The sequence below is a fragment of the Mesoplodon bidens genome, assembly GCF_964165515.1.
Source record: "Mesoplodon bidens genome assembly, chromosome: 3".
NCBI lineage: Eukaryota > Metazoa > Chordata > Mammalia > Artiodactyla > Ziphiidae > Mesoplodon > Mesoplodon bidens.
Window position 1 is genome coordinate 176,960,730 of NC_138178.1, and position 60,948 is coordinate 177,021,677.

Sequence of the window (60,948 nt, forward strand, 5' to 3'; positions counted from 1 at the left end):
GACAGACTCTAGGTCCATCCACCTCACTACAAATAACTCAATTTCATTTCCTTTTATGACTGAGTAATATTCCATTGTATATATGTGCCACATCTTCTTTATCTATTCATCTGTTGATGGACACTTAGGTTGCTTCCATCTCCTGGCTATTGTAAATAGAGCTGCAATGAATTCTGTCCCTTATTAGACACTAACTCTCTACTACTCCTTCCCCTCAGCCCCTGGCAACCACCCTTCTACTTTCTGTCTCCATGAATCTGCCTACTCTAGGGACCTAATGTAAGTGGACTTATACAGTATTTGTCCTTTTATGACTGGCTTATTTCACTTAACATAATGGATGAAACTTGAAGACATTATGTTAAGTGAAATAGGCCAGTCATGGCTTTAAATTCTGACTGTGGTTTTAAGGTAGCAAAAGTGTGTGTTAAAAATAGCCATGAACTTTGTAAATATCTAGCAAGAGAGTATGGAATGTAAAGGCCTAGCCCGAAAGACTTCTTTCTGCATGAAATACCCAAACATACAAGCAGCCTTTATGAGCTAAACTAAAAAAGGAACTCTGAGCACAGGCTCCTTGCACATAAAGCTCAGAATAGCTAAGCCTACTTACCAAGTATAACAGTACAAAATGTCATGCTGGGAATATTGAATGTGGGAGTTGATCACCCAAGGAAAAAATCTCTCACCTAATTTAAAGAAACTCAAAATGAATCAATTCTTTCGTTCAGAACTCTGCATTGCAGAAGTCCCATCTGGTACTAACTATATGTACTTAGATAGATCAGTACCACAAAATAAAGGTTATTTAGAGCATACTGTTATGGTTTCTGAATGATTCTTCCATCTACAAGAGAATGCAACAGAGACACAGGAAATTGACACTAAATATGGACTAAATCTTGTTTAAATATAAGTGTAGAAACATCCGTCTCTGGATCAAGAAAATAATCAGACCTTTTATACATCATACACACAGCCCCTGCAATTGCCCTGGGAAGTCCACAGAGCAGCAGGGCAGCCTGCTTCACCTCATAGGGGGACTGTAAATGAGATAAGTACTAAGTTTCATGATGGTGGCCGAGACAAAGGCTAACTTCAAACTGTCTGATGTCCGTATCACAAGGGGAAAAGCCTGATGGGGAAGGGAAAGTAGCTTGCTGAGCTTCACCCGCCCACTGGAACTCGCTCTTCTGATTCCACGCATGAGCTCTGCCCCCTTGGTGACCTTGACCACACAGTGTAACCTCTCCGTGCCTCAATTTCCTCATCTGCAGCGTAGAGTCACAACACAATCTACCTTGGAGGACTGTCTGAGGACTCGATGCATCAGTGTGTCTGAAACACTGAGACCATGGAGCCGTCTCATTGTACATGCTCCAGAAAGGTTAAATTGTCACTGGGGTGCTTTGCTGACATTTTAGGAGTCTTGTCTCCCCAGGTGGATGATGAGCAATGGCCATGTTGTAAATTTTGGATTGTTTGAGGGTTTTTTTTTTAATGTCTGTAGTGAGTTGAATTGCATCCCCCCCAAAAGAGATTTTGAAGTCCTAACCCTGAACAAGGTGAATGAGGCTTTATTTGGAGCTGCTGTTTTTCAGATGTAATAGTTAAGATGAGTTCATACTGAATTAAGGAGTAGGGTGGGCCCTAATCCGTTACATCTGCTGTCCTAAGAAGAGAGGAGACACAGAGACAGGCACACATAGAGAGGAAATACCATGTGAAGACAGAGACACTCAGAGGGAAGAAGGTCACATGATGGAGGCAGAGACTGGAGTGATGCAGCTGCCAGCCAAGGAATGCCAAGGACTGCTGGCCAGTACCAGAAGCCAGGAGAGAGGGCATGGCCCTGCCAACACCTCTGGCCTCCAGAGCTATGAGAGATTAAACCTTTGTTGTTTAAGCCAAGCAGTTTGTGATACTTTGTTACAGCAGCCCTAGGAAACTACTGCAATGTCTTAAATGTTTAAATTCCCTAGAGCTGGCACATAGAGGGCATTTGATATATATTGGTTGAATGGATGAATAAATGAATAGATGAGTGAAGACCAACAGAGGTGAGGCAGGCAATGGGAGTAACAGGACAGGTATAGGTGCACATGCACATCTGGATGGGGGAGGGGACAGTGGCTCTCATCCATGAACATTCACACCCCATCTTAGGTTCTGAATGACAGAGACTTTGTTCCTGGAAAAACTGCCACATGGGAATATGTTCCAGCATGCCAGGGCTTCCAACTTTCCAAAGAACCAGAAATCTGGATTTTTAGGTGAAATTTCCCATGTTCTTAGGTGTCAGTTCACAAACAAAACAAGTGTACGAGCAGATACAGAATCTCCAGAAGCCCATCTGCATCTCTCATGTCTGAATCAGCCTTGGGCAGGAGGCACAGTGGTTGCCTGTTGAAAATCAGTGGCATAAGATAGGCATCATTCATAGCCTTGCAGAACTTTTGGGAACAGACAGGGAGGGACCTAAAGATAAGTGTGTCCTTCCTTTCTTCCTTCCTTCCTTCTTCCTACTGTCAATGAAAATAATCAATAAGCAACCTATAACAGGTATTAAAAAAGAGGTTTATTTGAGCCAAACTGAGGACTATAGCCCAGAAGCCAGTTTCCCAGATTACTCTGAGAAACTGCTCCAGAGAAGCATGGTTTTCAGCATAGTTTTATGTGTTGTCAGAACAAATAACATCAAACAAGTCAAAGATATCTTCCTTCAACGTTTCAGAAAAACAGATCAGCACATACCCGGTGAGTCAGTATGGCCTTGGCACCTGGGGAGGGAGTCTTATCACTGAAAGAGTACAAGCACTGCTGTTCCAGAAAGGGAGGCAGTTAATCTTTGTTCTTAACATGGACGTTCTTTACTTCTGGTCAATGCACGCTTTTCTTTAATAACTAAAGCAGATGTAGAAGTATGTTTGATAGGCCACAAACAGGCTGTTCTAGTCAGCATAAAATTCAAGTTAACTCGTGTATAAGCCAGAATGACTTCCCCGTACCTCAAAATGTAAAATTCTCTTTTATCATTTCTCCCATTTTGATTGTAAATCTTTCAATAGAAAGCACTGATGATCAAAATATTTGTCCCTCAATGCCAGGGTGGTTGCTGCCTGCTCTGGGTCTATCATTTCCCTTGGTCCTAGATCTACCTCTTTCCTTTATTTTTATTTATTTATTTTTTTTACAGGAATATAGATGCCTAGTTATCCTCACTGGGGGGTAATTGAGTGTAATGGATAAACACAGAGCCATATATTGACACGGGAAGAATTTTATAAGCTATACATATTATCAACCATATCAAATTGTCACACAAACATAGTACATGTGCTTTTGTTTGTTTGTTTGTTTTTTGTTTACCAATGAATTTTATTTTATTTATTTATTTTTTATTTTTTGCTTTATAACAAATTTAATCAGTTATACATATACATATGTTCCCATATCCCCTCCCTTTTGTGTCTCCCTCCCACCCTCCCTATCCCACCCCTCCAGGCGGTCACAAAGCACCGAGCTGATCTCCCTGTGCTATGTGGCTGCTTCCCACTAGCTATCTACCTTACGTTTGGTAGTGTATATATGTCCATGCCGCTCTTTCACTTTGTCACAGCTTACCCTTCCCCCTCCCCATATCCTCAAGTCCATTCTCTAGTAGGTCTGTGTCTTTATTCCTGTCTTACCCCTATGTTCTTCATGACATTTTTTTTTCTTAAATTCCATATATATGTGTCAGCATACAGTATTTGTCTTTCTCTTTCTGACTTACTTCACTCTGTATGACAGACTCTAGGTCCATCCACCTCATTACAAATAGCTCAATTTCATTTCTTTTTATGGCTGAGTAATATTCCATTGTATATATGCGCCACATCTTCTTTACCCATTCATCTGATGATGGACACTTAGGTTGTTTCCATCTCCGGGCTATTGTAAATAGGGCTGCTATGAACATTTTGGTACATGTCTCTTTTTGAATTATGGTTTTCTCAGGGTATATGCCCAGTAGTGGGATTGCTGGGTCATATGGTAGCTCTATTTGTAGTTTTTTAAGGAACCTCCATACCGTTCTCCATAGTGGCTGTACCAATTCACATTCCCACCAGCAGTGCAAGAGTGTTCCTTTTTTTCCACACCCTCTCCAGCATTTATTGTTTCTAGATTTTTTGATGATGGCCATTCTGACTGGTGTGAGATGATATCTCATTGTAGTTTTTTTTTTTTTTTTTTTTTTTTTTTTTTTTTTTTTTTTTTTTTTTTTTTTGCGGTGCGCGGGCCTCTCACTGTTGTGGCCTCTCCCGTTGCGGAGCACAGGCTCCGGACGCGCAGGCTCAGCGGTCATGGCTCACGGGCCCAGCCGCTCCGCGGCATGTGGGGTCTTCCCGGACCGGGGCACGAACCCGCGTCCCCTGCATCGGCAGGCGGACTCTCAACCACTGCGCCACCAGGGAAGCCCTCATTGTAGTTTTGATTTGCATTTCTCTAATGAGCAAAGATGTTGAGCATCCTTTCATGTGTTTGTTGGCAGTCTGTATATCTTCTGTGGAGAAATGTCTATTTAGGTCTTCTGCCCATTTTTGGATTGGGTTGTTTGTTTTTTTGTTATTGAGCTGCATGAGCTGCTCGTAAATTTTGGAGATTAATCCTTTGTCAGTTGCTTCATTTACAAATATTTTCTCCCATTCTGAGGGTTGTCTTTTGGTCTTGTTTATGGTTTCCTTTGCTGTGCAAAAGCTTTGAAGTTTCATTAGGTCCCATGTGTTTATTTTTGTCTTTATTTCCATTTCTCTAGGAGGTGGGTCAAAAAGGATCTTGCTGTGATTTATGTCATAGAGTGTTCTGCCTATGTTTTCCTCTAAGAGTTTGATAGTGTCTGGCCTTACATTTAGGTCTTTAATCCATTTTGAGCTTATTTTTGTGTATGGTGTTAGGGAGTGATCTAATCTCATACTTTTACATGTCCCTATCCAGTTTTCCCAGCACCACTTATTGAAGAGACTGTCCTTTCTCCACTGTACATTCCTGCCTCCTTTATCAAAGATAAGGTGACCATATGTCCGTGGGTTTAACTCTGGGCTTTCTATCCTGTTCCATTGATCTATCTTTCTGTTTTTGTGCCAGTACCATACTGTCTTGATTACTGTAGCTTTGTAGTATAGTCTGAAGTCAGGGAGCCTGATTCCTCCAGCTCCGTTTTTCGTTCTCAAGATTGCTTTGGCTATTCGGGGTCTTTTGTGTTTCCATACAAATTGTGAAATTTTTTGTTCTAGTTCTGTGAAAAATGCCAGTGGTAGTTTGATAGGGATTGCATTGAATCTGTAGATTGCTTTGGGTAGTAGAGTCATTTTCACAATGTTGATTCTTCCAATCCAAGAACATGGTACATCTCTTCATCTATCTGTATCATCTTTAATTTCTTTCATCAGTGTCTTATAATTTTCTGCATACAGGTCTTTTATCTCCTTAGGTAGGTTTATTCCTAGATATTTTATTCTTTTTGTTGCAATGGTAAATGGGAGTGTTTTCTTGATTTCACTTTCAGATTTTTCATCATTAGTATATAGGAATGCCAGAGATTTCTGTGCATTAATTTTGTATCCTGCAACTTTACCAAATTCATTGATTAGCTCTATTAGTTTTCTGGTAGCATCTTTAGGATTCTCTATGTATAGTATCATGTCATCTGCAAACAGTGACAGCTTTACTTCTTCTTTTCCGATTTGGATTCCTTTTATTTCCTTTTCTTCTCTGATTGCTGTGGCTAAAACTTCCAAAACTATGTTGAATAAGAGTGGTGAGAGTGGGCAACCTTGTCTTGTTCCTGATCTTAGTGGAAATGGTTTCAGTTTTTCACCATTGAGGACGATGCTGGCTGTGGGTTTGTCATATATGGCCTTTATTATGTTGAGGAAAGTTCCCTCTATGCCTACTTTCTGCAGGGTTTTTATCATAAATGGGTGTTGAATTTTGTCGAAAGCTTTCTCTGCATCTATTGAGATGATCATATGGTTTTTCTCCTTCAATTTGTTAATATGGTGTATCACGTTGATTGATTTGCATATATTGAAGAATCCTTGCATTCCTGGAATAAACCCCACTTGATCATGGTGTATGATCCTTTTAATGTGCTGTTGGATTCTGTTTGCTAGTATTTTGTTGAGGATTTTTGCATCTATATTCATCAGTGATATTGGTCTGTAATTTTCTTTTTTTGTAGTATCTTTGTTTGGTTTTGGTATCAGGGTGATGGTGGCCTCACAGAATGAATTTGGGAGTGTTCCTTCCTCTGCAATTTTTTGGAAGAGTTTGAGAAGGATGGGTGTTAGCTCTTCTCTAAATGTTGATAGAATTCACCTGTGAAGCCATCTGGTCCTGGATTTTTGTTTGTTGGAAGATTTTAAATCACAGTTTCAATTTCATTACTTGTGATTGTTCTGTTTATATTTTCTAATTCTTCCTGGTTTAGTCTTGGAAGATTATATCTTTCTAAGAATTTGTCCATTTCTTCCAGGTTGTCCATTTTATTGGCATAGAGTTGCTTGTAGTAATCTCTCATGATCTTTTGTTTCTGCAGTGTCAGTTGTTACTTCTCCTTTTTCATTTCTAATTCTATTGATTTGAGTCTTCTCCCTTTTTTTCTTGATGAGTCTGGCTAATGGTTTATCAATTTTGTTTATCTTCTCAAAGAACCAGCTTTTAGTTTTATTGATCTTTGCTATCGTTTCCTTCATTTCTTTTTCATTTATTTCTGATCTGATTTTTATGATTTCTTTCCTTCTGCTAACTTTGGGATGTTTTTGTTCTTCTTTCTCTAATTGCTTTAGGTGCAAGGTTAGGTTGTTTATTCGAGATGTTTCCTGTTTCTTAAGGTGGGATTGTATTGCTATAAACTTCCCTCTTAGAACTGCTTTTGCTGCATCCCATAGGTTTTGGGTCGTCGTGTCTCCATTGTCATTTGTTTCTAGGTATTTTTTAATTTCCCCTTTGATTTCTTCAGTGATCACTTTGTTATTAAGTAGTGTATAGTTTAGCCTCCATGTGTTTGTATTTTTGACAGCTCTTTTCCTGTAATTGATATCTAGTCTCATAGCATTGTGGTCGGAAAAGATACTTGATACAATTTCAATTTTCTTAAATTTACCAAGGCTTGATTTGTGACCCAAGATATGATCTATCCTGGAGAATGTTCCATGAGCACTTGAGAAAAATGTGTATTCTGTTGTTTTTGGATGGAATGTCCTATAAATATCAATTAAGTCCATCTTGTTTAATGTATCATTTAAAGCTTGTGTTTCCTTATTTATTTTCATTTTGGATGATCTGTCCATTGGTGAAAGTGGGGTGTTAAAGTCCCCTACTATGATTGTGTTACTGTCGATTTCTCCTTTTATGGCTGTTAGTATTTGCCTTATGTATTGAGGTGCTCCTATGTTTGGTGCATAAATATTTACAATTGTTATATCTTCTTCTTGGATCGATCCCTTGATCATTATGTAGTGTCCTTCTTTGTCTCTTCTAGTAGTCTTTATTTTAAAGTCTATTTTGTCTGATATGAGAATTGCTACTCCAGCTTTCTTTTGGTTTCCATTTGCATGGAATATCTTTTTCCATCCCCTTACTTTCAGTCTGTATGTGTCTCTAGGTCTGAAGTGGGTCTCTTGTAGACAGCATATATATGGGTCTTGTTTTTGTATCCATTCAGCCAATCTGTGTCTTTTGGTGCGAGCATTTAGTCCATTTACATTTAAGGTAATTATCGATATGTATGTTCCTATTCCCATTTTCTTAATTGTTTTGGGTTCGTTATTGTAGGTCTTTTCCTTCTGTTGTGTTTCTTGCCTAGAGAAGTTCCTTTAGCATTTGTTGTAAAGCTGGTTTGGTGGTGCTGAACTCTCTCAGCTTTTGCTTGTCTGTAAACGTTTTAATTTCTCCAGCAAATCTGAATGAGATCCTTGCTGGGTAGAGTAATCTTGGTTGCAGGTTTTTCTCCTTCATCACTTTAATTATGTCCTGCCACTCCCTTCTGGCTTGTAGAGTTTCTGCTGAGAGATCAGCTGTTATCCTGATGGGGATTCCCTTGTGTGTTATTTGTTGTTTTTGCCTTGCTGCTTTTAATATGATTTCTTTGTGTTTAATTTTTGACAGTTTGATTAATATGTGTCTTGGCGTATTTCTCCTTGGATTTATTCTGTATGGGACTCTCTGTGCCTCCTGGACTTGATTAACTATTTCCTTTCCCATATTAGGGAAGTTTTCAACTATAATCTCTTCAAATATTTTCTCAGTCCCTTTCTTTTTCTCTTCTTCTTCTGGAACCCCTATAATTCGAATGTTGGTGCATTTAATGTTGTCCCAGAGGTCTCTGAGACTGTCCTCTGTTCTTTTCATTCTTTTTTCTTTATTTTGCTCTGCAGCAGTTATTTCCACTATTTTATCTTCCACCTCACTTATCCGTTCTTCTGCCTCAGTTATTCTGCTATTGATCCCATCTAGAGTATTTTTTATTTCATTTATTGTGTTTTTAATCGATGCTTGATTCATCTTTAGTTCTTCTAGGTCCTTGTTAACTGTTTCTTGCATTTTGTCTATTCTATTTCCAAGATTTTGGATCTGGGAAATAGAATCTTGGATCATCTTTACCATCATTATTCTGAATTCTTTTTCAGGTAGACTGCCTATTACCTCTTCATTTGTTAGGTCTGGTGGGTTTTTATCTTGCTCCTTCTCCTGCTGTGTGTTTTTCTGTCTTCTCATTTTGCTTATGTTACTGTGTTTGGGGTCTCCTTTTTGCAGGCTGCAGGTTCGTAGTTCCCGTTGTTTTTGGTGTCTGTCCCCAGTGGCTAAGGTTGGTTTAGTGGGTTGTGTAGGCTTCCTGGTGGAGGGGACTAGTGCCTGTGTTCTGGTGGGTGAGGCTGGATCTTGTCTTTCTGGTGGGCAGGTTCACGTCTGGTGGTGTGTTTTGGGGTGTCTGTGGACTTTTTATGATTTTAGGCCACCTCTCTGCTAATGGGTGGCGTTGTGTTCCTGTCTTGCTAGTTGTTTGGCATAGGGTGTCCAGCACTGTAGCTTGCTGGTCGTTGAGTGAAGCTGGGTGCTGGTGTTGAGATGGAGATCTCTGGAAGATTTTCGCCGTTTGATATTATGTGGAGCTGGGAGGTCTCTTGTGGACCAGTGTCCTGAAGTTGGCTCTCCCACCTCAGAGGCACAGCACTGACTCCTGGCTCCTCAATTTGGGATGATTTGTTGTCCATTCATGTATTCCACAGATGCAGGGTACATCAAGTTGATTGTGGAGCTTTAATCCGCTGCTTCTGAGGCTGCTGGGAGAGGTTTCCCTTTCTCTTCTTTGTTCTCACAGCTCCTGGGTCTCAGCTTTGGATTTGGCCCCGCCTCTGCGTGTAGGTCGCCGGAGGGTGTCTGTTCTTCGCTCAGACAAGACAGGGTTAAAGGAGCAGCCTCTTCGGGGACTCTGGCTCACTCAGGCCGGGCGGGAGGGAGGGGCACGGAGTGCGGGGCGAACCTGCAGCGGCAGAGATCGGCGTGACGTTGCACCAGCCCGAGGCGCGCCGTGCGTTCTCCCAGGGAAGCCGCCCCTGGATCCCGGGACCCCGGCAGTGGCAGGCTGCACAGGCTCCCGGAAGGGCGGTGTGGACAGTGACCTGCGCTCGCACACAGGCTTCTTGGCGGCGGCAGCAGCAGCCCCAGCGTCCCACGCCCGTCACTGGGCTCCGCGCTTTCAGTCGTGACTCGCGCCCGTCTGTGGAGCCCCTTTAAGCAGCGCTCTTAATCCCCTCTCCTCGCGCACCAGGAAACCAAGAGGGAAGAAAAAGTCTCTTGCCTTTTCGGCAGCTCCAGAGTTTTCCCGGACTCCCTGCCGGCTAGCTGTGGCTCAGTAGCCCCCTTCCGGCTGAGTTCTCGCCGCCAGCCCCAGTCCTCTCCCTGCGCTCTGACCGAAGCCCGAGCCTCAGCTTCCAGCACCGCCGGGGCGAGCAGACAAGCCTCTCGGCCTGGTGAGTGCCGCTCGGCACCGATCCTCTGTGCGGGAATCTCTCCGCTTTGCCCTACCCAGGTATGTGGGGAGTTTCTTGCCTTTTGGGAGGTCTGGGGTCTTCTGCCAGCGTTCAGTAGGTGTTCTGTAGGAGTTGTTCCACGTGTAGCTGTATTTCTGGTGTATCCGTGGGGAGGACAGTGATCTCCGCGTCTTACTCTTCCCAGTACATGTGCTTTTATTTTTTACTTTTTTAAAGATTTTTTTGATGTGGACCAAAAAAGATTTTTTATAGTCTTTATTGAATTTGTTACAATATTGCTTCTGTTTTATATTTTGTTTTTTTGGCCATGAGGCACATGGGATCTCAACTCCCCGACCAGGGATCGAACCAACACCCCCTGCACTGGAAGGTGAAGTCTTAACCACTGAACCACCAGGGAAGTCCCTACATGTGCCTTTAGCAGTAGACTTAAAGCAAGCAGTGATACATGTCATGAGTAGCTAATAGTTAGGAAAAGAATGATAACATATATTATAAAAATAATAATCATTTGTAAAGCAGAGTGAAAAAATAGCTTATTCCTGAAGGGTACCAATTAAACAGGTCACTTAAAGGGTCAGTTTTTCTTACATCTTGTAACCACCTTGCCTTTGGGGAAGTTATTTCTAGGCACATCTCAACTTCTCCAGTGGTATTGATATAATTACAACAAGTAGTATGAGCAATATCAGAAACACCTCCTCGTTTAGCCAGTAGAACATCTAAGGCAACCCTGTTATCTAACACAACTTTGGCTAAGGAATTTAGGGATGTCTGTTGTGCTGCAGTGTTTTTTGCAGTCTCTTCAGCTATTTGATGAATGGTAGCTGATAGATTTCTAATTTTCTCTTTGTTTACATATATTCCTGCATTATGAACCAAAGGATTGTGCCACCAGATATCTTGGTATCTTGCTAACATGGATCTCTTGCTTCTGTAATGAAGAGAGAAAGGAGATTCATCTATTTCCTGATGTATAGACAATGAAGTAACATAATATCCTAATAAACATAAACCTTCTATTTGTCAGCTATTAAGACATTTATGAACCCATCCTTGGGAAGGTAGGTCAGTTCCAATACCACATATGAAGACAAAACCTGGGGGAGCACAAGTGGTCCCTCCCAGAGTGCTATCTTTGATAGCCTCATGAATTGGGAGTTTTGTCAACACAATTTTAAACTATGGATCTCTCCTCTTGTAGGCTTTCCAAAAGTCAACTAAGTATTTGATATAAGGGCATTGCTGGCACAATTTACTCACATTTTTCTCTTTAAGACATTTTCCTTTTTTTAAAAGACATTTTTCAATTAAATAAGGAACAGAATGAGGGCATCCTGGGGTAAATTGTGTCCAGTCTCTAAGAACAGAGGATAGTATCAGAGAAGGGATGGACATATTAATATGTTGAGGAATCTGAACCTGAAAGATTAGATCAGAGGGAGGTTGGTCTGGGTGAGTGGTAACATTAGGAACATCTGAAAAGTCAGTGATAGATATTATGAGGGGATTATCCCAGTAGCTATACTTTATGAAAACTTTACTAAAGAATTTTCTTTCCATCATGAATACTGGGGCAAATGTATAGCTAGAAGTAAAACAATAACTTTCAATTTTGATAGGGAGACAAATATTTGGTAAACAGTTCAATTAAACTAGTAGGATGGGTCTTACAGGTCTGGCCCAGATTCTTGGGTCAGCTATCTACCACTGTTGTCATCTTCTTCTCATCCTGGTGAGGGTGTCATTTGATATTAGTTAGTTGAAGCCAGGTGTCAGAAATAGGGGACAAAGTCCATTCAGGTGGAGAGGGCTTTTGTGTGTGTGTGTAAGTACAAAATTCATTTTTTTAAATTGAAGTATAGTTGATTTACAATGTTGTTTTAGTTTCTGGTGTACAGCAAAGTGATTCAGTTATACATATATGTTTTTTATTTTTCATATTCTTTTCCATTATGGTTTATTACAGGATATTGAATATAGTTCCCTGTGTGACACAGTAGGACCCTGTTGCTTATTCATCCTATATATAATTGTTTGCATCTGCTAACCCCGAACTCCCAATCCAACCCTCCCCCATCCCCTTCCCCCTTGGCAACCACAAGTCTTTTCTCTATGCCTGTGAGTCTGCTTCTGTTTTGTAAATAAGTTCACGTTTGTCATATTTTAGATTCCACATATAAGTGATATCGTATGATATTTGTCTTTCTCTTTCTGACTTACTTCACTTAATATGATAATCTCTAGGTCCATCCATGTTGCTGCAAATGACATTATTTCATTTCTTATGGCTGAGTAACATTCCAGTGTACATATATATATGCACCACAACTTCTTTATCCACTCATCTGTCCATGGATATTCAGGTTGCTTTCATGTCTTGGCTATTGTAAATAGTGCTGCTATGAACATAGGGGTGCATGTATCCTTTTGAAATAGAATTTTGTCCACATATATACCCAGGAGTGCAATTGCTGGATCATATGACAACTCTGTTTTCAGATTTTTAAGTTCATACTGTTTTCTATAGTGGTTGCACCAATTTACATTCCCACCAACAGTGTAGGAGGGTTCCCTTTATTATTATTATTATTATTATTATTATTATTATTATTATATATAAATATACTTTTTGGCTGTGTCAAATCTTAGTTGTGACAAGTGGGATCTTCGTTTTGGCACACAGGCTTCTCTCTAGTTGTGGTGTGTCAGTTTTTTGTGGGTTTTTTTTTCCCTCTCTCTCTAGTTGTGGCGCATGGGCTTCAGGGAGCGAGGGCTCTGTACTTGTGGTGCGCAGGCTTAGTTGCCCTGAGGCATGCAGGATCTTAGTTCCCCAACCAGAGATTGAACCCTTGTCCCCTGCACTGGAAGGTGGATTCTTTACCACTGGACCACCAGGGAAGTCCCCAGGAGGGTTCCCTTTTAGAGAGGGCTTTTTTTTTTTTGCGGTATGCGGACCTCTCACTGTTGTGGCCTCTCCCGTTGCGGAGCACAGGCTCCGGACGCGCAGGCCCAGCGGCCACGGCTCACGGGCCCAGCCGCTCCGCGGCATATGGGATCCTCCCAGACCGGGGCACGAACCCGTATCCCCTGCATCGGCAGGCGGACTCTCAACCACTGCGCCACCAGGGAGGCCCTAGAGAGGGCTTTTTAAAATGAGAGATGTGAATCCCCAAATCTGTGCCTTCTGCTTTGGTAGCACATGGATTAGTTAATAATACCTGGTAAGGTCCTTCTTAATGTGGCTGCAATGAATCTTTTATGTCTTTTCCAATAAACAAAATCTGCAGGTTGTAATCCATGATCCTTAAGGTCTTCATCTCTCAGGATCTCACTGTGAAAGAAGTTAGCTACTAATTTTTCATTTTCCTTAAGTGTTTTAATAAGACTTTGACAATACTGTAATGTAACATATCTCCTTGGAGTGACGTTGGTTCATAATTCCCTCATCTAATCACATAGGCCATCCTGTTATTATTTCAAAAGGACCAGCCAGTGTTTACCAAAAGGCATAGATCTAAGGTTGAGAAGCACTAGAAGAAGAGCTTTTGGCCGTGAGAGATGAAGTGCTTCTGAAAATTTTCCCAGTTGCATTTTGATAGCACCATTGGTCCTTTCTACCAATCCTGAAGATTAGGGATGATAAGCATAGTGAAAATGCCACATTATTGGTCAAATGTCACAAATAGATTTAATTATTTGTCCAGTAAAATGAGTTCCTCAGTCACTGTGTAATTCAGAAGGAATTCCCCAAAGAGAGATTATCTTTTCTAATAACAATTTACCTACTGTTAAAGCCATTGCTCTCCTGCATGGAAAAGCTTCAACTCAGTGTGAAAACATGCAGATCATTACCAAGCTATATTTATTTCCTTGAGAGGGTGGCATTTGGACAAAATCCAATTGCCATACCTCAAAGCGTCCCTTAGGAAGGGGAAAGTGGCCTTGTGACCCACGAAGCGACTTTCCAGGATTATATTTAGGACATATATTACAGCAAGCATATACATTAGGAACCATCGTGGGAGAAAGTTTCCAAACGTACTGTTTTCCCCATAGAATCATTTTCTCAGTTGCCCAGTGAGTTAAAGAATGTATATGCTGGAGCAATGACAATGGGGCTCCAGCAGGTGCTATAGGTTTCTTATCAGGTCCAAGCCATATTTGTGACGGGGTTAAAAATTCCCCCTTTTTATTGCTATCTCTGTTTCTCTTCTTCAGTGGCAATTTCTTGAGTCTGTAGAAGGAAATCCTTCATTGAGTTGGCAGGGTCAACAGAGAGCAGTGGACATTCTCGAGACTGGTCAGAATGATTATGTAGAGCTGCTTGCTTGGTGACATCCTCAGCAAGCTGATTTCCTTTAGCATCCATAGTCTTAGATTTGGAATGTTCTGGTGTTTTAATAATTGCTAACTCTTTTGGGCTTCCCTGGTGGCGCAGTGGTTGAGAGTCCGCCTGCCGATGCAGGGGAAATGGGTTCGTGCCCCGGTCCGGGAAGATCCCACATGCCGCGGAGCGGCTGGGCCCGTGAGCCATGGCCGCTGAGCCTGCGCATGCGGAGCCTGTGCTCTGCACCGGGAGGGGCCACAACAGTGAGAGGCCCGCGTATAGCAAAAAATAAATAAATAAATAAATAATTGCTAACTCTTTTGGTAATTGTATAGCATTTAATAACTGCAATCTGCTTTCCATTTTTTTTTCTTTTTTTTTGTGGTACGCGGGCCTCTCACTGTTGTGGCCTCTCCCATTGCGGAGCACAGGCACCGGACTCGCAGGCCTAGCAGCCATGGCTCACGGGCCCAGCTGCTCCGCGGCATGTGGGATCTTCCCGGACCGGGGCACGAACCCGCGTTCCCTGCATTAGCAGGCGGACTCTCAACCACTGCGCCACCAGGGAAGCCCTGTTTTCCATTTTTTTATAGGCTCTCTTGAAGAGGTTAAAAACCTCATTGTTGCCATAACATCCCAAAGTCATGTGCCACACCAAAGGCATAACGACTATCAGTACAAATATTTGCTATCTGGTCTTTAGCTACTTGACAAGCTCAAGTTAAAGCAATTAATTTGGCTGATTGTGCTGAGTTAAGTTCTGGTAAATAAGAGCTTTCAATTACGTCCACTGTGGATGTTACTGCATATATAGCTCAGTTATGTCTTTGTTCATCTTTTAAGTAGAACCCATCTGTAAACCAAATTAGATCAGCATTGTCAATGGGAATTTCTTGTAAGTCATTCCTAGAAGCAAGAAGATAATCCATCAATAGAATGTAGTCATGGGTTTTTGACCAGCAGTCCTTTCTATAGACCAAGTCTAGTGCAGAGGCCCTTCTTAAGTAGAAGGTATAAATTTGAGTCAATTCCCCTCAGTTTTATTGTGCATGTGTTACTTAAGAGTATCTGAGAATGGGTCCTACCATCTAAGTTGGAGAAAGAGTCCTTTAAATGATGTATTTTCCAGTTTGCATAATCTCCCGGGTGCAGGTCATGGGGCATCTGATCTTCATCCAAGGATAGGTTACTGCGATCAGCTTCAGAAACAAGTTTAGAATATCCTCGTAAAAATTCAATTAAATACAAAACCTCAGTAGGTAGTATATACAAAACCTCGGCATATATAAAACCTCAATACCCGTAAAGATATATTATTGAAACATAATTTTTTCTCTCTAAATTATTCTCTTTTTTACCAAATAGAGTCAAGTTAAGACTAATTTGTTTAGTTTGGTTTCAATACACTTTGCCTGGTTATTTACATAAGTGTAACTGATTATATAGACTCTTTTAAATTTGGCTTTGTTGGAACTTTTCATAATTGATCTCAGATAGAGCTTTTTTTTTTTTTTGGCCACACCGCACAGCTTACTTGCAGGATCTTAGTTCCCCAGCCAGGGATCAAACCCGTTTCCCCCGCAGTGAAAGTATGGAGTCTTAACCACTGGACTGTCAGGGAAGCCCCACAGATTGAACTTTTAAAAGGTCTCACAAGGCCAGGAAAGCCATGCCAAGCATTTGCCATTAGATTCCACCTGCAATACCTACAGATTTAGGTGGGTCCCTCTCTTCTCAAGTTCCAAAATATCTTGAGGTTCTTTTTTATAAGCTTTTTAAATTTATTTATTTATTTAATTTATTTATTTTTGGCTGTGTTGGGTCTTCATTGCTGCACGTGGGCTTTCTCTAGTTCCAGTGAGAGCGAGGGCTACTCCTCATTGCAGTACGCAGGCTTCTCATTGCGGTGGCTTCTCTTGTTGTAGAGCATGAGCTCTAGGTGTGCAGGCTTCAGTAGCTGTGGCACGAGAGCTCAGTAGTTGTGGCACACAGGCTCAGTTGCTCAGTGGCATGTGGGGTCTTCCCGACCAGGGCTCGAACCCATGTCTCCTGCATTGGCAGGTGGATTCTTAACCACTGTGCCACCAGGGAAGCCCTATCTTGAGGTTCTTATATCTGCCAGGAGGTGGCCTTCCCTATTCACCTGGAAAGGGCACTGGGAACCTAAGAGTTTCCAAATTCTGGAGAGATCAGGTAGAGAGAAAAGATAAAGGCTTCAAATCTGTTTACAAATGTGTAATTTATCAAATTGATGAAAGTCATAATTAGCTTAAAGGGAAAGATTCCCTTATCTGGAAAATAAAGATTAAAAGTCAGTAATATTTCAGGGGCTTCCCTGGTGGCGCAGTGGTTGAGAGTCTGCCTGCCAACGCAGGGAACACGGGTTTGAGCCCTGGTCTGGGAGGATCCCACACGCTGCGGAGCAACTGGGCCCATGAGCCACAACTACTGAGCCTGCGCGCCTGGAGCCTGTGCTCCTCAACAAGGGAGGCCGTGGAAGTGAGAGGCACGGCAGTGAGAGGCCCACGCACCGCAACGAAGAGTGGCCCCCGCTCACCGCAACTGGAGAAAGCCCTCGCACAGAAATGAAGACCCAACACAGCCAAAAATAAATAAATAAATAAATAGTCAGTAATATTTCAGACAAAAGGTCATAAAAATTATAATCATATTTATCAGTTCATTCAATCCCATGTAATTAATTTTTGTTCTGCTTGAGTCCAGCTTTTCCATTAGTTTTGGGTTTTTTTGACCTTGCCTGATAATTGAGGATCATAGTGACAGTGATAATTTTAAGACGTCTGTCAGGTTTTTGTTAAGACTCATATGATTTGTCCAGTGACGTGGGTGCCTTGATCACTGGAGATTGTGGAAAGTATACCCCAAGTGGAAAAGCACATTTTTCTAACAGTTTGTCATTGGAGGTTATCAGCCTTGCAGCAAGGGAAGGCTTTAACCCACCAAATAAAAAATAGTGTTTTCCAGGGAGCTGGGAAGAGCCAAGCGGCCATCTTGGGTTTCCCATAGCCCCAACTATTTAATTCATAGCTATCGTTTACCCATTTAATTTCTGATTTAGGAGCAGACTGTTGCCATGTTAAAAGCACATCAGGATGGCAAAAGCCTGACAATGAGGGGTTAACTTTTTGTAGAAGCAGAATGGACTTTATCTACATGTGCCATGATCTTTACAGATTCTGTTGTTATTGCCATGGTGTGAAAGACAGCTAGGGCATTTCCCTAATACTTGGGTTCAGTCCCTTTAGTGGGAGCCTGAATTTTAATAACGGATAACATTTTATGTCAGGACATATAAGATTTCCAGGAATTTCATATAATTTCTGGAATACTTATAATACGTATACTTATATAGATATAACATAAAGAAGGCTTAATGTCATCTCTTATTTGACAATGCTTCCCACATAATTTAATCTACCAAATAATCCTAGTTAAATATTTTTCTGAGATGCCTCAGGGGCACTCTGAAGCATCTCAAAGTTAGCTGGAGGTCAAAAGAACTTTAATTAGAATTTGATATTTTGGAAGTTTGTCAAAAATATCAAAAAGTTTCAAAACACTTGGTCAAGCAGGATCATAGGTCACTGTGAAACAATACTTATTTACTTAACCAAAATGACAAAAAATTTCAAAATCAAATACAGATCACTTAAAGGCAAAGAAATTCACATAATCCGTTATCAAAAGCAGCATTCCAAGAAAACTTTGTTCTCTTAACAGAGAGAGAAAACCAAATCCAGTCTTGCTTCAGCTTACTTTTAATAACAAATTTTATTTATCTAATTAAATTCAATCTAATCTTAATCAATTCTGACCGTGTACAAAACTCTTTTCTCAAGTTTCCTTTTCCATAACCTTCCATCACTGTCTGTATCAATATTCACTTGTTCTCCCCCCCTTTTTTTCCATCCAGAAACAACCAGCTCTAGGACAAAATTATTCTCCTTTTTTTCTCTAAACAAAGATATTTACATTTTTATATCTTCTATCACTAACAATACATAGCCTACTTTTTTATACCTGAAATGCTTACTTTATTATTTTAGTATCCTTAATTACATATATTATAATTTTTAACACTTAAAAAATTAATCTCTAGTGAAAATCAAGATATTACTCTGTCATATGAGTATTTCCTGATTAGCAAACTTAAGAACATATTTCATAACCTTTAAAAACTTACCTTTTCTTCATAGCATAATTTATCTTCCTAATGTGGTACAAGACGTGTCTAATAAACCCAAATATCTTCAGTTTTTTCTCTCATAAGAAGACAAAGTGGGGACTTCCCTGGTGGTTCAGTGGTTAAGAATCCTCCTTCCAATGCAGAGGACGCAGGTTTGATCCCTGGTTGGGGAATTAAGATCCCACATGCCGCAGGGCAGCTAAGCCTGCACGCTCTAGAGCCCACATGCCACGCTTAGAGATCCCTGCAACAAAGGGATCCCTGCACTGCAACGAAGAGCCCATGTGCCGCAACTAAGACCTGATGCAGCCAAATTAATTAATTTAAAAAAACAGAAGACGGGCTTCCCTGGTGGCGCAGTGGTTGAGAGTCCGCCTGCCGATGCAGGGGACACGGGTTCGTGCCCCGATCCCGGAAGATCCCACATGCCGCGGAGCGGCTGGGCCCGCGAGCCATGGCCGCGGAGCCTGTGTGTCCGGAGCCTGTGCTCCGCAACGGGAGAGGCCACAGCAGTGAGAGGCCCGCGTACCGCAAAAAAAAAAAAAAAAAAAAACAGAAGACAAAGTAGGTAAATTGAGACATGTTTAGCAGTGAATGTTTCATTTTTTTTATCTTAATTGGAAATGATCTGGATATTCAATGAATTCCCATCATTTATCTCAATTGAACAAAACTCTAGAGTTTCAAATTACCAAAAATCTGGAGAAACTGTTTTTAGGTATGCATACTATCAAACATAACCATTCTTTAAGAGTTCACCTAATACTTTTATCCCATTTATCTCTACTTCATTACTTGTGAAAATATCATCATACCAAGTTAATTTTCTTGCTGACAAATTTTGTAACAGAGACAACATGAATTTATTGACTTTTAGTAAACCTAGGTACAGTAAAAGTATTACACTTAATGTTGATGACCCTAAAAACATGTCTGTATTAATCAAACCAACAACTTAAACTTGTTTCCCTTTATTCAAGAGTAATCCTAGATCACATCATCCTTTAAGCATTTGGATTAGTTTTTTCTACATTTAGAAATATTTGATTTTAAAGTGCTTACTTTTTTTAAATTGAGGTATTGTTGATTTACAACGTTGTGTTAGTTTCTGGTGTACAGCAAAGTGATTCAAAGATAGATACAGAGCTACATAGATATAGGGATAAATAGATACATAGATAGAGATATAGGTATATAGGTATAGATAGAGCATATGTTCTTTTTCAGTTTCTTTTCCATAATAGTTTATTACAAAATATGGAATATAGTTCCCTGTGCTATACAGTAGGACCTTGTTGTTTATCTGTTTTATATATAGTAATTTGTATCTGCTAATCCCAAACTCCTAATTTACCCCTCCCCCATTTCGCCCTTTGGTAACCATAAGTTTGTTTTCTATGTCTGTGAGTCTGTTTCTGTTTTGTATATAAGTTCATTTGTATCTTTTTTTAGATTCCACATATAAATGGTAACATATGATATTTGTCTTTCTCTGTCTGACTTATTTCAGCTGCACCAGATCTTAGTTGCAGCATATGGGATCTTCGTTGTGGCATGTTTTTCGTTGTGGCATGCAGGATCTTTAGTTGCGGCACGCGGACTTATTTGCAGCATGCGGACTCTTAAGTTGCTGCATGCACGTGGGATCTAGTTCTCCAAGCAGGGATTGAACCCAGGCCCCCTGCATTGGGAGGGCAGAGTCAGCCACTGGACCACCAAGGAAGTCCTGACCATCCTGCTTGAATTTTAAAAGGCTTTCCCCCCTCCTTTTCTTTTCCCCCTTTGATTTTGGCTTCTACTAATTGAGCCAAGGCTATAGTCTCAGGAAGTGTGGGCTGTGTTTGCATTTCAAGGACATAATGGGAGTTATAACTTTAAGCTTTCTCCTAGGAGTACTTATGTTCTCTCAGGGTCAGAATTTTGAAAAGATGTTTTATCAAGCTAGTTTTCTTTAATTGTGCATGTAAAAATCAGTTTTGGAGTGTCAGAAAAGTTTCCTCCTGGCCATTTTAGGGTTAGAGAAGTACTTGCAAGTATTGGTTCCATACCAATTGTGGAAGCCAGCTGGAGTTCCAGGGGGTGGCTCCCTGTCTGGGAGCTGATAGGCTTTAGAAACACAATTTCCCCCTTTCTTTTAGATTCATTTTATTATAAAGTGCAAGTCTAAAATTAAATTTAAATTTCCAGTTTTAAGCCACATTAAAAAAAAAAAAAAGTCAGCCAACACACTTCACTCCAAAATTCCTTCCAGGCCTTCCTGTATGGAAATTTCCTCTAGATCCCTTGCCTAGAAATTCCCTCTAGGTCTTCTTCATGTAGGAGGTGTACTGGTACCCCCTTAAGACTCCAAGATGTGCAGGAGAGGCTAACACAACATTGTAAAGCAACCATACTCTAATAAAAATTAATTAGAAAAAAAAAGTTGTGGACCATCACTTAATACAAGGAGGTCCAGGGGACTTCCCTGATGGTCCAGTGGTTAAGACTGGGCACTTCCACTGCAGCGGGCACAGTTCGATTCCTGATCGGGGAACTAGATCCCGCATGCTGCATGGTGTGGCCAAAAAAAAAAAAAAAAAAATACGAGGAGGTCCAGATATCAGGAAAAACTCACCAAATCACTTAAAGGGTGCTGTGAAGATGCAGGGGCTCAAGGGACTGTGATTGGTACCAAGTGCTGGTCCAAAGTAGACTCCAGGTGACCTCAGGTTCGTTTTTCTGATATCCTGCTGACTATGCCAAGTAACATCGACAAAAATAACCAATAAATAACCAGAGGCATAGAAAAGAGTTTCATCTGAGCCAAACTGAGGACCACAGCTCAGAAGCCAGCTTCCCAGATTATTCTGACAAACTGCTCTGGAGAAGCATGGTTTTCAGCACAGTTTTATGTCCTGTCAGAACAAAGAACATCATACAAGTCAGGGATACATTCCTTCCAGCTTTCAAAAAAGACCAGATCAGCACGTACACAGTGAGTCAGCATGGCCTTGGCACCTGGGGAGGGAGTCTTATCATCACAAGTGGACCAGCATTGGCGTCCAGGGAAGAGAGGCATTTCATCTTTTTTTTTTTTTTTTTTTTTTTTTGTGGTATGTGGGCCTCTCACTGTTGTGGCCTCTCCTGTTGCGGAGCACAGGCTCCGGACGCACAGGCCCAGCGGCCATGGCTCACGGGCCCAGCCGCTCCGCGGCATGTGGGATCTTCCCAGACCGGGGCACGAACCCATTTCCCCTGCATCGGCAGGCGGACTCTCAACCACTGCGCCACCAAGGAAGCCCCTCATCTTTATTTTTAACATGGACATTCATTACTTCTGGTCAGTGTACACTTTTCTTTAATAATTAAAGCAGATATACAGTGTATGTTTGATAGGCCACAAACAGGTTGTTCTACTCAGCATAAAATTCAAGTTAACTCAAGTATAAGCCAGAATGACTTCTCATACCTCAATATGTGAAAATTTCTTTTCTTTTTCTTATTTTTTCTTTACTTAGCCCTGCACTGAGTATACAGCTGGTACCTAATAAGTACTTGCACAATAGAATCAAATATTTTTAAAATATTTAAAGCTATAGAGAATGATACATTAAATATCAATGTATCCCCATGTAGAGTTAACATATTTCAATATCCTGTTGTCTTTGCTCCAGATCTTTTACATTACTCATGAAAGAACAAAGATAGTATTCAGTTGAATCATTTTTTAATATGTAATGACACTGTTATCTTCTTCCTTAATCTCAAAGGCAGCCACAATTATGGGTGTTATGTTTATTCTTCACACTCATGTTATATTTAAATTGGACATTATGTATTTATTACATAATGTTTTGCATATATATATATATATATATATATGCATTTTGTTTTTTATTCCACATTATGTTTTTGAGATTTAGGCATATTCATATCATGTAAATTCTTTTACTTGCCATGTAGTACTTCAATACATTCATATACATCAATTTAATTAGCTCATACTGTATTGATGGATATTTTAGATTAGAACTTCATTTTTAGTTTACTTTTGTTTATTTATTTAGTTATTTTTGGCTGCGTTGGGTCTTCATTGCTGCACACAGGCTTTCTCTAGCTGCGGTGAGCAGGGGCTACTCTTCGCTGTGGTGCACAGGCCCCTCATTGCGGTGACTTCTCTTGTTGCAGAGCACAGGCTCTAGGTGCACGGGCTTCAGTAGTTGTGGCACACGGGCTTAGTTGCTCCATGGCATGTGGGATCTTCCTGGACCAGGGCTCGAGCCTGTGTCCCCTGCATTGGCAGGCAGATTCTTAACAACTGTGTCACCAGGGAAATCCCATTTTTAGTTTTAGAAACAATGAGGCAATGAACTTTTAAAAAAATATTTATTTATTTATTTTATTTTTGGCTGTGTCGGGTCTTAGTTACGGCACACGAGATCTTTGTTGCTGCACACAGGATCTTTCATTGTGGTGCTCAGGCTTCTCTCTAGTTGTGGTGCGCAGGCTCCAGAGCACGCGGGCTCAGTAGTTGCGGCATGCAGGCTCTTGAGTTGTGGCTCACGTGCTCAGTAGTTGTGGCACACAGGTTTAGTTGCCCCGCAGCATGTGGGACCTTAGTTCCCCGACCAGGGATCGAACCCACATCCCCTACATTGGAAGGCAGATTCTTAAACACTGGACCACCAGGGAAGTCCCACAATGAATTTTTTGTTCTGTACATTTGCCATATTTCTGGAATATATACCTAGAAATGGAATTTCTGGATTACAGATAGTCATTGCTAGAATAATTTCCAATGTCATTCAGTAGATTTATACACTTATTGATGTCTTATAATAGTTTGTACTTTTCCATGATCTGGTCAACACCTGACAAAGCCAGAGTTTAAAATTCTGCTGATAGTTGGGCAAAGTGGACACTCCATTTTAGTGAGACTGAATATTCTCTCCTATTTTTATTAGCCATTTAGATTTCTTCTCTTGTAAACCTACTGTTAGTATTCTCTGTCCATTTTTTAATTTGGTTGTTTGGCTTTTTCTTATTGATTTGTAGAAGATTCTTTGTATATTTTGAATACTAATCCTTTCCTATCTCTTTAGACTGTGTGTGTGTGTGTGTTATTATGTGTGTGTAACAGTCCATTGTTTTTCTTTATTTTGTGTATGGTGACTTTTACTGAACAGAATTAAAAATTTTAATATAGTAAAAAAAAAGAAAATGAGTGGCAAAAGGAGAATGTATCCTCAGCCCTCAGATCCCACCTCCCCGCTGAAGTGTCTGAAGAAGAGGACTAGAGCCACTGAAATCCGACTAAACGAGGAGAAGCAAACTGCTAGAACCTGGATGCATCGAGCAGGATAAGTAGTCCCTGCAATGTGGGAAAAGCCCTAGAGCTGGGAGGAAGGACACCTGACCTCAACCTTGGGGTAAATCTTCTCTCCAAGGCTCGCTCTATCCATCCACCAGAGGAGGGGGTAACATGCATACTTGCCACCCCCCTGAAGTGTCAGGATGCCTATAAAGAACTCAGGTGACAGGGCTCTGGCAGCAATGCAATGTCATTGGGACCATTATCATAACTCTAATGGGCGTGGTCAGTATAACGCAAAGTCTCCCTACAGCCAGTCCCATAACTTCACCATTAGGCCTGGTGACCATTGCTGCAATGCAGTCACGGGGCATCAATATTGTTCTTCTTTACTTATTTTAATTCACAGACAGCCTGCCTGAATTACGGTATGTGGACTATCTCAAAAGAAAGCTACTGAGATTCTGGTGAGGGGAAAAGAGGTCCCTGGACTCCGAAGTCACATGGTCTCCTGGCTTTATGGCAAAGTGTTTCCTGGAACCAACAGCACCTGCAGCACCTGGGAATCTGATAGGAATCTAAATTCTGGGCCCACCCAGACCTACTGAATCCCAGTCTGGGAAGGGCCCAGCAATCTATGTTTTCTAAGCCCTCAGGGGATTCTAATGCTCACCCACGTTTGAGAACCACTGGCTTAGGAAAACCAGGCCATGCACAGAGAAGCAGGATAGGCCTCCTGTAAGAAACACAGAGCCCAGAAGGTAACCATACATATTTGCTGTCAAAAACTAGCCTAGGGACTTCCCTGGCGGTCCAGTAGTTAAGACTCTGTGCTTCCACTGCAACGGGCACGGGTTCGATCCCTGTCCCGGGAACTAAGATCCCACATGCCACAGGGTGTGGCCAAAAAAACCCAAAAAACAAACAAAACAAAAACTAGACGTAGAAGGCAAGTTTACCCAGAGTGGCAGCTGACTCAGCCGAGAATGTGCTTCCTTGGGGCGTGGGTCTAGTGCTTGATTACAAGGCCTAGGCCACGGCCCATCCGCACTCAGTGAGCTGACTGACTGGCACTGTGCCAGACTGCCAGCTAAAGAGGACAGTGTGTGGCAGAGATGGGAACACGTTAAGATGTTCTCTCACAAAGGTTTGCAAATGGCTGTCAGGAATCAGAGCGGGAACCCAGGGTCTCAGCGGGAGAGCCAGCTGCAGGGCATTCCTGGGCCCCTTCCAGCCCTCTGAGCGCACACGCCTTGTAGGGCCACAACAGCACACCGCCACTAGAATCATGCATGTGAGGGTCCAGTTCGGCACACACCCACCTTGCTTCCCTGAAGAAAGGACCTGCGGCGAGCCAGAAGCCAGCAGTGTGGTCACTGTCCCATCCTGAGGTGTTGTGTGTGACCAGGGCACAACCAGTTCAAGAGCAGGGCCTGCTCTCCGAGTCACCCACATTTTTCCATCATCTACTGAATTGATTCCACTTTGCACTTTTTTCTCTCTTTCAAGGAATGACACATGAGAGACGCTGGTCAGAGTTATGTACTTGGGAGGCAGAAGATGTCACATCTGTCCCCAGTGACCCCTCGCCTGGATACCTCTTTTCCTCAGAGGCATCTGTCCCCTTTGCAACTGAAGGTCCCTAGTCCTCAGCCAAAGTTCAAATTCCTTGGTTCTCCTCAAGGATAAGTTTCCTGTCTGCCAGTTAGTTACCCTAATGAGGAAGATGGACAAGTGAAGTGGCAACTACAATGAAGCGCCGTGAATGCCAGAGGTTCGGGGTGGGGGTGGTGCCAGGCACAAAGGCAGGGAGACGCCTGCCCAGAGGGTCAGCGATTCCGCCGAGCGGGACCAGCTTCACTTGGGTGTCCACCAGGGAGATATCAGCCACCGCTTGTTGACACGTGGTCCCCCTGGGCAGGGCCTGCGACGTAGGCAGAGCCTATATCCTCGCTGTTAGCAATTCAGCGATGTTTACTGATGTGGTGCATTAGATTACCACGGTTTAGGACACTAGTCCTCAACACAGCCAACACCCTTCACCACCTCTGTACTCACCAGATAACCTCCAGTTCCCTCCAGCAGCTTCAGATGTCTGCCTATGCATACACTTACAGGCTTGTGCTAGAAAGAGAACGGGCATATCCCCTGTAGCCCATCCTCAAGTAGGGGAGACAGGAGCTTAAGTAACTAATAGCGCGCAGCTTTAAAAGTATGCTAGAGGTCAGAGAGAGCTGAGAGAGGGATGTTATAGAGGGAGGCCCATCACAGAGGGCAACGCCTTGGTCCCCTCAGTGGCCCTCAGCTCAGAAGCACAAGGTTCTCAGTCCACACACACTTGATCTTGCTGACGGGGGCTAATTCATGCGAAAGAGACTCACAGACACCAGTAACTAAACAATCGTAAAGCCAATTTAATAACTTACCTTTTCGGTAGCGATTCATATCTGCCGTCCAGGACGTTGCCTGAAATGCATTAATTCGGGCACTCACTCATTCGACAAGGATTTCATAAGCACCAAGTACCCATTATTTAGCAAACTGTGAGCACCTGGTTGCGGGGAAATAACGCAGCCAAAAGTGCTGGAGACCCAGAAATGGGAGGTGGAATTGTGCAATGAGCTTGGCGTCAAGCTAGTGTTCAAATGCGGTCAACTATTTACTAGACAGGTGACTTTGGGAAAATTAACCTTCCTGAGTCTCTGTCCTCACCTGTAAAATGGGCATAACAACATTCCCTCATGATTGTTAAAGAATTAAATGGGATTACACATGCAAATTGCCTAGTTTTATTTATGGTTATAGTCACCTGGAGAGGCTGTGTCATACAATGGTTAAGGGAACAGACCTTGGGATCAGACAGATCTGGGTTTAAATTCTAGATCTACCACTTACTAGTATGATCTTGGGCAAGTTGCTTAATTTTTTCCGGTAAGCCTCACTTTGCTCATTTGTAAAATGGGAATAAAAATTCCTCATGAGTCAAAGAAGTAAATAAGATAGTGCATTCAAAGGACTTAGAAAATCCTAGGTTATGAGAAGCATTCAACAAATGGTTATGTTTAAGAGTAGTTTTTAAACGTTGTCCGTGATTAGACACAATGAGTGGTACACATACTAAAAATTAAAGTTAAAATTAGTACAAGCTTCTTTAATGAAATTAAATATGAGGCCATCAAATATTACCCAAAAAAGTGATCACTTTGTATTTAGTTGTTAAAAAAACACTTTTCTGTGGAAGCAGGCCTCTAACCTCAGGTAGTTTCATGTCCATATTTTCAAGTTTCTAAAATAATGTCATTTGTCTGCAGCCATGCAAAAACTCAGTTTCAATACGGCTAAGACAAGCCCCAGCGAGAACCAGAGAAGCACGTTTGGGATCTATCTTTCTAGTTTGTCTGACGGGAACCTGGGTACCCATAAAGCATTATGCATTTGGTTTAATGATTACACACCAACGTATACACTGTGTGATTACAACAAAAGCCCCTGCAGCAATGAACAAATCACTTCTCTCAATTCTGGATCATCCCTTTGATTAATTCTCCCCACTGACACTGTCCTTTTTTTTTTTAATTAATTAATTTATTTTTGGCTGCATTGGGTCTTCGTTGCTGCATGCAGGCTTTCTCTAGTTGCGGCGAGCGGGGGTTTCTCTTCGTTGCAGTGCCCGGGCTTCTCACTGCGGAGCACGAGCTCTAGGGCGCAGGCTCAGTAGTTGTGGCGCACGGGCTTAGTTGCTCCACGGCATGTGGGACCTTCCTGGACCAGGGCTCGAACCCGTGTCCCCTGCACTGGCAGGTGGATTCTTAACCATGGTGCCACCAGGGAAGCCGACACTGTCAATTTTTAAGTGGTTTGCAAAGCTTATAAAACCATGGAAGACTAATCTTCAACTTTGATAAAAATCAAAACATCTTTCAATTCTAACCTTGCAAATTCGAATGCTGTAAAACAAAGGTCAGCCCCTTATCCACCTCACCCTGTCCTCAGTAACATCGCTATTTCATCCAGGCCCAGGAAACCACACTGCCGCCCAGGACACTGCTCCAACCGCTCAGTTATTTGGCTCTTGCTCTAGAGTCAAGTATGTTTTCACATTTCAGAGGGGACTCAGTGCATTTTTACAGTCGCAACCGAAATTTTACACAAAATATAAATAGCTGAAAGAATTGGCGAGTTTCTGTAATCACATGAACAGAACTAAAATATGAGAGGCTCTTTGTAAATAGTAATCGTTTTCGAGCGAATACACTGGAACCTCGTTAGGAACACTTGCTTTCGGCTATCCTTTGCCCGGCAAGGAAGTCAATTTGTAAACACTGGAGAGGCTTCCACAAACGGTAACCTGATGTGAGGCTTATTTTCAGCAAAGTGACGGTGGAGCACGAGAACATGGAGGACCCCCTCCCCCAGCCCCAGGATCGCTTTCAGGAGGCCCCGGAGTTACGAACTAATTTGGTGCCTTCCTCTTTAGAAAACGGGTGGACGTGAGCGACCAGCCAAGCTAGGCTTGCAGGCCGGGCGCCGGGGAGGGAGCGAGGCGGGCGGTTGAGTCACGGTCGCCGCGGCCACGCACACCTGAGCTTAGGAGGATAAAAGGCGGCACCAGAGATGAAACACCCAGGCCCTCCAACCTTCGCCCTTTGCCCAGGCCTAGGGGAGTGGGGAGGAAAAGCAACTTTTTTCTCAAGACTCGACGACGGGCGTCCCCAAGGAACGGAAGGGGCAGAGAGAAACCCCCGAGAGTTCCCCCGCCCGACGCGGGAACTCGTGCGGGAACGCGGCCTCGGGAGCCGCAACGCCGCTACCGAGCAGGCGGGGGAGGGGGGGGGGCCAACCGCCATCTTCCTCGAGCACCCAAACCGACAAAGCGCGAAGCAGCGGGAGAGCTTCGCCGCCGCGGCCCGCCCACTCTCGCGAGCCCGCGAAGGCCTCTGGGAAAAGTGGGGGAGGGGAAAGCGAGAGAAGGAAGCCGGGATGCAGGGCTGCAGGCGGGCCGAGGCGGCGAGCGGAGCCTCAGGAAGCAGAAGGGGCGGGGAAAGACGCGACTGACGCGGAATGCCGGCCAATGACGAGCGAGCTCTGGTGGACGGCCAGCCAATGGGCTGTGCGGCCTGGCGCGGGGGGCGGGCGCTGGGGCCGAGGGTAGCTTGAGCGCGGCGGCGGCGTTGTTCAGTCACAGCGAGAACATTCCAGAGGTGAGTCCAGTGGAGGGGTGGGAGCCCCGCGCCCGGTCCCCCGTTCTCCCCGCCCCCTCGACTCCCGCGGGCCGCTAGCTGGCGGGGAAGGCGCCCCGACGCCCGCGGCTCACTGCGCCTTCTCTCCGCGCCAGGTCGCCAGGCCCCGGGCGCTGAAGGGTGTGGACCCCGGACGTCGCTGGGACAGCCCCTCCCCGCTGCTCGGCGGCGCCTGGCCCGGCCGCTGCTCGCTGCGCTGCCTCCGCTGCCTCCGCCGCCGCTCCTCGGACTCGGGTTCGCGCGCGCCTCACTTCATCCCAGTCCCGGGCGAGCAGCGTTGGGTTTATGTCTTTATTTGACGAAAACGGTGAGTCGGCGGGCCGGTGGGGAGATGGCGGCCGCACAAGATGGCGGCGCGCCGCGTGACCCGCGCGCGCGCGCGCGTGTGTTTGTGAGCGCGCGTGTGTGGCGCAGTTTGGGCGGGCGGGCGGCGGGGCTGGGCGCAGCGTCCCCTCCTGTCCTCACACCCCCCCCGCCCCCGCCTGTACCCCACCCCCACCCAGGCCTCGCGGGAGCGCGCCTCGCGGGCCCGCCGCCGCCCGGGGCTGACTCAGGCCTAATTGCTGCATTCCTGAGTCATTGCCGCGGCGGGGCGGGGGCGGCCGAGCCGGCGCCCCTCGGCCGGTTTAGTTTCCCCCGCCGGGCGGCGCACATGGCGGGGCTGCCGCGGGCGCCGGGGAAGCTGGCGACGTTGCGCCTCCGCCGCGCCCGGCTCGCGGGGGCCGCCGGCTCAGCCCTGACAGCCCCGGAGGGAACGACGGGCGCGGGCACGGGAGCGAAGGTTGCCGGTGCGTGTGCGTAGAGAAGAGGAAGGGACGAGGTCGCGGTCGGGGCGGGCGTCCCGCGAGGCCGTGTTCCGTGGGTGTATTTGGGGACGGGTGGCTCTGAAGTAAGCCCTGGCTGCCGAAGGCGCAGCTTGACCGTGAAGAACAGTTGTACAGCCTTCCGTCGTCGAGGGATGTTTCACAAGTTTGTTGACAGCGCGGGCTGGGTTGGGGAGAGGAGAGGCCTGTGTTCGTTCCTCGGCGGTCGTTAAAACACGGCCCCTCGGCCGAAGCCGACCGTTGACGGGGTGACTGACTGGTCGGATAAAAACCCAGAGCAGCCGAAGCGCCGTAGTTGGTTGTCGTTTCAGTCTGGTGTCTCCCAGAATCACATCTTCGTCCAAATGGAGGCCTTTTATGTTGCTGCAGGTGTCCCGTGAGTCTGAGAGCTGGTTTCTGCGTAACACAGATGCTTTTAACGTTGGAGCCTTAGGCGTGATTAAACGGAACGGACAGGGAGGTGTCTTAATGCAGGAATCGCGTTAAACGTGGGGGATTTGTTTCTCTCTCCTCTCTTTCAGAGCTGTTGCGCAGCCATTGGTACCTGTATTGGGGAAACATAGCACACAAGCAAGAAGCTTACAGCCTCAGTGGCGAAAAATTTTTCATGTCAGAGACCGAGAACTCTTGCAGTCGTTTATGTCATCCCTTCTTCTCCAGACAGAGGATACCAAAAAGTTGCAATCAAAGATCTCTTCATCTTATTGATAAAGCCACTAATAAGCCAAAATGTCTGTCAACGTCAACCGCAGCGTGTCAGACCAGTTCTATCGCTACAAGATGCCCCGTCTGATTGCCAAGGTAATTTTCATCTTCATTTTAGTAGCAAGTCCTAAACTTTTTTTCATAGATTATTGAAGATTGCTTCTCCCAGGGTAGACGCGCAAAATTAAACTTCTTACTTCCTTTAGGTTGAGGGCAAAGGAAATGGAATCAAGACAGTTATAGTCAACATGGTTGACGTAGCCAAAGCGCTTAATCGGCCTCCAACGTGTAAGTAATGCCTCCTGAAAGAAGTCTAAAGAGGCATTTTATTGACATAAACGTGATGATTTCTGGTCTGCAAAATCTTGACTGAAATTGTATGTTGATTAACTTCTGGGTCCAGTGGAAATTTGGGCTTAAAACTCATTGATGTGTTAGTTGTTACTAGTATAAAAAACTATCTGAGCAACATATTTTTTGAATCTAGCAACTTAAAAATACAGAGCGGTATCTCTATGAATGAGGGTGATCAGCCGAAGGTTGATGTAGTTGTAACTCTGATGAGTCAGACTTTCTTCCCCAAATAGATCCCACCAAATATTTTGGTTGTGAACTGGGAGCACAGACCCAGTTTGATGTTAAGAATGACCGTTACATTGTCAATGGATCTCATGAGGCGAATAAGCTGCAAGACATGTTGGATGGATTCATTAAAAAATTTGTTCTCTGTCCTGAGTGTGAGAATCCTGAAACGGATCTGGTGAGTGCCTTTGAGGTTTTTGTCAGTAAAAGAAAAAACTGTATCTGTTTCTTTGATGTCAGCAAATTATGTTCCTGGGAAGGCAGAGCAAACATCAAATTTTGCAGGTATTTCCATACTGATTTTATGTTAAAAAAAAATTCTTTGGATGTTAGACTTGTGTTTTAGATGCCTTCTGATGGCTAGATCCTTTCATATTTTGTTCCTCACAGAATTTTCATCATATGTTATGGTTGACATACTTATTTTTGCTTTTTTGGCAGCATGTCAATCCAAAGAAACAAACAATAGGTAATTCTTGTAAAGCCTGTGGCTATCGAGGCATGCTTGACACACATCATAAACTGTGCACATTCATCCTCAAAAACCCACCTGGTAAGTGCTTACGGTAACTTCTAAACTCCTGGCATAGAGCACCTGATTGTTGGGAACAATGGAAGTTTCTTTACTGCTGTAAAACTGGAGTGAGGTAGACCTTTGAATACCTGCGCAAGTGAAAATGTGCCTATAACAATAGGGTCAGCCTTCTACATCCAGGGTTCAACCAACCGTGGATGGTATGATACTGTAGTATGTATTTATTGAGGAAAAAAATTCCATGTAAATGGACCTGTGTGGTTTAAACCTGAGTTGTCCAAAGGTCAACTGTTTTAAGAAATTTCTAGTCATTGTGCCATTTTTTACTGAATTTTGAACTTTTTTGTTAAAATGTACTGTTTTATGTGTTGTAAAGGTGAAGTACAGGCTGCCAATTAAACTCTACCACGTTCTCGATTTTCAAGACCTGTCTTAGGATGTATGAAATACTGTAAAACAAATTGTAATGGGATCCTAGTAAAGGATCAACTTCCGGAAAACTGTTTTGTAAATGCGAGTCTTTGCTCATTAAGCTAAAGTGGTTTTAGAGCATGCAAGCAACACTCTGTGGCAGATGATCAAAACTCTGACACAATTTGAGCTTGCTATAGCAAGAAAGTCTAACCTATTCCGGTGTTCTCCTCTCCGTGAGACAAGCCGTTATATAGGCTTAAACAGTGTTCCAGCTGTTGGCTAAAGTGCAGTTAAATACCCTCGTTTAAGTTCATGAGGGATGGAAGGAGAGGGTCGTGAGTGCCACTTTAACTACCTGTTCTTCTGAGGTATTACCACTCTGTCTTAATTTTACCCAATAGTTAATACCACTGGTAGGTAGGGACATTCCATTCTCAGCTTGAGTTGCTTACCTGTGAAATACAGTGGATGAATTTGATTTGTGGATTCTTTTAGAATTATAGGTAGCATTCTGTGTGTGGTTTTCTGAGGGAAGGGTTTCAAAGCAAAAGGGCAAGATTTTAAATGTTTACGATGGGTGACAAGGTGTAATATAAGTTACGGTACTAAACTTTATTTCCTTTTTGTCCCTATAGAGAACAGTGATAGTGGTACAGGAAAGAAAGAGAAGGAAAAGAAAAATAGAAAGGGCAAAGACAAGGAAAATGGCTCCATGTCCAGCAGTGAGACACCACCACCACCACCACCACCCAATGAAATCAGTCCTCCGCATGCTGTGGTCAGTGCAAGGTTGATGGGTGTGGTGGGCACTAAAATTGTGTACAGTGTGACCTTTGGTTGAGGTGAGCAGAAAAGAACTGCTCTTCAGTGAACAATATGTCAGTATATTGGGTTCCAGGTGCTATTCGTTGACTAAACTAATGTGAACACAAGTTTAGTGGGAAGTTGATGTTACTAACTTGACGAGAAATCTGGGATTTTTTTTTAATACCTATAAGGTCTTTTTTTTTTTTTTTTTGGCCAAGCAGTTTTGTTTTTTAAAACAGGAAGAAGAGGAAGATGATGATTGGGGGGAGGATACAACAGAGGAAGCTCAAAGGCGAAGAATGGACGAAATCAGTGACCACGCGAAAGTTTTAACCCTCAGTGATGATTTGGAAAGGACTGTTGAAGAGCGTGTCAATATCCTGTTTGATTTTGTTAAGGTAAAATACTTGCTTCAAGAGCAGTTAAACATTTTGTGATCATACTAAGTCAGCTTCTACCCATCCTTGAGCTTTGTTAGATATTACTTTAAGCTGGGTACTTGGCAGGTAGTTTGTTGTGTTTTTTCCATGCTTTCTTTTGAAATACTCAAATAGAAGTCTCACCTTTACTACTACTATTTGTTCAGAAATTTTTTTGAGGGTGGTTCCAGGCATTGTCTTTGGCAGGTGTGTATTTAGAAGTCCTAGAACCTTCTTGAATTAGGTAGGGGAAGAGTTCATAAGAGCAGGGACTATGGTATCTCTAGAGCAAAGTGTGCCTCCATCTCACTGAATTGCTTCCTTTTATTTGCAGAAAAAGAAAGAAGAGGGTGTTATTGACTCATCTGACAAAGAAATTGTAGCTGAAGCAGAAAGACTGGATGTAAAAGCCATGGGCCCTCTTGTTCTGACTGAAGTTCTTTTTAATGAGAAAATTAGAGAGCAAATTAAGAAATACAGGCGCCATTTCTTAAGAGTAAGCGAATCATTCTAGATTCATAAGATTTTACAGCTGTGTGACCTTGGAAATAACTGATTTAACCTCGTTTATCCTGTCATCCTAAAAATGGAGATAATTGACCTACCTTAACAGGAATGGGAGTACCTGGAAAATGGTGCATGTAGTCCCTTATACGTGAAGTAAATCAGAGATCTTTAAGCATTGACCTTGTTGAACGACTCCTGTAGGGCCATGGCTTCAAAGAACAATATCTAAGGCAATAAATATATTTAGAACATATATTAGAATTGTCAACTTAGAGCATCTAAGAAAGCTTGTTAATGCTGAGATATTTATTTGCAGTTTTGTCACAACAACAAAAAAGCTCAACGGTACCTTCTTCATGGCTTGGAGTGTGTGGTAGCAATGCATCAAGCTCAGCTCATCTCCAAGATTCCGCATATCTTGAAGGAGATGTATGATGCAGACCTTTTGGAGGAAGAAGTCATCATTAGCTGGTCAGAAAAGGTGGGGAATATTTAAATGGCTCTTTAAGATTAGAAGTATTGGGGCTTTTTTGGAAGTAGTTAACTACTAATACCTAGTTTGTACATGCTTGACTGGTAAAACGTGTAGGGTGATTCTCATCATGGTAGCTTTCTAGTAAGGGTTTTAGAAAACCTTACACTCTCTATCTAATACTTTGTGCTGAATACATTTATTCTGCTGAGGGGTCAAGATTAGGATGTGGCCCAGTCCCCTCAAAGAGATGGGTTTGGGCAATTATATAAATGACTCGCATTATTTTAAATTCCTTGAACTAAGAAAATTATACTGAACACTTTTTAGGCCTCTAAGAAATATGTCTCAAAAGAACTTGCCAAAGAGATTCGTGTCAAAGCGGAACCTTTTATAAAATGGTTGAAGGAAGCAGAGGAAGAATCTTCCGGTGGTGAAGATGATGATGAAGATGAGAACATTGAGGTAAACGCTGGGGAAATCGTTAAATACAGTGTTAGTGGTGGGTGTTGGAGAATTATAAAATGCCAGTATTGGGTAATAACAGCCTCTTAATTTGGAAAGTAATCACATTAATAGAAAAAGTGCTGGAAATCTCTCCTACCCCCAGACATTGATTCCAAATAAACATTGTCTGAATTTCCAAAGGGAGAGGTTATTTAACCTAAGTATAGGGGTGATCATCCATAAAAAGAAGGTACTGTCAGGCTGCGGAGGGCTAACTTAGTTCTTACATACACACACATTTTCATGAAGAATAATGGCTGTCTCTAGGTAGTTTTTGTCCTTTGCTGACCATTGACTTATTACTGTTTTTATTTTATAAGGAGGTTTACTGGGATAAAGGTTTACAATCAGAAATCTTCGTTTTATCAGGTGGTGTATTCAAAGACTGCCAGTGTACCGAAAGTGGAAGCTGTAAAGTCTGACAACAAGGACGATGACCTTGATATTGATGCCATTTAAAGGGGGTGGGTGCAGCCCAGCTTAGCAGTGTAATGCTGAGAATCTTTCTGCATCATCGGCCAGAAGTGCAACACGTATGTGCAAAAGCTAAAATGGCTTAACGTCATGCTACACTTTCTACTAAAAATGTATTGCTGTGAGTGGTCTGTATTTAAACCCAACAAGACATCTAGGGAGTCCATACACATATCAGTGAGCAGATGTAGTTTGCTTATTTACAGCATGTTTCTTTTTGAAAATTTAGTGGTGGACACATTTGGGTCACATTTATACAATTATAAAAATAAAGACTTGATTTTGGTCGTTCTTCAGATTTTTGGCTCTGAATGACTTAGGTAAACTGAAATAATTGGCTCCTTTAAAAAATGTTGCACCATCATTTAATCTGATAGGATTATTGGAGCCTGTTAGATACTGTTAGGTGCTGAGACTGTAAAGAGGTCTCTGGCAGAACATGAACATAAGCTTATCAATACCTTAATCATTAAGAAATGTAGTACTTTTAAGTCTTATTTCTAATTCCTCAGATTGGCATCTGGTAATGTACATTCTTCCCATGCCAAGGTGGACTGATAATCAAATGACAGTGCAACACCTTTATCTTACTGAGATGTTAAAATGACCTGAGTGTCCTATAAATAATTTAAGAACAGATTTTGAAACTTGAATTGTGTTTTTTTTTCATTTCTTCTATACTTGCCCCAAATTGTAGTCTTTGAAGTCATGTGCATTGCACGTTGGATGAGCCAGGGAAATTACTACATTAACATATAAGCATTTTATTATGTGTATGTAGCTCTTTATACTGAGAGAAAACTGAAACTTTGGGGAGTGATTCGTAAGCTCTACGATTTTATTTGGGGGAAGCAGGAAAAGGTACACTTGATCTCTAGCAAAAACTGAGCATAATTTTTCAGCATTTACTCTTGATTCAAATTACAATTTCGAAATATTTAGACATGCTGTATCTTTTGTTCAGTGTGGATTTTTCCCCTGATAAACTGGTTCTTTGATGACTTCTGCATTTGGATACATAGCTTATGCTTTTTTGGTTTTTATTGCTATCTTGCCAAAATAAGTGTTAACTATATCTTAGATTCCCCCCACCCCCCAAAATGTCTTATTTTTTAAAAAAAGCTAAAAGCATACTTCTAAGAGCCTATATTTTGGTGTAAGACTTGGGGTGTTTTTTATTTTCACAATGAATATTGTGAGATACCCAGGAAGTCTGTGATGATGGCAACTGAAAGCAGGTGACCAGGGCCTGACCCAGCCCATCCTGGGCTTTAGATTTGGAAATAACTTGTTGTGACCTGCTTGCCCAATTTGCTGATGTAAACTCACTTGGTAGAAGGGCTTATGACTGCATCTGAGAAATCATCTTGAGGATGCAGATTTACACAGAAAGTACACTATGGGAATCAAAATGCATGGAGTGAATTATTTTTGGAGCACTGGCTTATATCATTCACTTCTTTGTGATCCATCTCACAGATTACAATGAGACCTTAACAAATGTATGTAAGTTTTTTTCACATTGAAATTATATAAGCATTTGGTAAATAAAACCTTGTTAGCTTGATATTTTAAGAAATTAAACCCTGGCAGTCTTACTGGAGAGGTACAAATTGGTCTCCAGCTTCCTTTCTTGATAGATTTTGATGAGATTGAAGGAGAGCCATATACCTACCTGAAGGGAATGTGCTTTGTCGCACCAAAGAGAAGAGGTTTTTGCAAATTCATGTCTCACCCAGATTTTAAATTTTTGCCATTATCTGGAATTGTTTAGGGGGGATCGAGTTGCATTCAGCGTACCCACTATCAAGCTAATGAGGTTCTGTTCTAGAGGGTTTTTTTCCCTTTTTCTTCCTCCCCCCCCCTTAAGTCTGAAGGAAAACTTACAAGGCTTCTAAACACTAAAGAGAAAATTTTGGCTTAGACCACTGTTCAGTCTAGTGCCAAACTTTCAGTGGAATTCAAATCCACATAGTAAGGAGTTTATTCATAGCCGCTATCCTAATAGAGTGATCTTTCACTTTGCTGTATTCAACTGTCTTAAAACTTCCTGTTTGAAACAGCTATGTTACGTGATTAAAACAATGTTAAAATTATTTTTTGTCTTTGCTTTAATATTAACCTAAATTTTTGTTTTTAAAATTGAAGCATTGAAATCTGCCCTTTTTTGTAGCTGTTGCTTCAAATTTGTGTTGGATGTTTCCTTCTGCATTTGCCCCCCCTACTCACAAAACAGATGTTGCTCATTACAGTGGCTTTCCTTAGATCTCGTGTTCTTATTCTGTAACTCAAGTTGATTACAAACCAAAAAGGCCTGCTTTCATCCGGTTTCTTAAAATCTTGCCTGGGTGTTGATGAGGGACTTCAGGTGTGTCAGGTGTATAGTTAAATAACTGGCTATAGCGTTTAGCCTTAGTTAAGAAAGGAATGTTTCTGAAGTTCTTTATGAGGTTAATGAACTTGCAAGGTACTATTTGGGCTCCTAAAGGTTTGAGAGAGAATGGGTGTTCATCTAGTGAATTGCTACAGCTTCACCTGCCAGTATTAAGAGTAACCCTAAAATGCAAAAATTTTGCCCAATCTCTGCATTGTCAGTTCTGATGGTTTTTCAGATTCCAGCCTATTTGACCACTCCAAAGCTTCAAAGCGCTCTCGGTACCAGGAACAGTATTGCATTTGAATCTCTGCCCTCTCCAACTGTCATGTGGTTTGTGTTCTGTCTTTCCTGAATGGACGGAGTCATGTTTACATCTTCTTTGTCGCCAGTACTCTGCATAGACCTTTACTCCTCCAAGAATGACACTCCATAAGACTTGCCAAAGTTGCCGTGTCTGACCTGTGCACAGCCTCCAGAATTTTTCCCTTTGAGCCTTTGTAGGAGGTTGGGAGCTCAGGCATTGTGGCCACCTGCCTCAGGGTTCTGTATTCCAGCCCTAGCCCAACAAAGAGGTCTTCAGAAAGATTGCTAGTTCTTCACAGCCGGAAAATTGAACGCTTCCTATGTACTAGGATATGGAAATAACATGGAGAGGTTCTTTCCTCAGAACCCAAACCAGGACTTGTACATTGTTCTCAATGACTGGCATTCAGTTATGCGTTCTGTGAGTTTAAGGGGCATATTCTGGGCTCTGGAGTCACCTAGGTTTTGGCAGGCCCTCTGTAACACTGGAAGCCCATCTTTCTGTGTCTAATGCTGATGGTAATGTCTGTGTACAGCAATTAGGGAAAACTGCCCTGTGTGGAAGAGAGACAAAAGGGAAGAAGAGCTCATGCCGGCACCTGCAGACATTCAGAACAGGGGTTACAGTAGATTGAGAGCAGTGGGTACTTGAAAGGGCTCTTGTTTTTGGTGGTACAGGGTGGTACAGTTTTTGCCTCAAGCAGCCCTTAATGTGCAGTGATGTTGAGACCAGTCTAGAGCAGTGGCTGAGGGCAGGCCATGGCCCCACCTGGGACCCGAAACATAATGTGAATAGCAGCACGAATCAGAAGCCAGCCCAGCCTGAGATAAGGAGTGACGGGTGCAGGGCCAGTGTATGAGGCTGGGTTGAGTCTGGTCCCAGTGGTCCTCCTAACATCCAGGGAAGGAATCCTTCCAAGGTACCCAGTGAGGTCGGTGGCATAAACATTAGGTAACTTGTACTTCACAAGGAAGGAACAAGTCCTGAGGAGGAGGAGACTGGCCTAAGGTTCCACAGCACACCCACATACAGCCCAGATCCCATGGCTTCTGCTGTGTAAGCTTACACCTTGTCCCACCCTACAGTTTTTGGGTCGTGTTAAACTGGGAAGCACCTAGGGCAAGGACAAGGAGTAACTTTTTGGTCCTTAGGGTGGTTGGTGGAGGGAGGGCCAGATAGCAGCTCTCAGGGTCCAGGCTTGACTTGGGTGAAGCTCCAGACAGAATCTGAGGCAGGGTGCCAACCTCATACACCCCATCTGTACCCCTGGCCCGCATCTCACACTTGCTCTAGCCTTGCCACACCTTAAAGGAGCTCACAGACCAAAGCAGACACAGGGCAGAGGGGTGGAACTTCGGAGGAGGGAGGAAATGATTGGGGACTTGGAGGAATGTCTTAGAGAAGAGGTAGCATTTCAAAGGAGAAACAGGAATTTACCTGGAAGGAAGAAGTAGGGGAGCACATCTGGAAAGTAGCAGCCACTCCCTTCAGTTGAGTGCAGTGCGTGTGGGTATGAGGCTGGAGGAGGTGGCAGGACTTACCTACAAACTGAGCCCTGGAGGACTGAATCTTCACAAGCTGCAGGAATGGAATTACATTTGTATCCTGCTGCCAGGAATGCTGAGCCACTGTGGGAACCGAGGAGGGCTATTAACTCCATGGCTGACAGAGCCAGCAGCTGCCATGAGGGTGGACTGGTCAGACAAGGATGCACTTTGGCCTGGGAATGTCAGGGTCCCCTGGCTGGCCTGAGGGCACAACGTCAGATTGGAAGGATTAACAAGCCCAAACCCCTATCCCACAGGCAGCAGAATCTGAGCACCCAGGAGTGCTGGAACCTTCCCTGCAGACCAAGATCTCCCATCTGGGGTTAGGGCAGCACCCTGGAGGGGATTCCAGGAGGTTCCGGGCCTGAGTGAACACAGGGTTTTTCTGTTATGACTTCCAAGCTAGGAACAGCCCTCTGTAGTTGCGGGGTTGGATTCCTCAAAGAGCAAAGAAAAGCGTTCTCAAATGTGATCACAGGTCTTACGTGTTAGTCAAGTTCTTTTGGTGACAAATAACTAGTGGAGTCAGTTGGGAAGGGTTTCCCAAGGATGCACATTATGGCGGAAACATTGGGAGCCCCAGTGCACAAACCTGGCCTTGCAAGCACCCAGAGACACCAGCAGGTCCAGCCTTGTGGACACATTGTACCAACTAGGACTCCAGGTCCCTGGGCAAGAAAGAACATTCCACCAGGGCGCCTGCCCACTGTCTACTTCTCTCTAGGTGTCTCTAATTCTCTGTCCACTACTCGTGAACTTCCTGGCCCTGTAAAGGTACATGGAACCTCCTCATGACTTGGCTTTCTCATGGCCCCCTGTGACCATCAAGCTTCAGTTCCTGCTGGTTAATGTTCAGTTCTGCAGACTTACCAGTTGAGATTCCTGAGAAGGCATGTCTGATAGGCTCCACTGGTCTTGCAACATTTCCATCAGGTTGATTTTTTTTCACTTCCAGCACCATGAATTCCACTGGCAGCTCCAGTCAAATGTGGCCAAAGGTGGGGGAGGGGCGGGGGTGCAGAGTGTTACAAGGGATTTGAAATGTGGCTGCCACAATAGGGATTTGTGATTGGAGCAAGAGAAACCCTGGCGCTTGGAAACATCCAGGACAGGGTGCTTTCACTGGAACCTATTTCCTGTGTAAAGGACATCTGCTCAGCAGCCTCCGTGTATAACCAGGCAGTCAAACAGCAAGTGGACTCTGCCCTTCTGTGAGCGCCCAGCACTTCAGTTAACCCTGTGTGGGAGGCAAGAGGACAGGACATGGGCCCTGCTGAAGAGATCTTAGGGTCTAATAGGGTAGGCACAATTTGCCTTCAGGAAGCTACTGGAGGTTACCTGATAAAAGAGGTGGCCTTGCACAGTTGTGGTTAAAATCTGTGTGAAAGGCTGTTAGTGAAGGTTTCCTGGGAGGATGCAGAGTGGACGAGTTCCTGAGTTAAATAATATCCTCTGGGCCACAGGGAGACCCAAATGGTGGAGCCAGATGCAGACTCGAGGAACATTTTGTGTGAAAGAAAAATCAGACTGGTGACCAGGCTATAGATACAACACAAGGGACATCAAGGAACTAAAGATGTGGAGAAAGTCAAGAAGATGATGTCTGAACAAAATGTAAACGTCAATAAAGAGAAAACCTAAAAAGAAAACAAATAAATTATGGAGTTGAAAAGTACAGTATCTGAAATGAAAAATCCACTAGAGGGATTCAAAGGCAGCCTTTGAGCACACAGAAGAATCAGTGAACAGACAGGACAAGGGAAGAACAAGAAAAAAAGACTGAAGAGAGATGAACAGAACCCAAGTGACCTGTGGAACACCATGAAGAGGAACAGCATATACACTGTGGGAGTCTCAGAAGGAGAGAGAGAGGGAGAGAAAAGGGCAGGGAGGATACTTGAAGAAACTGGCTGAAAACGTCCCGAAGTAAATGAATGAAGCTCCATGAACATCCAAGAGGCTTAACAAGCTCCAAGTAAAATAAACACACAGAGACCCACCAGAGACACATAATCAATTTATCAAAAGGTAAAGAGAACTTGAAATCATCAAGAGAAGCAACTCATAACATACAGGGCCCCAATAGCTAGCAGGTTTCTCATCAGAAACCTTGGAGGTCCTGCAAGAAATGCTCAAGGGACTCCTGCAGGGTGAAATGAACCCTAGACAATAAAAGCCACAAGAAAAATATCTCAATAAAGGTAAATACATGGAAAATTATAAAAGCTAGTATTACTGTAACAGTGGTTTGTAACTCAGTTTTCTATGTGGTTTAAGAGAATAATACCTTAAAAACAATCTAAGAGCTAGTATTATAGTTCTTGTGTTATCTTTTGGGGCACTGCACTGTATAAAGATGTAATTTTGTGACATCAACAGATACGGGTAGGGATAGAGCTGTAAAGGAGCAGAGACTATGTTAGTGGAGAGTGTATAAATTCAAATCAGTGTTATAACTTAAGGATGTTAAATGTAGTGCCCACGATGACTACAAAGAAAGCAGCTCTAGAATATATACAGAAGGAAATGAGGAGTTCCCTGACGTTCCAGTGGTTAAGAATGCATGCTTCCAATGCAGGGGGTACGGGTTCAATCCCTGGTCGGGAAAGTAAGATCCCACATGCCACACCATGCGGCCAAAAAATAAAAAATAAATAAATAAAAAATGAAAAGAAAGCATTTAACCTCAAAAAAATAATCCACTAAATGCGAAAGACAACATTAATGCGGGAAATGAAAGACAAAAAGCTATGAGGCATTACAGAAAGAAAACAGATAGCACAATGACAGAAGTCCCTACTTACCAGTAATATTTTAAATGTAAATGGGTTAAACTGCCCAATCAAAAGACAGAAATTGGCAGAATGGATAAAAACACATGACCCAACAACAAGCTGTCTACAGGAGACTCACTTGAGATTCAAACACAAATAGATTGAAAGTGAAAGGATGGAAAAAGATATTCCATGCAAATAGTAACCAGTAGAGACGGGTGGGTATACTAATATCAGACAAAATAGAGTTTAAATCAAGAGTTTACAAGAGACAGACAATATGTTAATAAAAGTTTAAATGCATCAAAAAGATACAACAATTATAAGTATTTACACACCTAATAACAGACCAGCAAAATATATGAAGGAAAAACTGGCAGAATTGAAAGGAGAAATAGATGGTTCTACAGTAGTAGTTGGAGATTTTAATACCCCACTCTCGGATAAAACAACCAGACGGAAGATAAGTAAGGAAATAGAGAACTTAATACAATCAACCAACTAGGTATAACAAATACACATAACACCCTGCCCAGCAACAGCTATACACATTTTTCTCAAGTGCACATGGAACATTTTCCCCAATAAACCATGTTAGGACACAAATTAAGTCTTAATACATTTTAAAAGATACCATACAAAGTGTCTTCTCTGACCACAATGGAATGAAGTTAGAAATAAACAACATAAGTAAAACTAGGAGACAAAAATTGTAGAAATTAAGCAAAATGCTCTTACACAATTGATGGATCAAAGAAGAAATCAAGGGAAATTAGAAAATGCGTAGAGATGAATAATTTTAAAAAACAGGAATTCCCTGGTGGTCTAGTGGTTAGGGTTCTGTGCTTTCACTGCAGGGTGGCATGGGTTCGGTCCCTGGTTGGGGAGCTAAGATCCTGCATGCCGCATGGCGTGGCCAAAATAAATAAACCACACACATCATACCAAAACTTAAGAGACAGTAAAAGCAATGCTAAGAAGGAAATTTATAGCTATACGTGCTTATGTTAAAAAAAAATCTCAAATCAACAAGCTAACTTAACAATTTAAGGGACTGTAAAAAGAACAAACTAAAAGCTAGTGGAAGGGAGGAAATGAAGACTAGAGCAAAGATAAACAAAATAGAGAATAGGAAAATAATAGAAAAAATAAATGAAGCCAAAAGTTGATTCTTTGAAAAGATCAACAAAACTGACAGACTTTTAGCTTGATGGAATAAGAAAAAAAAAGTCTCAAATTACTAAAATCAGAAATGAAAATGGGGAGATTACTATTGAGTCCATAGAAATACAAAGGGTCATAGTGCAGTATGTACAACTGTACACCAACAAATTGGATAACCTAGATGAAATGGACATTCCTAGAAACACAAACCCTGCCAAGATTAAATCACCAAGAAATAAAAGCTAGTATAACCAGTAAGGAGATTGAGTCAGAAATATAAAATTTCCAGACAATAAAAGCAACAGACCTGATGGCTTCACTGGTTAACTACCAAATATTTAAATAAGAATACATTCCTTCTCAAATTTTTCCAAAAAAAATTGAAGAGGGAACACTACCTAACTCATTCTACGAGGCCACCATAACCCTGATACCAAAGGCAGACAAAGACACTACAAGAAAACTATCCCTTATGTACATTGAAGCTAAAGTCCCCAATAAAGTACTAACAAACTAAGTTAGAAACATATTGAAAGGATTATACATCAGGCCTACATGAGATTTCTTCCTGGAATGAAATGATGCATCAACACAAAAATTGGTCAGTGTAATATACCATATTAACAAAATGAAGGAAAAATCTACATGATACATCTTGACTAATGCAGAAAAAGCATTTGACAAAATTGAACACTTTTTCATGATAAAAACATGCAACAACTTGGAATAGAAGGAAACTACCTCAACATAATAAAAGCTATAAATGAAAAGCTCACAGGGAACATCATACTCACTGGTGAAAGATGGAAAGGTTTTCCTCTAAGATCATGAACAAGGCAAGGAAGTCTGCTTTCAACACTTCTGTTATCATAATACTGGAAGTTCTAACCAGAGCAAGAAAAAAAAAAGTATCCAAATAAGAAAGGAAGAAGTAAAACTATCTCTTTGTGCAGATGACCTGATCTGATATGTAAAAAACCATAAGTCCACCAAAAAAACCAAAAAACTAAAACCAAAGGGCTTCCCTGGTGGCACAGTGGTTAAGAATCTGCCTGCCAATGCAGGGGACATGGGGTCAAGCCCTGGTTGAGGAAGATCCCACATGCCACGGAGCAACTAAGCCTGTGTGCCACAACTACTGAGCCTGTACTCTAGAGCCCGTGAACCACAACTACTGAGCCCATGCGCCACAACTACTGAAGCCCACACACCTAGAGCCCGTGCTCTGCAACTGCAACAAGAGAAGATACCGAAATGAGAAGCCCGCACACTGCAATGAAGAGTAACACCTGCTCGCCTCAGCTAGAGAAAGCCTGCAAACAGTAACAAAGACCCAATGCAGCCAAAAATAAATAAATAATTTTTAAAAAAAACTATTAAAACTAATAAATGAATTCAGCAAAGTAGCAGACTACAAAGTCAAAGCACAAAAATCTGTTGCATTTCTATACACTAACAATGAACAATCTGAAAAGGAAATAAAGAACAATTCCATTTACGGTATCATCAAAAAAAAAAAAATTAGGAAGTAACCAAGGAGATGAAAGGCTTGTACAATGAAAACTACAAAGCATTGCTGAAGGTAATTAAAGAATACACGAATAAATGGAAACACATCCCATGTTCATGGATTTAAGACTTAATATTGTTAAAATGTCAGTACTACCCAGAACAATTAGGGATATTTAGATTGCATCCCAAAGTTAAAAAACTCATTCACATTTATACCATCCTCTACTCCTATCGAGCTTTTCTACCACCCCTTTCATTACTGCTGTTAGAAGTTATATCTTTATGCATTGTGTGTCCAAAAACAGGTGAACAATTGTGTATGCATTAGTTTTTAAAATCACATGGAAGATAAAAAGTGGAGTTACAAACCAAAATGCCAACAATACTATATGTTTTTATAATTGCCTATGCATTTATCTTTACCAGAGATCTTTTTTTCTTCATATGGTTTTGAGGTACTGTTTAGTGTCCTTTCATTTCAGCTAGGAGGACTCCCTTTAACATTTCTTGGAAGGCTGATCTAGTGGTGATGAACTCTTTCAGCTTTTGTTTATCTAGGTATATCTTAATTCCGCCCTCATTTTTTTTTTTTTTTTTTTTTTTGCCTCACGGCATGTGGGATCTTTGTTCCCCAATCAGAGATCAAACCCATGCCCCCTGCATTGGAAACACAGAGTCTTAACCACTGAACTGCCAGGGAAGTCCCCCACCCTCATTTTTTTTTTTTTTTTTTTGAGGTACGCAGGCCTCTCACTGTTGTGGCCTCTCCCACTGCGGAGCACAGGCTCCGGACGCACAGGCTCAGCGGCCATGGCTCACGGTCCAAGCCACTCTGCAGCACGTGGGATCCTCTCGGACCGGGGCACAAACCCGCGTCCCCTGCATCGGCAGGCGGACTCTCAACCACTGCGCCACCAGGGAAGCCCACCCCACCCTCTTTTTTTTTTTTTTTTTTTTTTTTTTTTTGCGGTACGTGGGCCTCTCACTGTTGTGGCCTCTCCCGTTGTGGAGCACAGGCTCTGGATGCGCAGGCTCAGCAGCCATGGCTCACGGGCCCAGCCGCTCCACGGCATGTGGGATCCTCCCGGACCGGGGCACGAACCCATGTCCCCTGCATCGGCAGGCGGACTTTCAACCACTGCGCCACCAGGGAAGCCCTCACCCTCATTTTTGAAGGATAATTTTCCCAGATACAGGATTCTTCATTGACAGTGTGTTGTTTTTTTTCTCTCATCACTTTGGATATATCAACCCACTGCCTTCTGGCTTCTGAGGTTTCTGATGAGAAATCTTAGTGGGCATTCCTATATGTGATGACTTGCTTCTCTTGCTGCTTTCAAGATTCTTTTTGTCTTCGTGTTTCGAAATTTTGAAAATAATATGTCTTGGTGAGGGTCTTCTTGAGTGTTTCCAATCACGTCTGTCATCAAAGTTGAGAAGTTTTCAGCCATTATTTCTTCAATTAATCCCTCTGCCCCCTTTTCTCTCTTTTTTTCCCTCTGAGACACCCACAATGCATATTTTGGTCCCTTAGGCTCCATTTACTCTTCTCCAATCTTTTTCTTTTTGTTCCTCAGACTCAGTAATTTCCATTTTCCTATCTTCAGGGGTGCTGATTCTTTCTGCTGCCTGCTGAAATTCACTTTTGAAATCCTCTAGTGAATACTTCGTTTCAGTTATTGTACTTTTCATATACAGAATTTCCTTTTGGTTCCTTTTTATGCTTTCTGTCTCTTTATTGATACTTTCCTTTTATTCAAGTATTATTTTATTATTATTATTTTTTGTGGTACGCGGGCCTCTCACTGTTGAGGCCTCTCCCGTTGCGGAGCACAGGCTCTGGATGCTCAGGCTCAGCGGCCATGGCTCACGGACCTAGCCCCTCCACGGCATGTGGGATCTTCCCGGACCAGGGCACGAACCCGTGTCCCCTGCATCGGCAGGTGGACTCTCAACCACTGCGCCACCAGGGAAGCCCCAAGTATTATTTTCTTGATTCTGTCCTTGTCTTCCTTTATCTCTTTGAATATTTTTAAGACAGTTGTTTTAAAGTCTTTTCTAGAAATTCCACCATGTGGTGGAATCTTTCTTAGACAAAGTTTCTGTCAGTTTATATTTTCCTTTGAATGGGCCAGATTTTCCTGTATCTTTATATGTCTTATGATTTGTTATTTTTGTTGAAAACCAGACATTTGAATTTTGTAATGCAGTAACTCTCAAAATCAGACCCCCCCCTTCCCCAGAGTTTCCTTCCTTCCTTCTTTCCCTCCTTCTTTTTTTTTTTTCTCTTTTTCTTTTTCTTTTTTTAAAAATAATTGTGGGGCTTCCCTGGTGGCGCAGTGGTTGAGAGTCCGCCTGCCGATGCAGGGGACACGGGTTCGTGCCCCGGTCTGGGAGGATCCCACATGCCGCAGAGCGGCTGGGCCCGTGAGCCATGGCCACTGAGCCTGCGCGTCCGGAGCCTGTGCTCCGCAACGGGAGAGGCCACAACAGTGAGAGGCCCGCATACTACAAAAAAAAAAAAAAAAATTAAGAATAATTGTTGTGGGGTGTCTCTGTGCTGGGTATCAGCCTGAGGTACAAACTTAAGGTCTTCTCAGGTTTTTTCTGAGACTATGTCTTTTCCTGGGCATGTGCAGTGACTTTCTAGATTCCCCTGTATATGTGGTTGCTTTCAAATGTCCCCATCCTTAGGAATTCCCTCGTGGTCCAGTGGTTAGGACTCAGCACTTTCACTGCCGAGGGCCTGGGTTCAATCCCTGGTCGGGGAACTAGTATCCCATAAGGTGTGGGGCACAGCCAAAAAACAAAACCCCAAAAAATCAAATGTTCCCTTTCTTTCTTTTTTTTTTGCGGTACGCGGGCCTCTCACTGCTGTGGCCTCTCCCGTTGCGGAGCTCAGGCTCCGGACGTGCAAGCTTAGCGGCCATGGCTCACGGGCCCAGCCGCTCCACGTCATGTGGGATCTTCCCGGACCGGGGCACGAACCCTTGTTCCCTGCATCGGCAGGCGGACTCTCAACCACTGCGCCACCAGGGAAGCCCAAATGTTCCCTTTCTTAATTATCTGGCTTTCAAAAGGAGAAAAGGTAAAAACAAAAGGGGGTGGGGGACAACAGACTCTGTCTCTTTAGATTCTCTGGAAGCCACTTCAGCCAGTGGCTATAATATGACTATAACGATGACTGCCTGGCTCTATATCTGCACGTCTGTGATCAGAAGAAGCAATCAGCAATCAGTACACAGATCCCTGGTATGCAGAGAACTGGGTCCTTTTTACTTACCTACCCTGGCTCCCGTAAGCCATTCCAGCAACATGGGCACAGCTTCCTGCTGTTGGGCTGAGGGGAGTGGGGAATGGGTACCTGCTACCATGTATGCTAAGAGAGAAATTGCCTGGAATTAACCAGGGCTTACCATCTAAGCCTTCCCTAGAAACTGAAAGCTTTCCCATAGACTCCAGAGTTCCAAAATAGTTACTTCAGTCAAGTTCTGCCAGTACAATTGTCGTTTGGGCGGGAAGACAGATTCCTGGCAGTTCCTATTCCATCATCTTCCCTGATGTCACTGCTGTGTAAAGAACTCTTATATAAAATTAAATAACCCAGTTTATAAATCACAAAGACAAATATCCCAATTAAAAATTGGGCAAAGGATCTCTATAGACATTTCTCCAAAGAAAATGTACAAGTGGCTAATAAACACATGAAAAGATGATCAGCACGATTAGCCATCAGGAAAATTCAAATCGAAACCACAATAAGATACAACGTCACACCCACCAGGATGGTGTGCTAGGTCAGAAAATGGCGTCTCAAAAGATAGCCGTATCAAATCCCTGTAACCTGTAAATGCCATCTTATGTGGCAAAAGATGTGATTAAGCTCTCCCTTGAGAGGGAAAGCTTACCCTGCATTATTTGAGCTGACAGGAAATGCAATCACGTGTATTCTTTTTTTTTTTGCGGTACGCGGGCCTCTCACTGCTGTGGCCTCTCCTGTCGCAGAGCACAGGCTCCGGACGCACAGGCTCAGCGGCCATGGCTCGGGCCCAGCCGCTCCCCGGCATGTGGGATCCTCCCAGACCGGGGCACGAACCCGTGTCCCTTGCATCGGCAGGCGGACTCTCAACCACTGCACCACCAGGGAAGCCCCAATCACGTGTATTCTTATAAGAAAGAGGGAGTTTTGAGAGAGACACACACAATAGAGAAGGATATGTATGTAAGGACAGAAACAAAGACTGGAATGCTGCAGCCACAAGCCTAGGAATGTCAACAGCCACCAGAAGCTGGAGGAGACAAGGAACAGAACCTCCACTAGAACCTTCAGAGAAAGCACAGCCCTGCTGACACCTTGATTTCAAACTTCTGGCCTTTAGAACTGCGAAAAAATAAATGTCTGTTGTTTTAAACCACCAACTTTGTGGTAATTTGTTATGGCAATCCCAGGACACAAATGCAGATGGCTATAATAAAAAAGACAGATGACAAATGTTGGTGAGGATGTAGAGATATTGGAACTCTCACGCACATACACTGCTGGTGGGAATGTAAAATGGTCCAGCAACTTTGGAAAATAGGCTTGCAGTTCCTCAAAATATAGAGTTACCATATGATCTAGCAGTTCCACTCAGGTATAAACTCGAGAGAAATGAAAACATGTTCGCACAAAACCTTGTCCATGAATATTACAGCAGTATTATTCATGAGTCAAAAAGTGGAAACCAAATACCCATCAGCTAATGAATGGATCAATAAAATGTGGTATACACATACAGTGGATTATTATTTTGCATTGTACTGTTTGCTTTTCTTAGTGCCTTACAGGAATTCCTTATGTATTCAAGATCTAATCTTTTTGTTGATGATGTGCATGAAAATATCTTCTCCAAGTTTGTAGCACGTCTTTTCCTTTCTTGATATTTTAATGTAAAGTGGATTTAACTTGTACTTTCCTGATTGCTGACAAAATTAAGTATCTTTTTTTTCAAATAATCAATTTTATTTATTTATTTATGGTTGCATTGGGTCTTCATTGCTGCACGTGGGCTTTCTCTAGTTGCAGCAAGCAGGAGCTACTCTTCATCGCGGTGCACAGGCTTCTCATTGTGGTGGCTTCTCTTGTTGCAGAGCATGGGCTCTAGGCACGCGGGCTTCAGTAGTTGTGGCACATGGGCTCAGTAGTTGTGGCTCACAGGCTCTATAGCGCAGGCTCAGTAGTTGTGGCGCACGGGCTTAGTTGCTCCGTGGCATGCGGGATCTTCCCGGACCAGGGCTCGAACCCTTGTCCCCTGACCTGGCAGGCGGATTCTTAACCACTGTGCCACCAGGGAAGTCCCAAATTAAGTATCTTTATGTATGTTTACTGCCCATTTGCCAGCCTATTTGTGAAGTGCCTTTTCAAGTCTTTTGCCTATTTTTCTACTGGGTTGTTTGGCTATTTCTTAAGGATTTGTAGAAGTTCTTTATATATTCTGAATATGAACCTTTGTCAGTTATATGTGTTACAAATATTTTCTCCGAGGTATTTGCTTGATTTTGTTTGTTTACTCATTGAATGATGTATTTTAGTGAACAGAAGTTCTTAATTTTACTGTAATCAAATTTATCAGTCTTCCCTACCTGAAATTCCTGAAGATATTATATTATCTATATTGTATTCTACAAACTTTATATTTTGTCTCTCATATTTAGACCTACAATTAAGTTTTGTGTATGGTGTGAAGGGGGAATCACGTGCTTCATTTTGTTTTTCTCGTTCATCCACTTGTTAAGAACCATTTACTTAAAAGACTGTTCTTCCCTCACCACTCTACAGTTCCCACTTTGTTGTAAATCAGGTGTCCATTTATGTGTTGGTCAGCTGCTGAGTTTTCTTGGCTATTCCACTGAAGTATTTTTGTATTTATACACTAATACCACAGTGCCTTAATTACCAAACCTTATAATAAGCCTTGATCTCCAGTGATACCATCCTCCTACCTTGCTCTTCTGACCTAAAAGCGTTTTGGATGTTCTCGGTCCTTTGCATTTCTATATAAATTTAGAATCAGCTTGCCAAGTTACACAGATACGTACACACACACACACATACACACAACCCTTCTGGCATGTTTTTTGAGATGGCACTGAATGTAGATTAATTTCATCAAAGAGTTAATGTGCTTATAATAATGAGTCTTCTGATATGTAAAAATAGTACTATTCCACCTTTTATTTAGATATTCTTTAGTTTCTCTCAATTCTCTCATTTTCTATGCAGATGCCCTGTATACCCTTTATATAATAGTATATCTATTTATTTTTTATTTACTTATTTTTTGGCTGCATGGGGGCCTAGTTGCAGCGTGGGCTCTTCATTGTGGCACATGGGCTTCTCTCTAGTTGTGGTGTGCAGGTTTTTTCTCTCTCTAGTTGAGGCATGCGAGCTCAGTAGTTGTGGCGCATGGCCTTAGTTGCCCCATGGCATGTGGGATCTTAGTTCCCCGACCAGCAATCGAACCCGTGTCCCCTGCATTGGAAGGCGGATTCTTTACCACTGGACCACTGGGGAAGTCCCTATATAATAGTATATCTTTTCACAAAAATTCATTCTCTAGCTCTTTGTGACTACTTTATAGAAATACAATTTCTTTTCATATTTTGATCTTTTTTTCAATTTTTTAAATTAATTAATTTATTTATTTTTGGCTGCGTTGGGTCTTCATTGCTGCGCGCAGGCTTTCTCTAGTCGCGGCGAGTGGGGGCTACTCTTCATTGTGGTGTGCAGGCTTCTTGTTGCAGTGGCTTCTCTTGTTTGTTGCAGAGCAAGGGCTCTAGGTGAGTGGATTTCAGTAGTTGTGGCACGTGGGCTCAGTAGTTGTGGCTCATGGGCTCTAGAGCACAGACTCAGTAGTTGTGGTGCACGGGCTTAGTTGCTCTGTGGCATGTGGGATCTTCCTGGACCAGAGCTCGAATCCATGTCCCCTGCGATGGCAGGTGGACTCTCAACCACTACACCACCAGGGAAGCCCCTATATTTTGATCTTATATCCAGCAGCCTTACTAAAGTCATTTATTAATTCTAATAATTTATCCACATATTATTTTAGATTTTCTATGTACATATTCTGTCATCTGCAAATAATGACAGTTTTATTTGTCCCTTTCCAATCCTTTTATCTGTTTTTTCTCTATTCTTCCTGCACTTACTAGGAGCTCCAGTGCAATCTTGAGTTAAAGCAGCCCTTGTGTTTTCTTAACGACAAGGGTAAAGCTGGGAACATTTCAACATTAGGGATGATAATGTTTGCTGCAGATCTTTGTTTAGATTTTTTTTAGCTTATTTTATTTTATTTTTTTGTTGTTGTTGTTTTTGTTCGTTTGTTTTTTTGCAGTATGTGGGCCTCTCACTGCTATGGCCTCTCCCGCCATGGAGCACAGGCTCCGGATGCGCGGGCCCAGCCGCTCCGCGGCACGCAGGATTCTCCCGGACCGGGGCACGAACCCGCGTCCCCTGCATCGGCAGGCGGACTCCCAACCACTGCGCCACCAAGGAAGCCCTATTTTATTTTTAACATCTTTATTGGAGTATAATTGCTTTACAGTGGTGTGTTAGTTTCTGTTTAGATATTCTTAACAGATCAAGGAAGTCCCAATCTATTCCTAGTTTGCTAGGGATATTTAAACAATTGTTTTTCTGCATGTATTGGGGTGTTCATATGATTTTTTTTCTCCTTTATTCTGCTATTTTGGTGAATTACGTTGACTGATTTTTTGACATCAAACCAAATTTGCCTTCCTAGAATAAACCCAACTTGCTTGTGATATACTATGTTTTTAATAATCACTGGACTTGGCTTATTAATATTTTATTTAGAATTTCTTTTATCCATGTTCCTAAACAATGTAACATTGGCGTGTAATTCTCTTTTCTCATAATGACCTCGTCAGATTTAGGAAAAAGGCTACAATGTCCAACTAAAACAAACTTGTGAGTGTCTCCTTTCTTTTTTAAAAAAAATTATTTTATTCAAGTACAGTTGATTTACAACATTGTGTTAAGTGCTGCTGTACAGTATCCTCTCTTTCTTTTCTTTGGAAGAGTTTGTGTGAGATTAGTGTTACTTCTTTTCAAAAGTTTGGTAGGACAGGGAATTCCATGGCAGTCAAGTGGTTTGGACTCCATGCTCTTGCTGCTGAGGGCCTGGATTCCATCCCTGGTCGGGGAACTAAGACCCCACAAGCCGTGTGGTGTGGCCAAAAAACAAAAAAAAGTTGGTAGGACACCTGGTAAAGTCATCAGGGCCTAGAATTTTCTTTGTGGGAAGGTTTTGAGTTGCAAGTTTAATTTCTTTGTTGGTTATAGGACTATTTAGATTCTCTATTTATTCTCACGCAGTTTGGTAAGGTGTATTTTTCTAGAAATTTGTCCATAGTATCTATATTTCTAAATGTATTGTTTTAGGGACTTCCCTGGTGGCGCAGTGGTTAAGAATCCACCTGCCAGTGCAGGGGATATGGATTCAGGCCCTGGTCCGGGAAGATCCCATGTGCTGTAGAGCAACTAAGCCCATGCACCACAACTACTGAAGCCTGCGTGCCTAGAGCCCATGCTCTGCAACAAGAGAAGCCACTGCAAAGAGAAGCCCGTGCACCGCAGTGAAGAGTAGCCCCCGCTCGTGGCAACTAGAGAAAGCCTGTGTGCAGCAACAAGGACCCAACGTAGCCAAAAATAAATAAATAAATTTATTTTAAAATAAATAAACAAATAAAGATTGTAAAATAAATAAATAAATAAATAAATAAAAGTATTATTATAAAGTTCATAATACCCTCTTATTGCCACTTTAATGTTTGAAGGAGCTCTAATAATGTCTTTTTTTTTACTCTTGACGTTGTTATCTGTGCTACTACTCTCTTTTACCGTGTTCAGTCTCACCAGAGCTGAGACTTGTAGCTTCATTCATTCTTTCTATTATGTTTGTTTTCTCCTCTGTGTTATTTCCTTTCTTCTACTGTCTTTGGGTTTAGTTCACTGTTTCTTTTAAAGCTTCTTGAGATGCTTGCTTAGGTTATAGATTTTTAGTCTTTCTTCTTCTTGTCTGAAATAATGTGTATAAAGCTGAAATAATGTGCTCTTTTGGCCATTTGGTACAACTTACCTGTAAAACTGTTTGGGCTTGCTTCAACTTCTGTAATAGTTATAGAGCTATTCATTTTCTATTTCTTCTTCAGTAGTGATGATGTTTTAGTTTTCTAGCAATTACTTTCTTTCATATAAGCTTTAGAATTATTAACACAATTTGTTAATAGTGGTCTCTTAATTTTTTTTTAATAAATTTATTTATCTACCTATTTATTTATTTATTTACTTTTGGCTGAGTTGGGTCTTCATTGCTGTGTGCTGGCTTTTCTCTAATTGCAGTGAGCGGGGGTTACTCTTCGTTGTGGTGTGCCCTTAATTTTTTTTAGTAATTAATTAATTAATTAATTAATTATTTAGGCTGTGCCGGGTCTTATTTGCAGCACATGGGATCTTCCCTGTGGCATGCAGGATTTTTTTTTTTTTTGCAGTACGCAGGCCTCTCACTGTTGTGGCCTTTCCCGTTGCGGAACACAGGCTCAGCGGCCATGGCTCACGGGCCTAGCCGCTCCACGGCATGTGGGATCTTCCCGGACCGGGGCACAAACCCGTGTCCCCTGCATCAGCAGGCGGACTCTCAACCACTGCACCACCAGGAAAGCCCTATGCAGGATTTTTAGTTGCAGCATGTGGACTCAGTTGTGGCATGCATGCGGAATCTAGTTCCCTGACCAGGGTTGGAACCTGGGCCTCCTGCATTGCAAGCGTAGAGTCTTACTCAGTGGACCACCAGGGAAGTCCCAGTAGTCCCTTAATTTTTTAATCCGTGCAACACTTGTGGTCATATCCTCCTTTATATTTTCTAATTTTCTAATGTGCTATTCATGCTTTCTCTCCTTTATTCTTAGTTAACCAGGCTAGAGTTTTGCCTTTTTTCCTAGTTTTTTCAAAAAACTATTTCTTGGTTTTGTCAGTTTCATTTTACCTTTGTTCTCTATTTCAGTAATTTCTGCTTTTCATTATGATCGTTTTACTTTCTTTGGGTATACTGTGTTATTTTTCTAACTACGTAGTATTAACACATAGCTCATTAATTTTTAGCTCTTCCTCTTTTCTTATTTAAGCATATATAGCTATAATTTTCTCTCTAAATGCCTCTTTTGTTGTATCCCATAAGTTTTGATGTGTAAAATTTTCATTATCATTCAATTCTGTTTTCTCTTGATTTCTTTGAACTATAAATTATCCCTGTGTATGCAAGTGTGTGTAGGTTTCTGTGTTTAGGGGAGTTTTAGGAAGTTTGGGGTTTTGTTGTTGTCTGTATGTTTGTTTGCCTGCCTTAGGTCTAGATTCAAGAGTTTACTTTAACAGAATCTCTTTTTGGGCTTCCCTGGCCACAGAAACCCGTTCCTACTTATTAATATTCAAGTACATCAATTATTCATCTGAGCTTGGACACATTACACACTCCGAGTCATCCGTGCTTCTGCCCTCTTTGTGAAAGGAGGCTTTGAGTCTGGTGGTCCCACAGGGAGGGCGTGTAGGTGGGACTCAGGTCTGACTCAGAAGGCCAGCCCTGGACAGCTCATGTCTGAGGTCACACGAGCCGGAACAGAATTTTGTCTAAAAGCTTGGCGGGCTCCAAGCTGCCTCGCCATACCCAGCTCCTGAGCTGTCCGTGTGAAGTCAGGGATTTATCAAGATGAAATGCTAGACCTTTGAGGGTTTCACTCCTTCAATTCTGCCCTTGTTTTTGACCTGGAATCGTACTGACAGCAAATATTTTCCAAATGCAATAGTGACAACTGCTTTCCCAGCTGACATGTGCTGAGGAGTATGATGAACCATCAGAATCGCTGTGATCAGCAGATGGGGAAACAGAAGTGAGGGAGGGCAGGAAGGGTCTTAGGCAGGACCCCTCACCAGTCAGGTGCAAGGGTGGGGTGAACTTCGTCTCGTGACAGCTACTCTCTGTCAGCGTCCCACATCAAATCCATAATGAGGGACGGAAAGGTGGTCAGTCAAGCATTAATTATGCCCTCGTGCACTGACTTCAAAACGAAGTTAAATCCATTACCAGCAAGTGAAGAATTACCTTCCTTTCTTTCAAAACCACAAAAATAGTCAATATAAACTGCCTGCATATTTTAGCCACACTTTCTTGGTCATTTTGTCACTTCAAGTTGGTGATATTGGGCAAGTTAGTCCCACTAAGCCCGAGTATAGTAGGCTTAGTAATGGCCCTCAAAATGTCAGGTCCTGGGCTTTCCTGGTGGTGCAGTGGTTAAGAATCCACCTGCCAATGCAGGGGACGCAGGTTTGATCCCTGGTCGGTGAACTAAGATCCCACATGCGGGGGAGGGGGGAGGTGTCAACTAAGCCCGCGCCACAACTACTGAGCTCCTGCGCCGCAACAAGAGAGCCCACGCACCGCAAACTACAGAGCCTATGCGCCCTGGAGCCCGTGCCACAACTGCAGAGAGATAAAACCCGCATGCTGCAACTAGAGAGAAGCCCGCGCACCACAACGAAAAATCCCTTGTGCCTCAACGAAGATCCTGCATGCTGCAACTAAGACCTGACACAGCCAAAAAAGAAAGAAGGAAAGAAAAAAAGGAAGGGAGGGAGGGAGGGAAGAAAGGAAGAAAAAGAAAGGAAAGAAAGGAAGAAAAAAAAGAAAGGAAGGAAATAAAGATACTAAAGATTCAAATCACCCAGATATAAAAAAAGTTAAAATAGATAAATAAATATTAAGCATTTATTTAGCTCAGAGATGCGTAGGTAAGCTGGGTCCCTCTGCTGATCTAGGTGGGTCTGGTTCATCTCACCTGGGTCCGTCCACTCATGCACCTGCAGTCAGCTGTGGACTGTCTGAGAGCTCCCTAGTTTAGCATGGCCTCAGCTATGACAAGTGTCCTTTTAAGAGAAAAGCAGTGGGACGTTAGACACACAGAGAGAAGAGGAGATGGCACTGTGACTAGAGACTGAAGTGATGTATCCACAAGGCAAGGAACACCACCAGCAGCCACCAGAAGCTGGAAGAGGCTAGGAACAGATTCTCCCCTAAAGCCCCCAGAGGGAGTGTGGCCCTGCCAACACCTTGATTTGGGTCTTCTGGCCTCCAGAACTGTAAGAGAATAAAGGCATGTTGTTTCAAGCCACTGTCTGTGGTCATAGGAAACTGACATGCCGAGACCAGGGAGACCAGGGAGGGTGCCGTGTGGGGCACTGTGGAGATGCTGTGGGTGCTGCACTCTAGTCCCCAGGGGAACCCCCTGTCCTGCTCGGTGGATGTGGGCCACTGGGGTTTTCTCCTGTCCAGACCCAGCTGATGTCCCTTCCTGCACCAGAGTGAGCCCAGCCTGACAGGCCCCAGGCAGCCCCTGGGAGGTCAGAGGTGGAAGAGCTGCCACCTCTCCAGCACCTCTCACTGGCGAGTCCCTGGCGAGTCTCTGGCTTCTGCTTCCTCCTGGTCCGCTGAGGGGTTAACCACGCGAGGAAACTCAGGCTCCTTCCTCTGAGCTCATGAATAAGTCAACTACTCATCACTCATTTTCATTTTCATTTTCTCACTGCCCAAATTCAGGGGCCCCAGATCCTTAAGTCTGTAAAAGTCCACTGGAGCCCAGGGCTGGCTGCTGCTGGGGGTGTAATCTGGGGCAGGAGACCCACCTCCAAGTGAGCTCAGACACTCTCCAGATCCCACGCAGACTCCAGGGCACAGATGGAGTTGAGTTCTGGTATCAGCGTTTACCAGCTGGGGGAGATCAGCAAACTGCTTAACCTTTAGGAGTATCAGTTTTCTCATCTGTAAAATGGGAATTCATTCACTGCAGGAGAGGCCAGGAAGATAAGAGGGAAGGCAGGCAGGCTGATGGGCTTTCCCAGATACCACAGACAGTTGATGGAGGGTGAGGTTGGGAATACCTGTACGAGGGGGCAACCTGGGAGTCACTGGGGCCTTGTGTGGGGATGGTGGGGACAGTCTGACCTCAGCAAAAACGCAAGAGAAGGGAACCAAAGTCTGGGGGCAGGGAACAAACAAGGGTCCCCAGTTTTATTTTATTTTTGAAATATTTTTTGCCACACATGGGATCTTCGTTGCGGCACGTGGGATCTTTAGTTGCGGCATGTGGGCTCTTAGTTGAGGCATGCAGGATCTAGTTCCCTAACCAGGGATCAAACCGAGACCCCCTGCATTGGGAGTGTGAAGTCTTAACCACTGGACCACCAGGGAAGTCCCAAGGGTCCCCTGTTTTAGAACATGGAGAAAGGCATCGGTTTGTGCCTGAGGGGAAGGGTCTGTAGGGAGGGAGAGGGTACAGAGGAAAGAGGGGCCGAGGATCCAGGGAGGGTCCAAGGAAGGTTGGAGGGGGCTGGAAGGATTTAGGCCCAGACTCCCCAGATATGCAGGGAAGTAGAAGAAAAAGGTGGCCCTCCATAGGACCCAGGGCTATCTGTGGGGTCTCCCAGCCATGAGGCATTAAACACGTGTACGGTGCAGGCTGGTGGGTGGGTTGTTGCCACTTCTCTGACTCTCAGTGTCCTCTGGGGCAGACATGGCTCACCCCAGTATTTGCCCTTCCCCTACTGCCCCAAGGAGCTCCAACCCAGAAAGGGGAGGAGGTATGCCAAGGCCAGGGGCCACCCCCTTCCTCCTCTGGGGGCTCACCAGCCGCATGGGGTGGGGTGAATCCCACCCTTACAACGAGTTCAATCTGGCAGCTTTAAACTGGGTCAGACTTTCAACAACTGAAAATGTCCAGAAAGTTAGGAATTCAACAGAACTCCGCTGAAAACAGGGAGCAGAGAAAAACAGATTCATAGTCATGCCTCCTACTGAGTTTATATTCCTGAATAAATGTAGTTAGAATAATAAGGAATTCCCTGGCGGTCCAGTGATTAGGACTCGGTGCTTTCACTGCCCGGGGCCCGGGTTCAGTCCCTGGTCGGGGAACTAAGATGCTGAGAAAAAACCAACCAACCAACCAACCAACCAACCAAAACGTAGTTACAATAATGATAATGTTGCAAGAGGTATTATGTCTTTCTTCCCCACACTCCATTTTTATTAGATGGAAATTATGACACAAAATAGGTCCCGGGTTATTGCATTTGATGTCTGACAGCGATCTTAGAAGTAACATGTCCAAAACGGAACCAGATTTATTTCTGTCGCCATCCCCCAGCACCCTTCCCTCAACCACGTCTCCCCCATCTCAGGAAATGCTACTGGGAGCCAGCCTCAGTCCCTCTTTTTCTCTTTTCCCAAGCATCCAGTCCATCAGCAAGTCCTGCAGTCCTGACAGAGCTAAGCTCTCCCAAATCTGACCTGGCACGAACCCCCCGGCCCCAGCTCCCTCTTCACTCCTGGCTGTGCAGCAGCTTCCTCACCAGGCCTGCAGCTTCCCTCTCAGCCCCTCCACACCCGCCGGAGGGTCATTTTATTTTCTTTTTGGCCAATGTTTGTTCATGATTTTTATTTTTAAATGAAAACTGAATAGAACTGCAATTCCCCTCCTAGATGTATACCTAAAAGAATTGAAAACGAGTACTCACCCAGGTACGTGGGTACGCATAGCCATTGCAGCCCTATTCACCGTAGCCAAAAAGTAGCCAAATGGCTATGAATGGATGAATGGATAAACACAATGTGGTCTATCTGTACAATGGACTACCATTCAGCCACGAAAAAGAAGGAAGTACTGACACATACCACAATGTGGATGAGCCTTGAAAACGTTATCCTTAATGAAAGAGGCAAGACACAGAGGATCAAATTATGTCCGGTTCCATTGATATCTGAAATATCCAGAATAGGCAAATCCAGAGACAGAACACAGATTGGTGGCTGTCAGGGGTTGTGGGGGCGTGAGAGAAACTACTTAACAGGTGTGGGTGTTATTTTGGGGTGATGGAGATGTTTTGGAGCTAGACAGACATGGTGGTTGCACAGCCTTGCCAGTGTACTAAATGCCCCTGAATTGTTCACTTGAAAATTGTTAATTTTATGTTCTGTGAATTTCACATCAATAAGTTATTTTTTTAATTGACAGGTACATCTCAAGTATTGGTCAGGAGTTGTGATACACAAACGCTCCTGCACTTGCTTCTCGTTTCCCTCTTCTTCCCCTAAAGGTAACCACTGTACCACTACCCTGATTTTTGGGTTTATCACTCCCTTAACGTTTTTTTCAATTGTTTTACCCCCTATGTTTGCATCCTTAAACAATATGTTGGTTTTACATGTTTTTGTTTCTGCACTTTGCATAAATGGAATCATGCTTTATATAGTCTATATGAACTGTTTTTGTTCTCAAGAACTGTGATTCATTCACGTCGTTCTGCATAGTTGCAATAAAGTTCTCTCTGCTGTATACTGTTTCTTGGTGTGAACATGCTATATTCTTTATTCACACAGATAATGGACAACTAGGTTGTTTCTAGTGTTTTCCTATTACAAATGGCAATGTGGTAATATTTTTATGCATGTCCCCTGTGCACATGGTCAGAAGGTTCTTTAGGGTAAATACTGTGGATGGTATTGCTGGGTTGCAGGGGATACACAACTTCAAGCGTACTCACTGATGCCAGATTGTTTCCCAAGATGTCGATTGTATTCACTTATGCCAAGGAACCAATTTTTGGCTTTGTTGGTCCTCTGTGTGGTGTATGTGTTGCATCTCATAATTTTCTGCTCTGGTCTTTTTTATCCACTTCCACTCCTCCCAGCAGCGTCTTAGAGTGCCTTTCGCTCCACATACTCAGCAACACTTGGCTTTTGTCTGACTGTTTCTGGTGGCTGTTGCATGGTAACTCATTATGGTCTTGGTTTGCATTTGCATTAACAAATCAG

General features: G+C 43.0%; 1 protein-coding gene across 2 annotated transcripts; it reads left to right on the plus strand.

Annotated features, from left to right (window-relative positions):
• Positions 1-28,945: 28,945 nt before the first annotated feature.
• EIF5 (eukaryotic translation initiation factor 5) lies at positions 28,946-37,446 on the plus strand. 2 transcript variants are annotated; one of them, XM_081227853.1, is made up of 12 exons: positions 28,946-29,065; positions 29,200-29,411; positions 30,450-30,729; positions 30,840-30,921; positions 31,221-31,393; positions 31,657-31,768; positions 32,800-32,942; positions 33,193-33,369; positions 33,725-33,886; positions 34,214-34,378; positions 34,700-34,834; positions 35,246-37,446. In XM_081227853.1, the coding sequence occupies exons 3-12, from the start codon at positions 30,658-30,660 to the stop codon at positions 35,333-35,335; spliced, it is 1,311 nt and encodes a 436-aa protein (XP_081083979.1). In that variant the 5' UTR covers positions 28,946-29,065; positions 29,200-29,411; positions 30,450-30,657; the 3' UTR covers positions 35,336-37,446. The 2 variants fall into 2 exon arrangements, with proteins under 2 accessions (XP_081083979.1, XP_081083980.1); XM_081227854.1 differs by having other exon boundaries at positions 28,947-29,065; positions 33,211-33,369.
• The last annotated feature ends 23,502 nt before the right edge of the window (positions 37,447-60,948 follow it).

What these genes read in the sequence shown, in the direction of transcription:
- EIF5 (XM_081227853.1), top strand. Translation starts at nt 30,658, where the DNA reads ATGTCTGTCAACGTCAACCGCAGCGTGTCAGACCAGTTCTATCGCTAC. An exon ending in TCCTGTTTGATTTTGTTAAG is followed by an intron (nt 33,370 to 33,724) that starts GTAAAATACTTG and finishes TTTTATTTGCAG; the next exon opens with AAAAAGAAAGAAGAGGGTGT. An exon ending in TCATTAGCTGGTCAGAAAAG is followed by an intron (nt 34,379 to 34,699) that starts GTGGGGAATATT and finishes AACACTTTTTAG; the next exon opens with GCCTCTAAGAAATATGTCTC.